The 70,798-nt window shown below is 39.1% G+C and overlaps 5 protein-coding genes across 6 annotated transcripts; 2 read left to right on the top strand and 3 right to left on the bottom strand.

Annotated features, from left to right (window-relative positions):
• Positions 1–6,459: 6,459 nt before the first annotated feature.
• Positions 6,460–11,336, bottom strand: ids (iduronate 2-sulfatase). Its single transcript, XM_030765362.1, has 9 exons — positions 11,264–11,336; positions 11,009–11,145; positions 10,671–10,848; positions 10,360–10,448; positions 9,653–9,853; positions 9,208–9,378; positions 8,622–8,748; positions 8,019–8,198; positions 6,460–7,322 (listed from the first exon to the last, which is right to left on the bottom strand). The coding sequence occupies exons 1-9, from the start codon at positions 11,334–11,336 to the stop codon at positions 6,796–6,798; spliced, it is 1,683 nt and encodes a 560-aa protein (XP_030621222.1). The 3' UTR covers positions 6,460–6,795.
• A 524-nt stretch (positions 11,337–11,860) lies between these two features.
• On the top strand, positions 11,861–13,763 carry lygl1 (lysozyme g-like 1). The gene is made up of 5 exons (XM_030794321.1): positions 11,861–11,981; positions 12,118–12,267; positions 12,371–12,567; positions 13,163–13,301; positions 13,469–13,763. The coding sequence occupies exons 1-5, from the start codon at positions 11,978–11,980 to the stop codon at positions 13,600–13,602; spliced, it is 624 nt and encodes a 207-aa protein (XP_030650181.1). The 5' UTR covers positions 11,861–11,977; the 3' UTR covers positions 13,603–13,763.
• Positions 13,764–21,447: 7,684 nt separating this feature from the next.
• Positions 21,448–40,301, top strand: LOC115830221 (cancer-related regulator of actin dynamics). Of its 2 annotated transcripts, XM_030794319.1 has the most exons (13): positions 21,448–21,497; positions 25,106–25,188; positions 28,015–28,183; positions 28,913–29,045; positions 30,335–30,493; positions 31,513–31,584; positions 34,741–34,899; positions 35,057–35,174; positions 35,450–35,862; positions 36,070–37,474; positions 37,785–37,915; positions 39,145–39,232; positions 39,796–40,301. In XM_030794319.1, exons 1-13 carry the CDS (start codon positions 21,448–21,450, stop codon positions 39,960–39,962), a joined length of 3,147 nt encoding a protein of 1,048 aa, XP_030650179.1. In that variant the 3' UTR covers positions 39,963–40,301. The 2 variants fall into 2 exon arrangements, with proteins under 2 accessions (XP_030650179.1, XP_030650180.1); XM_030794320.1 differs by lacking the exons at positions 21,448–21,497; positions 25,106–25,188; positions 28,015–28,183; positions 28,913–29,045; positions 30,335–30,493 and having other exon boundaries at positions 31,518–31,584; positions 34,738–34,899.
• Positions 40,302–44,962: 4,661 nt separating this feature from the next.
• On the bottom strand, positions 44,963–52,155 carry LOC115805886 (LON peptidase N-terminal domain and RING finger protein 3-like). Its single transcript, XM_030766584.1, has 12 exons — positions 51,418–52,155; positions 50,407–50,525; positions 50,090–50,212; positions 49,811–49,951; positions 49,308–49,557; positions 49,092–49,182; positions 48,455–48,569; positions 48,128–48,249; positions 47,870–48,028; positions 47,618–47,780; positions 47,131–47,280; positions 44,963–46,906 (listed from the first exon to the last, which is right to left on the bottom strand). The coding sequence occupies exons 1-12, from the start codon at positions 52,061–52,063 to the stop codon at positions 46,748–46,750; spliced, it is 2,238 nt and encodes a 745-aa protein (XP_030622444.1). The 5' UTR covers positions 52,064–52,155; the 3' UTR covers positions 44,963–46,747.
• Positions 52,156–53,733: 1,578 nt separating this feature from the next.
• On the bottom strand, positions 53,734–58,848 carry commd5 (COMM domain containing 5). The gene is made up of 7 exons (XM_030766075.1): positions 58,482–58,848; positions 58,010–58,170; positions 57,859–57,887; positions 55,757–55,807; positions 55,347–55,442; positions 54,299–54,374; positions 53,734–53,940 (listed from the first exon to the last, which is right to left on the bottom strand). Exons 1-7 carry the CDS (start codon positions 58,624–58,626, stop codon positions 53,839–53,841), a joined length of 660 nt encoding a protein of 219 aa, XP_030621935.1. The 5' UTR covers positions 58,627–58,848; the 3' UTR covers positions 53,734–53,838.
• Between the last annotated feature and the right edge of the window lie 11,950 nt (positions 58,849–70,798).

Raw genomic sequence — 70,798 nt, 5'->3', positions numbered from 1 at the left:
CACTTGAGATTTTTCTTTTTTCTTTTTTCATAGGTTTCTGCAGCCAGACAAGATTAGTACAAAGCACGATCAAGTTTAAACACTTACTTGTTTTGTTTAAATGCTCTCTCAACCCACTTATTGTTCACAAAGCAGACTTGATTAAACTTGAATAGAAACACCTTTTCTTTCACAGTTTCCCTTGTGGAAATAGTCCAATTTCAACAGGCAAGAGCTTGGCACTTTCTATGCAACTGCTTTAGTTCCTAACGAGATGAACTGTTTGGAGGCTTCATGAAATATTTAAGTGCAGTGAGGGGCTTTGTGGGTGAGGAACGTGGTTCTGTTCTGCCAGTGGTAATTATGTGTCTGAGGTAAATCACCAAGGATCACACAATGGACACTGAAAAGAAGAGCTAATTAGCCAACAGTTCAACCCTCCAGCCAAGTCAGCCAGTACCCTGTAACCTGAGGTCTCCCATCCCTCTTTTAGAGAATGTTCAGTAATGATGAAAATGTTTTATTTGCCTGAATCCAGAGGGATTAGTTCGTGTTACGTCCCAGTGCTATTTTGTCTGAGAAATCTTGGGACTTGCTCCATGTTTTATTGGATAGCATTGAAGTTTGAACTCTGTGTTAAAGGCTTGCCCGCAAAAACATGCTTTATTCATTTACGCGCTGAAAAGATCTCTTTTTGTGTTTAGGTCATTATTGTAAGATAACTTAATTTAAAAAAAATCACCATGACACAAAACATACTCCATTACTTAGACTGACTTTAGTGATTCATTTACCTTGTGTATTTTGAGTTAAGTAAGCAGTGTGTAAGAGAAAGTATGTCTAATAGAGTTCATTTGTTGTAATATCCTGAAATAATCAAAATACATTGCATTTTGACACTGTACTGCTTGACAGGTTGTTCTCAGACTTCAGAAGAAAAATCAAGTTGTTGACAATTAATCATGACAACTGAAATACCACCAATACCTAAGCCTGGTTAACATTCATCATGGGACTTAAACTGTTTAATTTGTTATTTTAACGTTGCTCTGCTAGTGATATGGCATGAAAGGATTAAATGATGTTGCATGGCTTATCTTAGTCCAACATCCAACTAGAAATGTATTTCTCTATAACATGTTTTCTGCTTTGCTACAAAATTTATGAAGACTTGCGACCAGTTTCATCAGTAATCTCTAGAGTGCTATGTTTTTTGGGGTTTTTTTGTTTAATTTTTTTGGGGGAGGGGGCGTTTACAATTCTGTTTTAAAACAGAGCCATAGTACTTTAAAGACGAGTGTTTCATCACAGTTAATTCGCTCATGTACTATAACAAATCTTACAGTGCCGGGGGAGCAGACTGTCTCTGATTCCACAACCTCCTATTATTATTGTTATCTGTCCAACTGCCATTTGTTTTTTCTTCTTCATTTGTGGTACAAAGAGCAAGGTTTCTCATCCTAGACTCTTAACTCCCAGTGGTCATTATGATTCCTGTTTTAGTGCTGCTTCCCTTCCTGAGGATATGGCTTGATTTAGGGAGGTATAAACAGATGGCTGTGTACCATCAGAAATGACAGCTCATCAGAGCAGATGGTGATCTAAAGGGCATGAACTCTGATATTCATGCAGAGGTAGCGAAGTGGAGGTGCCAGTATGTTGCAGTCAATGAATGAAAAACAGAGGCAATGAATGGATGTAATTGCACAGTATTTCATGAGACATGAGTGATCTTATATGTTCACTGGGTTATCATTATTAAGTATGAGCACATGTCAGAACTAGCTGCCAGCCACCATTACAAAATACTATGGATCTTAACTTGAAATAGTTCTGGTCCTGCACCCTTATTTCCAGTAACTGTATCCTGGTATTATTTGCAAAGTAAAGTTAGAAGATATCCTGTAAATGTCAGGTGTTATGACATACATAATATGTCTTCATAGCATGAACTATACAACATTAAATACATGATCATTTTATATGTTAAAAGGGCAAAAACTCTGTACTGCTCATCAGATATGCATTAGGTTAAATTCACATGTGTGATTCCAAGACCTTAGTCAATGCCAACTGTTTCCATCCTTTTAATTTTCACATGAACAGTTGTTTGAAAATGACAAGTTAATTGTTGATATGAACTGCTGCTAATCACATTTCATACTTTCAGTTAAATATGTTTACTGCACAGATTAACAAGACAGTTTTGACGGTTTTCTTATGGTGGGCTAAGCCCGTATTTGTTTTTCTTTAGAATTTGTCTCCATGGAAATAATTGCAACTGAAATTAAGCATATGCCAGCTGTCACTTGAAAAGGAGGTTGCATTTGATAAATATGTATCTTTGAAGTTAGAACTCATTAGTAGAACATGTACTGGGTTGGGAATGGCAGGGGGAAGGGGTGGAGGTGACTGACCAATTTCAAAGCTGTGAAAAAGTTTTGTTATTGATGTTTGGCGTTAGACTGATAAATAGGAGATATTCCTAACCTCCACATGACTTGCTATCAGTGCAAATAAGTGGCATTAGTATAACACAATCTAACAAAAAATGTCAAGATTAAAAATTAATAATAAAGTTAATACATGAAAGATTCAGAAATATGCCTCAGCTTCAGATGACTACTTATCTGTCTGTAAAGGCATATTTTCAGATAAACTCACTTCACAAAATTCATGCTGAGTTGATTATGTCATATTTTATTTATGATAAATACCAGAATTACCACACACTTGCCCACTCTCACACACACACACACACACACACACACACACACACACACAGAGCCAACATTGTGAATTAAAACCCCAATCCTGCTGTTAATATTAAGGGTGTCAGACAAATTTCACTTTGTGTGTAAAATCGTGTCACGTATCGGATGTCTCTCAGGATTCCTATAGTTGTCAAATTGAGACTCCTCTCTCTGTTCCCTACACAATACCGATTCCAAAAATAATGATCATACTGCTTCATATATATGGTTTGTGCTGAGGCAAGCCAACCTGCTCTTTCTGCAGGCTCGTGCAGCCCTCTCTGTTGAGGGTCCTCTGGCTTGGTGAGGGACATTACTAAATGCCAGCATGGTGCCAGGGGAGCATCAGCAGGAAATAATGATGGAGTGTCCGTGCCTGCAGGTCGGGCACAAGCTCGCTGCTGGAGCTTCTCCCTGGCAGCGCCAGATGGAGGGCATCAGATTCTATTCTGTTGAGTGTGGCGTGCTGTCTCTCTCTCTCTCGCTCTCTCTCTCTCTCTCTCTCTCTCTCTCTCTCTCTTTCTCTGTTTTGGCAGTACATTCCCTGATGGAGGTGCACAGTCATTAGCAAGCTCTCAGCTGCCAAACACCACCGAGCAGGAGGATGCACCAACTTTGCTGCTCCCACCGGTGATGTGGAGAGATATCCAAACAAACATTCTGATGGATGTAAATGGACTAAGGTGAATGAAATTTGTGCGTGCATGTGTGTGCATGTGAGTTTGTGTGTGAGTACACACGCTTTATGACGCTATTAACTTGTTTACTGTTCTTTTTTTTTTTTTTAAACAGATTTTACAGATCTTTCACTGCTGCCTTTATGGATGTGTATCTCAGCATTCCTGTGAATATTCTCTGACTCTGTCCTCTTGTTCATGTCCACGTCTTTCTGTGTACTTCTAGTTACTGTTTGTTATAGGCCCAAGTTTGCGGTCAGTGCTTTTTGTGCAATCTCACATCTGCTAGCACTTGCTGGGGCACGGCTCACTGCTGGGTTCTGATTGGAGGATAATGGAGGTCGTGCAGCATGTACCACTGCTCCAGCCCTCCAGGGACAAGCAGACAGGAACAGCATCCCCACCAAGACGGAGAGACCTCCAGGCCAAGAAACCTGGCCCCGATTTGGCTGGCATGAATGGATCAGTCCTTAGTGCTGGGATCTGTTTGCAACAGTTCACCAAAACAAACAAAATGAGAGAAGACAGTGTTTTTTGGGGGTTTTTTTTGAAGAAAACAACAATATGTATCTAGGCCTCAACAATCATTGCAAAATAATGTTAAAGGGCATGATTTCTTATTATGATATTTATTTCAGTAAAGGCATAAACTTTACATGAGCATAAGAGTGGGGAGCTGAATATTTTTTAAGACCATAGTTAAAATGTTATTGACACGTCTTTATCTGACGTGATTCGGATATTTTAGATGTCACGTATAAACTGTTTTTAATTGTATTGTGTCACGGACATTAATGGCAGGGTGTTGTGCACAAATAGGCATCTCCAAGATTTAAATTGGTTTCTCTGCCCGTCCATCGTAAGACATATACAAGTTCCCCAAGTGATGAGTGTTCTGGTTTTATGGTATTTGCAAATCAGCCTGTAGTTTGCTATATTTTTGTGAGCCATGGTGGACCATCAGAACTCTGGAGACTACACTCAAAGAATTTCAACTGAATTATGAAAAGGGCCTATAATCACAAAATCTCTTTGATTGCAAAAGTAATAGGTCACAGACTATTTCATAATACAGTCCAGCTGTCTTTTATAGATCCCATGTTAAGACTTGAATAAACATTGTATCGTTACTTTTCAGCCCAGAGCTGAAAGCTGGGTTGGGTTTCCAAAACTGTGGTGTCTGCTTTTCGTGAGGCTGTGCCACAACTCTTCAGTTGTTGATTCTCATGTTTTTTTATGATTACAATGGTCCTATTTTTCTTGAAGTTCAAGATGACTCACATATTTTACTCATAACAATAAGCTCCTGTACTTTCTTCATTCTGACATGTGCGTTGTTCGCTGTGCTTGTTTGGATTGAGTTAAATGGCATTAAAACTTGTTCCTACACTAGTCTGTTTAATTTTAGTAGCAGGAAGTCTGCTTAATTAAGCTGAACGTGGATGTCTTTAACATTTCCATCCATTCTTATGAATATGTTATCACCTTTTCTCCTTTTCCTGACATTTCCCTTTTTCTCTATAAACACTTACAAATCTGTCCAGAATGACCAAAATATGAAATTTTGCCAAAATTTCAAACACTGACACTGTACTGCATTGCATTATTTGATTTGGACAACATAATGAAGAGGAAATTTAATACCACAATATTTGTACATAAAGAGTTCAAAATGCTATATTCTCTTACTAAAATCAAGGATGGAAAAAACGCTCATATCTGCAAGAATGAAACGGCTCATATTCTCACTATGGAAATCAATGTGTATTATCCAAAGCAGTGATCCCTAACTACGTCTATATTGATTCCTTGTTTTGAATCGTATTAAGGCTAATACAGTTAATACACACTATCTATCATCACTAGTTCACATTGTCTTTTATTGAATGTTTGTCCACCTAAGGATATTCATATTTCAGAGCAACTGACAAATGAAAGTACATGAGACTATTTTGGAATTTTGAACTGATCAAACATAGCTTAGGTCTACAATAAAAGTTCAGATATTACTTTCTTTGGGTTTCAATAACTAAGCCTTTTAATTTATTTATTTTAGTTTTATGTACAATTAACTAACTAGACCCCCTTTGTTTTGCAGCAGTACAACGATTTAAAATATCAGCTTCAATCAGTCTATGAATCTATCTCCCTGACCTTGCTTGAGACAGCAGAAGAGAAAGCAGCAGAATTTTCCGGCCCAGCTGCCAATGAAGCTCGTTCACTGAAGCTGAATGCATGGGCAGTCCCAGAGGACCTTCCTCAGCATATGCCTGTGTTGCACATTTATAACACTGTGCAATACACTCTTTTATAGAGTAAGGTCCAGCATTGATGTGTATATGCATACATACACTATCAACAATGTGCCTTACTCTCTAAAACGTAAGTCATTATTTTGGAAAAGTAAACATTTGCGAAGTTAGCACTAAGAGTGGAGTCCAAAACAAAGTATACAATAAGATGGGTAAGATGGAGATGAGTATTTAAAACAGATCTTTGAAGTATGAAATGAATGTGAAAGACTCTGTGTCCTTATGAAATGTAGCTATCTTCCTGAGGGATGCTACCAGTTTGGCTGAATGATCATCTCCCTATTTGGTGTTGGCCAAAACATTTATCATTGTTAAGCTGTTCTCTGAGGTGTATCCGAGCAAAATAATTTACAAGTACTCACATTTATGCATACAATTACCTTGGCAACTGCATGGTGGAATACAGAAGTTAAAAATTGTATTTTCCAGTTGATTTTCATCATGGTGCCTTAGAAAACAGTTTCATGCCGGCCAAATCTGTGTTTGCTTCTGTGACAATACCCAATTACAAATAAGTGATTTGATAAATTGTTAAATCATGTTTCTGTGACTTAAACCTGAATCATATTTTTTCCATAAAACAAAACTGAATAAAAAATGTAAAGTTACATGTGAAACTTTAGAAAACAAGGCTCACAAAGACATACTCATATTAAACAAAGATCAATTTAATAAATAAGTATGGCACATCCCTTTATAGTTTTTGCTCTTAACACCGCATCACAAATCCTACTTGACTATAGAGGATTAATACCCAAATAAGAAACAAGTTCTAAATCCTTTCAAAACTAGCTACAGTAACTATTTAAAGGAACATTGTTTTGAAGTTCCTTCGCAATTAGCTATTTAAATACAGTACAAGAAATCCTCACAAGCTCATTCACAGCTGCCTCTGTCTACATCCATGTAGAACATTAGGATTGGGGCAGGGGATATTTCTGAAACTTTAGAAAATCTATTACAGTTTGTGACATGAAATGAATAATTTACATCAAGTTCCCAACTTACAAAGTGCATCAAAAAAACAACAACCTGAAACAGCTCTCCCTTGTGCATAGTATAACAGAGAATAAATTATAAGACTCCCTTTGATTTGGATCCTGCATTAAAGTAATATATGTGCTGTTTTAAACTCTCAGTCCAGGTGGCCTGAGTGCCAAGTTTACGCAGAACAGAACCATGTTCAACATCATCAAATATGTTATTGTCCTCCCCTGGGTCCTCAGAACGCACGTAGAGCTCGCCAGCATGGATGTCAGATAGATTTGCCCTGAAGTGGACTGGGTCAAAGGTCACCCACAAGGTATAACGGAAATCATTGGACCGGACTGAGTAGCCCATGATGCGAATGTCGGCCAAATCAGGAAGGTCGGAGTTTTGCTGGATGGAGTCCGATGGCCGAGGGTACTGACTGAAAGCATAAGACTCATGATCAATGTGAGTCTCAGGGTGCTTAAACAAGTAAGCCAGGTTGAAGCCTTCTGTGCAGAGCTGGACATGGAAAGATGGGTTTGGGCAACGATGAGGAGGGTTCAGGCCAGCCAGATAGGACAATGTAGGAAACAGATCCACAAGCTCCACCACACTCTCTACTCCATGTCCTGACAAAGGGAGAGAGAGACGGAAGGGGGGAGAGAGAGAGAGAGAGAGAGAGAGAGAGAGAGAGAGAGAGAGAGAGAGAGAGAGAGAGAGAGAGAGAGATAATGACATGACCAAACCACAATGACTGATATGAACATACTTCACATCATACCTATCAATATCCATGAATATTTAAAATGACTGCAGATGATAGGAACCATTGTTCCTGTTTCACATTCTTTGCTACAACTGTGGTAAATAAAAATGGCTAAGACAGCTTAATCTCTTGTAAAACCAAAACAACAAAGTATACAACCTAAAGAGAAAATGATGAGGTCTCCAAAGGACTCCCAGCACTAAAAATCTGTATCTGTGGTTTTATATGTACGTGTGTGTGTGTGTGTGTGTGTGTGTGTTCTTCCCTTTGCTGTAGGCACTCAGTTCAGAGTTGATTTAAACACATCCTTACAATGGGTTATGGGTTTCGGCACTACTCCCTTGGGTCAAAGTCTAGGCTGAGATATTTACATGAAAATTTCAGAGCGCTGCCACAGAATACTGAACAGCTCATGCGAACTGCCAGCAACACTTTTCAGCCAAAGAACTGTAATCTGAAAGAAGTTTTCCCCAATAGGCCCTGATATTAACATTATCTTCAGTATTGGACATTGTTTGTATATGTGCACCCTAAAGGGGTTCTGTTCAGTTTTCTTTACCTTTGCCTCCATTATAATACTCCTCAGAGTTCTGAGAGACGTCGATGAATGGGAAGATCTTTTCACCAAAATTCCTCACAGCTGATGCCTCATCTGGCTTGTACACAATCAAGGGCACATGTGTGGCCACATCAAAGTTGCTGTACTTGGCCCACTCTCCATGTTCACCAAGCGACCAGCCTACAAAACAGTATACAAAGACCATGTGTCAAAACTTTATACACTCCAGCTCTTGGAAATACTGTGAACTGTCCAGAAGAACATTTTTAATTTAGGCTGTCCATGACATTGAGGAGACAGTCCTTAGCTGAACTTAGAAAGTGATTCTCAGAATTTGACATTGGCATGAAACCCTAAAGGAAATTAGAAAAAAAAATGTTAAAATTGTCAAGCCACTAAGGTGACAATGATATCAGTGAAACAAAGCAAATCTACAGGTCTGCATTTGTGCCCTATATGAATGCTTTATTCAGAACATTCTCATGAGTTTATGTACTCAGAGATTTTTTTTTCCAATAAAATTTTGATGTCAGAACACTGCCATCTAGTGGCCGAGGAACAAAAAGTTAGACCAAAAAAAGTGAACAGAGGAGACAAACCAACCATGATCAGAGCTAAAAACCACAATGGTGTTCCTCGCCAGATCCAGATCATCAAGAGCACTCAGGAGCTTCCCAACCTGGGCGTCCACATATGAGACAGCAGCAAAATAATGCTGCCTAATCTGGAGCTGAGAGATGTAGAAACTTCACATTGCTGTGAAACTGCAATCCACTGTGCAATGGCAATCACTAAAACTAAGCATTTCAGGTATAGATTTTGTATGGAAATTTCTCACATTCTGATTCAGATCTTGAGAGGAATACAATATTCAGTAATAGTTTGTTCCACTGTGTTTTCTAATTCAGTAATATTTTTCACTGTGCTGAGGAATTTTACTGATTCAAGAAAGATATCAGCTAAAGATTCATCCAGTCTTGTTCTGGGTCCTGATGATTTTCTGACCAAACAAATTTTAGGTGTCGTATTGGCAGAAGAGTGCACACATTGGTTTTACATATAAAAAAAATCAGATTTCTTGAACAATTATGAAACAGATTGACCTACTATGCAGACATTGGTTTAGGAATATTACACACTTAACAAGGTTTAATCAGTTGAACTGGGCAAATTTTATACAACTTAGCACCTGGAAATCCTTCGGTATTGGTCCATAGGGAAAGCTAACATTCAACGCCCTCACGTCGTCCCTCTTACGGATATCTGTCCATGGATTATAGGCTACACTGGGAAGCTTCTTGGGGACGTCTGGGTCTGGGGCCAGTGTTAAGTTTTCGATAGGATAGAGCTTCAGGAACTCCTGCAAAATGGCAACGGATTTTTAAATCTTTTGAACATACACTGAAAAAATCACTCACACGTCAGAAACATCATTTTGCCTTTAACAAATAAATTAGAAATTCCGAGTGAGAATCATAATTGAGCTCATCATTTAGGTCCCAAATCTTAGCCTGTAAATCTGAATGGACAGTCACAAAATTATATACTGCAGACTGTAAATACACTGGCAAGATGTTCAATTATATTAAATAATGATCGTGCTCAAAGGCAAATGGTTATTCACTGTCGAATACCTGTGGGATTCTGAAGGGAATATGCGGTTTGTAGAAACCAACAGCCAAAAAAAAGGGGTTGTCAGCATCACTCACAGACTTGAGCAGTCTGATGGCTTCTGCTGTGTTCTCCATGTCAGGAAGTGTCCCTAAAGGCATCTCAGACACATTGACTGCACACAGCAGGTTACTGTGCAGTGTTCCATCTTTATCTTTACACACCTGAACACATTACAATATAAAAAAAAAACTGAGAAACCATACAGCAATCACTTTACAACGTCATCTCAGCTCTAGTATGTCATGACATGTATTACTAATATGCTGTGCAAGCATTGTGCAATAATGCTACAATGACAGCACCGGAACTCTGATGGACTGTAAAATCCAGAATTAAATAAATAAATATATAAACAAGATCTTAACCCCTTAATTATTGTAATATTGAAAATTCTACTGACTGAATCACTGAGAATGGATACACTATGGTAACTACATCAACAACAGATGCATATGTGCTGTTCCACAGACGTATTACTCTATTCCATCTGTCCATGGCATAAACTGGACAAAGCCTATGAATAATAGAGCAAACTAATCTAACCAGTTAATCTGGTGCACGTCAGAATGCAGAAAAGGGCAAAATAATCATTGAAATCAGTATGGAAAGCTCCCCCAATCTGCCAAATCATGGCAATGAGGCTTGGGCAGCAGACTCACACACTAACCTTCCTCTTTTCATAGTACAAAGAGGGAGGATGATACGGCGGTACAGACCAGCTGTACGGGTAATCATCCGAATGATTGGAAGCAATGCCTTCAGAAGAAGGAGACAAAAGAAGGGCATGTTAGTTTAACTTTTGATGAGACAGTCAACAAAAACAAAGCAGGGGACCAGGAATTCATGCATTTCAACACAGAAAATAATTAGATGAAATGAAGTGAGCAGGGAGGGTTTTGAAAGATATTTGAACATGTAACTGTGACAGGGCCACACTAACTCCTCGAGTAATTCAGTATAAGAACCCATAATCCTTACCTGGGTGGAAAACTTTCCCTACAGAAAAAGTTGTGTAGCCATTGGACTTGAAATATTGTGGAAGTGTAGTATAGTTTCCTGCATGCACTCTCCAATAGGAATTGAAGTCATACAACTTGGTAGTGTCCGGCCTGCGACTTGTTAAGAAAGACGTCCTACTTGGTGCGCACACAGCTTGCTGTTGAGAGAAATGTGAGTGTTCAGAGGGACGATAGTTGCGTCGTAAAAATTTAGGTTACAGGCTCGTCTACATGCTAACATTCATGGACTTCCCTGTTCTGGGAAACTTGGTCTGCAATGCAGACATCTGCCAACGACTGGCAGACTAGAGAACAAACCTGAGTAAAAGCGTTGTAGAACACAGTACTCTTGGATGCAAGCTGATCAATGTTTGGTGACTTTACAACGGGATCCGAGTAGCATCCTAGCGTTGGCCTTAAGTCGTCTGCTATCATGTGTAATACATTGAGTTTCCCTGAAAAAAATTGTAAATAATATTGAGATTTTTCGCCAAATAATTATTGCTGTACCCTAGTGAATGTGTTTTGGCCTGTGCAATCTGTCTTTAGTCAAAGAGTTTAGGAAGAAGTTACCTCTTGCATGAATTGCACGCGTTAAAAATGGCACAGTAAACACGATTGTCCATATTTGGTGGGTTGAAAGCATTTTTGAAATCAGAAAATACTGCACGCCGGCTACGTGGTTTTATATAAATATCATTAGCTGCATGACCACAAGTACTGCGTACTTTTTGTCCCAAATTTGATTGTTTGTCTTCCTAATTCTCGAGATCCTCCCACTAGCTCTCTTCCTATTGGCTGCTGTCAACGAATCAACGTCAAGTTCTTACTATCAGCTCATGCGTGAAAATCTCTATAGGGAAGTTGCAGTTGATGCGGTTGAAAGGTTGTGGTGTATTGACTATTGTTTTCAAAGATTTGTTCCGCGTAAATCCCGCACTTCCCATTACTGAGTTGCAAAATATGTCGCAGACACACTTTTAGAATTTATTCTGATATAAACACACTGTGGCTGCTGTGCCATTCCCCTTTTTTTCTTCTCGTGGAAAATATCATATTGAGAAACACTGAACATGAAGGGGAAGAAAAACCCATGAACCCACGTAACTTCACTAAGCAACAGGGAACAAATTGTCCCCTCCTCCCTTTTGTTGGAGGAAGTTGTGTGAGATATATACTGGAAACAGTGTCATTTACGGCAAAATAACTCTGCCACTCGACAGGAACACCTGCCTCAAGTGGTCTTGACAGTTTTGCGAATCAGGTGCAAAACTCCGAAGGAACAGCATGGGTAAGCTGCTCTGCATTTGGTCTTGACAAAATGTAAAGGAATGTTTTATTTAAAAAAGAGCACATATATTTGACAAAAAATATTTGTCACTTTTACCTGTCAAATGATTTGAACACAGAGTTTTATTTATTTTCAGGGGCTCCGCTGATTGTGTACATGTCAATCATGTACATGTTGCATATAAGTACATGTACATGTTCAAGTTGCATTTATGGAGATGTGACCAAGATTGACACGACTGGGGCTTCAGAGAGCACTGCCAGACAAGACAAACTAAGAGTAAAAGGTATAATCATCAGCTGTTCTATTATTTCATCACATTAAATTAATATTCAGTGCTTCAAGGTCATACTTGTGTTCCTGATATTTTCTCTATGAACTTATGACAGGGGTGGAGGCCTCTCATGAACTGGCTGAACATGACTTGCGCAGGATGAACAAGTATAAGTCTATCATTATCAGGGTAGGCGGGGCGCTGCAAATGGATCCAGCTGTCATTGCTGCTATAATATCTAGAGAGTCAAGGGCTGGAGCCGCACTTGTGGATGGGTGGGGTGATCATGGAAATGGCTTCGGACTAATGCAGGTTTGTGAATGTAGTCATTAGTGTGATGCCTAACTTTGAAACAAGATTCATGAAGCTTTTGTGGATACACATTTAGAAAAGACCAAATTTAGAGCAAATGCACATCTTCCTGAGATTTCCTCCAAAAAATTCAGATAAAGTTATAGGTGTATAGATCACATTAACCATTAAAATGAAACATTAAAAGTGTTAGCAGATCTTTCAAGAGTCATTCAGTGGTATATTTTGCAAACGCAAGGATTGATTGATTTCAACAAGACGTAGGTGACAATCCTGTAAGGTAACATATTAGTGAATGTTGAAAGCTGGTACCAAAAAATTTTAATTTTATTTAATCTTGGTATTGTAAAAGTAGTCACTTTAACTTTTATGACATTTTCCCTTAAGACACTCTTAAGGCATAGCCCACACTGTGACATATCTGGGAAAATTTCTACTTTGACTGTCTTTAAATGTTTAGATGTTTATAACACAAACTATTTCCAGTTTCATTTGAGTTTCACTTTCAGTTTAGCTGTTAACTTTTGTTACTTAAGTTGGTGATTTTAAATGTATATTTCAGTTTGATATAGTAATAAATGCTTCATTTTCACAGGTTGATAAACGATACCACAAACTAAGAGGGGCATGGGACAGTGAGGAGCATGTCACTCAAGGCACAGAGATCCTGATTGACTCTATCAAAGCAATTCAGAGGAAATTCCCCAACTGGCCCAAAGAGCATCAATTCAAAGGTGGGTACAGACAGAACATGAAACATCTTCAGAAAAAGATTCAGAGTTAAGAATAGTTCCCAGTTCCCCTTGCCTGTGGAGCAAAGTGTATTAACTGCCCTAAAAACTGCTGCTGGACAAAATATGTAAACCTTGTACTTATAGTATAATTTTTTTTTTTTTTTTAGGGGGAATATCGGCTTACAATGCTGGCGTGCGTAATGTGCGCACCTATGAGCGAATGGACATTGGGACCACTGGGAATGATTATTCCAATGATGTTGTGGCAAGAGCTCAGTGGTACAAACGCAATGGCTATTAAGCCCCTCTGATACTGTGCAGTATGTTTCACTTTGTAAATGTTTGCATTCTTTCAACTAATAATGCTGAGGCTATTAATAGCAATCATATTTTGCCATTTAAATGATGCTAAAAAGCATTCCAAATAACATATGCCAAACACAAATAAAATGCTAAATTGTACAAAGCCATCCGTGTTATTCATAAATGTACATGCCAGTTTTACAAAGTACTGCTACCTGCATGATCTTGAATTTAGTCACAGAATACATGAGAATACTGAGTCTTTGTGTCATCTACACCTTTCAGTTTTATAATTGAAATATTAGGTTATTCATAATCATATCGGCAATGGATCCTACCAGTACAAGCAATGAAACGGAAAAAGCCGCCAAACAACACTCAGTGTCAAAAGGAGTTTTCAGTACTGAATCCAAAGGCCTAACAGTGTGGCCACTAGATAGTGCTAAAGACAAATGAGTCCGGGCTGCTTGATAAGAAATATATATGTGACAAAAGCAGGTTCTGAGAGAGGAGTTTTTTTAGAAAAGTTGATATGTGATATGCCATTGAACTGAATGGGAAACTTAATAGAATCAGTATCACAGAAATGAATAGAACTTCTCAGGGTTAATTGTCATTGCCTCATGACATCATCATGACCAGTGGCTTTAATAATAGTATTATCACATCCAGGATCATGCACTTGTACCAACCGCAGGCAATTAGCTTTATTTTTCTGAGAGGGAATTGTATCTCAGGACAACAAAGTTGCGAAAAGTTAAAATCAAAACTCTGCACACCAAGCTGAGGTGCGGATGCCTTGGTGTAGAGAGAGGGCGGTGCTCAGCCTGTGTTCGAAGACACTGGACCCCGCTGAGGTAAATCTAATTAGCGCAAATCACTGATGTTTCGAATTTTGATGGATGCCTGCATGTAACCCTTGCGATATAACCACATTTGTAAGTACTGTTTTCGTGTCATTGCTCAAGCTTAAAAAAAAGATTTTTTTTTTTTCTTTTAAGAGTGTTCTATCTTTAACATTCTTACGAACTGCTAATACAGAACAAAGCAAATGAATGTCTGAAAGTTTTGGCGATGCAAAACATTCGGATGAAGGTGTAAAAGACTGGTTTATCAAGCAATGTGGATTATTTTCGAGCTATTTCATTACTTTACAGTTATTTATTTCTGGAGTATTCCGATGCTCGTTGGCTATCGATCTGTTGTTGTTGATGTTACGTTGTTGAGAGCTACAGCATCTTACAATTCCTCCAGTTTGCCAGAAACATCCGTCGTAGCAATGAGATTCACCGTGGTTCTGATTTTCTTTTCTTTTCTTTTTATCAGTTCAGAAACAAGTTAGTGTCAAAACAAAACCCCCGGTGCGATTGCATTTGTGTACAGCACATTCAAAGGGCTTTAGGAGTTAATTTTGGCGAAGGAATTTCCTTTAGTTCGTTACACATGAACATTTAGAGGACTTGGTTTTACCCCCTGCTAAGCGTTTATACAGCTCACTGGATCAAGTTGAACCTCAGGGGAAAGTTTCATGTTACATCATATTAAACAATAAGACATATGAGGTTCCATGTAAAAAGTATTTAGAACGTTTTGATCTTAGGTGTGATCTTACACCATCGGACCTACCGTGGTGTTGCGGCTGGCATGGCCCATTATGATGAAATGACAATCAAACTGTAGTCTTAGAGACTACAAGAGTATCACGTAGGGATTTGTTTTATCTGCTGAAGTGGGCATCGGGGAGATTCCAGTGAGCATAAGGCTCTCTGAAAAGTACAGAGAAAAGGACAAAAATAAAGAAACCAATGAAGAACACTGTTATGGGGTTAAGGTTCTTACTGTTATGAACAGCATAGTCCAGTCCATCATAGTTTAATCTTTAAGTGTTGTGCTGGTATTCAGATGTAACTGAGAGCTTTAAAGAGCCAAGAGTAATGTACTTATTCTCACCAAAACAGTCTGTTGCTTAGTTTTTCTAATCTTGTCCAACTGTTTACAGCTGTGTACTGGGTTGCATGTAAATGTGTTCAAGTTACTATTCATAAAGTAAGCCATAGCAATGCAGAGAAAACACTCAAAATAGCAAGCAAATCTAATAATGATTTACACAGTGTTTTTGTATGAACCATTATGAACAAAATTAATCAAGGGACAGATAATGTTAATTATCCATTTGACTCCCTCACTCACTGTTGTGTTAGATATTTAATATGAACTACTGAACTGACTATAACCTCTTACTCACCATTGGTTTGACATCATCAGATTGGCACTCAGCTCTAGGAGAATTTGCAACAACATTTGATTATCTTAAGACCTTTTTTCTCAGCCCTGCAATGATAAGCGAGCATGTGACTCACACAGGAAGATCCTGTGATTTAGTGTTCTTCTTTGCATTATATGTGGTCTTTTTGGCAAACTATGGAAAAAGTCTGTATAAATAAACGTTAGCGTGAGGAGGAAGGGGAGGGGGGGTAGTTTGTATGACATAAATGTTTTAAAATCAACTTTTTACAACATACATGTCTACTGCTGATCTAAAAAGCAGTGTATTTCAAACCAAACCCTCTTGACCTTTAAACTGAATTGATATAGTCAGTCCAACTTCCCCAATGTTTTAGTCAATAATAAAAAGAACAAGGGGTACAAAACACTGTAAAATGTGAGGCACAATTATTTAATTATTATCATCTCATTAAATTCTTGATGGACTCGCGTGGCCTTTCAGACCCCCCACATACAGTGCTCTTAAAGACCTGGAATAGGGGTGGGATGAGAAGTTAAACGGTCACAAATAGAGGATAAATAGCAACTAAAGGACATTGTGCATTTTGGTCAAGCTGTGAAAACTCAGCTGGATCCCTCTTTATGTGAAGAGAGAGAGAGAGAGTTCACTGACGGAGTGTGTTGGCTCTTTTCAGAGGTCAGTTAAAGAGGTTTTTTGTTTAGTTCTATGAGAAGATAGTTAGAGATGATACAAGAGACTCTTTTCTTTCCCCTGCATTTCACAGCGTGGTTTTTCAAATATTTTGTCTCGTATAGCTGTCATGGTGGACTCTTTGCCTTTTCAGCCCTTTTCTACATTTGGAGGTTTCTTTTTTTTTTCCCTCCGTTATTTACAGTTTGGCATATATGGCCTTAATTAGGGCATGTGGTAGAGCTGCCTGAGAAGATGTGTTCCAGATGTGAGCAGGAATTCAGAGCTTTGGAAAGAAAAGAAACAGTACTCTGCAGGGGTTTGTTAAAGAAACCCGAGTCAGTGAAAACTGTTGAAGGGACGGGAATTTGATGGAACTGAGCAGTGGGCTCCTCCTCCACAGTCTGAAGGAAAATGTTCATTTCTAGCCCCTCAACTGAAAATAGTTTCATTCCTTTTGTTGAAGACATAGCATACACAGCAATAGCAGGACTGTTACTTTAGTTGTAGGTGTTTGTTATGTGTGACACTGCTCAAAACCCCCTGCTGAGGCATTTGCTGACAAACTTATGCAAATGTTGGGTTTGCTCATGCCTATGCAAATGTTTATTTTGAAACTTTTTGTGATGAGAATTGAAGTCTTTATCTGGGATTAGTGATATGAGATGCTTATGCTACTCATTTAGACTTTGTTCTCAATAGCATTTGGTATTTTGAGGCACTGCGGGTTTGAATCAAGAAGAACGTGGGTCTCTTTGGGAGCTGAGCAAAAAAAAAAAAACCTGTCAGGAAATACCAACATTTTTTTCCAAAGGAGAACTCACCAACATTCCACCAATCTCTCTAAAAAGAGGGTTTTAGAATTGATCCTCACGGTGTAGGCCTATCAAAATTCAGGCTTCTTCCCTTATGACTAAGACTTTAACTGCCCAGATGTCTGAGAGAGAAATGAGAAGATTTGACAGTACTGTCTGGCTGTTCATTAGAAGTCTCCTGTATGTAGTCTAAACAGTCAACCTTGTCTACCTGGTCAGGTTACACAAAAATATTCTATGAATGCAGTTTTGGTTCATTTATTTCAGTGAAATCATCATAGTTCTTTGAAAGACTAAATCCCCCCAAGATCTCTGTTTTATGTGGCAGTACTGGTGAATAAGAATGGATATTTGCATGTGTAATGGAGCCTCTGAAGTACAAACAGAGGTCTGTGGTTAAGCACACGAAACAGTATTTTTCTTAGGAAAATGGGGGACTTGGACGACTGCCTAGAGGGCCTGGTCACCTCTGTCATAGTTTGATCCAGATTTAATAAATTCTTCACAGTCTGGAAGCTGGAGCAGTCTCATTGAGCTGCAGTCACTCTCCTAACAAAGAGAGGGACATATAGTGTGAAAGTCTGCTTGAAAACACCCTCAATGATACATTCCTTAGGACAGCCCAGTGTTTTCACAGAAAGTTTTTAAGTGAAAAGTGACTCTTTGCTGTATTGCTACTACTTCTGTGCAAGTGACGATCAGTGTGATGTGTAAATTTGTATTTTTCTGATAAGATTCCAGGTTCCTGGTCAGGACAATCAAGGATCCTCAGGGCACACCCCCACCTAATTATCATGGGGACACTTGGTGGAATCCACCATAATCCTCAAGGCTGAGACAATAGCAGCCGGCTGCTGGAATTAGGTGACAGAGAGAGGGGGGTGGTGGTGATAGCTCAGCCACACTCTGTAAGGCTAACTGCTAGAGCAGTCTCCCCTCCCATACCAGGGCTGTGCACTCGCTGTTAAGAGCAGGATCCACTAAAAACTGTTTTCCCCTGACCTGCTACTATACTACTTCTGTCTTAGGGCATGTGTGTCTGCGTTTGGAAAGAGGACTCATAGCAGTAAGATAGCCCTGAAGACTAACTTTTGGACCTCACAGCAACCCTGACAAAGAATGTACTAAGCAAGAAATATCATCTTTGTCTCCTCTAATTTGTCACATTTTGGAACCATGGCTGCATTTTATAGCTGCTTGCGGGGAAAGAAGTAAGTCGGTGCCTGGTCTTACAAAACAAGTTATATTTCATGTTTCTAAGAGATCTCATATTGTCATATTGCTATGGGAAGCTTCTGACTTCATAGTAATGCTTTTTCCTTTCAGTAAACATGTTAGCTTTGGGTCTGTACTATCACTTTTTAATTTGTAACAGAGGTAGCATGTACTTGAATTTTAATAGTAAACTGTTTGATTATAAACACTCTGCATGGTGATTAGATTCTAATACGCTGCCTTTTTGACATCTTAAATTTCACTAACAGGTTTTTTTTTCTTTTTTTCAAATTTTATGAGAAGTTTGCTATAGTGATAGTATAATGTTGTGAACAATAATGAACTCTCTTGAATGCTTCTCTGTCTCATCTTTGAATGATATGGGAAATAAGAAAGGTCGCTTGTCCCTCAGAGATGATTTCTTGATAACTGTGAGAGAAAGTATTGTTGGATGTTCTGGTACTCTTCCAGATTTTCTTCAAGTGAAGAAATTTAAATGTGACATCTGTCTCTAATTGTCAGTTAAACTGTCATGAATTAGCACTAATGTATATATTTTATTGTGAGATGTGGCCACAGAGAACACGTTAGTCTTTTGTAACCAGCGTTTATCATAAATTCTTGAGTTTTAACCAAAAATAACCTATTAATCTTTTTTTTCATCCCCCATCTTGAGCAACTGCTTTCCTCAGCAAGGGGCATTTGTTGTTTCTTGGAGAACTTCTTCCTTTTATTGTCCCCCCATCCCAGACATTCACAGCTTGCTGTGGTCACAGCCATTTATGGTCCTTATGCTCCTTTCAAGTAACAATTCTAACAGGATCACATCTTTTACATAGCTTGGCACTGTAATGGAGACATTATTCCATGGCTTAAGAGAGACCAGGCAAGGAGGCTCTGTTTTTTCTCTGTTTGACGTCTTTGCTGGCTCACAATGAAGGTTGTTGTTGCAGAGTCTACACTCAGTGGCTTGAGCTTTTCATCACCTTATCCAGATCAAACTATTGTCTTGGGTAGGCCAGTACTAATGCCAACCTATTAGGTGTCATTTTCCTGAGGGGGCAGATCATGACACAGAGATGTCAGTGATCTTGCATAACTTAAAGAGGAGCTATTTAAGTCAGTTGTTTTATCTGTAAGTGCAGATCATTTTGTTGAATCTGTATATAATTTTCCAGTTGTTTCTGGTTGTTCTAAAACTAGGCACAGTTCCTTTACATTTCAAAGTTGAACTGTGCACTCATGCAAGCAGCCTCTTGGATTATAGTTTTATGAAGTGATCCTGCTAGAACCACAATAGCAACAGAGAAGCATGTCATTTGTGGTTGAGTTTCAGTAAAAAAAAAAAAATCCTGGGTTTCAAGTATATAAAGCTTTTTGTGTGTGTACAGTCACTCAGAACTGTGAAGTTTTTCTGCTTGAAATAGCTGAGGATTTTGTGTGCTTGCATCCTGTGTTTGTATTTTACTGAAGCCGTTCACTGTGCAACACATAGGCAGTCATTCATTCTTGCATATAAACACAGTCCCATTCAGTAACATTGTCTAAATTTGTTCATTGTGATTAAAGCCTTGGCATAATGTATATAATTTAAATACACAATTTCACTTGAATCTGAATTACAGCCATTCTGGACACAGGCTACAAAGCCATCCTGTAGCTGTTCTTTCACAGCGGCATGGTCAGTTGTGTTTTTTGTCTTAAAAGAGAGACATGTCGAGGGAAGAGCAAACTGAGTTGAGCCAGTGCACTTTAAAAGGAATAATTCTGTGAATTGTGATCAATTTGCACTTTACTGACTTGATGTAAGGCAGACAGTCATGGGGAGACTTTTGCCATGCTCATATGGATATGAAAATAGCCTTTAAATGTTGGACAAAACTATCGATTCATGGTCTCACTCAGCTAAAAGACAATTTGTCTCTTGCTACAAATGGTGACGTCATAAGTCGTCAGTGGCAGATTAGCTTCAAAGAGTTCTTGTGTCTGAATTTTATAATATAATTGAGTGAATGTGGTGTGCATGGTTTCTACTTCAGAGCACATTTTTATTTTTTTGAAATAATTCAAAGAGTCTTGCACAGGTTATAATAACTTGTTTTGTGTTATAGTCAATCCTAGATATTCAGGTTCTGTTATAGTACAGAACTATATGTTAAAACGTAGTCATTCATGTGCCAAAATTTGTCCTACCTATTCATCTGAAGAAATTAAACAGTTTTCCAAGATGCAATTTGTTTATCGTCAAGGGATGCTGGATTCTAATCTATGGGTTTGAATTTTTATGGATTATGTCAAGCGTTTTGTCAGTATCAGCACTGAGAGACTTGGGGCAGATGGTGTGACTGGGGGGAGTGAAAACCCAGTCAGCCAAGCTTTCGGTGTAAGGCTTCCCATCAAGGCCAGCGAAAAAAGGACAATTCTAAGCAATCTCTGTGTAACATAGGTGATGACACACATCTTGATAGTGAAAGTTCACCATTTGAAGAAACATTTCATGTTATATTTTTGTGTTATGTTATGCAATTAGAGACTAAGTATTAGTAGTGATGCATAATTGCAAATTGAGAGGGACTGAGAATATCTTCATACAAGTTTTCAGTGTAGTTCAGATGGTACCAAGGAACTTTTAAGAGTAAAATACTTCGAACCCTGGTTACAAATATAGACTTAGCATCTTGTAATTAAAAAGTAATTAGTTCTCTGAGAGTCTGTCTGTTATCTTCATGACACCCTCTTTCTGGTGCACTTCTCCAAGTAACAAAGAGATATTGAGGGTCTTACTCATCCAACAAGTGTGTTATCTGTTCTCATTTAACATTGCTCCCCTCCCCCACCGACTCCCCTTTTCTCTCTTTCACCCCTTTTTCCTTTCCAAATGCACCAAAGTTAAGACATGAAACGTCGGACGTCATCACACAACTCTAGCTTTGGAAGCAGTCCAAGGTCAGTCCATTAGTCCCTGCTGTGTTCATAGTGATGTTCTCTAGTTTTACTGCCGTATACACAGCGAAATGTCTCTCTTGTGAAACTCAGACACTGACTTGTTTAGGAAAAATCTGAGTACTTACATTCCCCAGTGTATACTTTGAAAGATGATGGACAATTTTAATATTTATATATACATTCCCCTTGAAATGGTTTGACAGATATTTTGTTGGCAGATGCCATTTAGAGGTATCTAACAGCAAAAGCAATATCAAGCAACATTTCTTAGCGTTTCACCTGGGTAATTACTGTTGGAATAAGGCACTTTTTCAGAGGCCCCAGGCTGTCACTTTGGGTGACATGGACACAAGGCCAGCTGTGTGAACAAACCCAGGTGGTCTTTGAGGCATTGTTTGTCACATGTGTTTCCTGACTGTGCGCCCACCCACATATCATCTGAAAGTCATCATCTCTGCTTTTATTCAGAAAATGCTAAAAAAAAAAGTATAGTATACCAGTTCAAACTACTCACTGATCTGCCATAACATAAATCGTAAATGACTAATGAACACATTTAATTGTTGAGCAAATCTTACAGAAATTATGTACTCTTCCCATTTTGTGTGTGTTTGATTTACTGAAGTTATGCAATGGCAACCATCTCAACTATGATGGTCTAAAAATCTGATTTGACGAATCAGTTTGTTGTTGTGTGTCTCATGAGTCATCGCACAACTATTGTATCTTTGAGAAGCTTGATTTACACTCCCAGTAATTTAACATCAATAAATATCATCACACCAATGTCTGATTACATTCCAGTTTTCATCAAGTCTTGCGTGTTCACCTTTGCATCAGATGAATCCATCTCGTTTTTATCAGCTTTGTGTTTGTGTTTGTCCTCATGTGGTGTATGTGCTTAGTGCTTGTAGCTTATTTTTATTTTGACCACATAGTAATGTCAGCTATCTGTGAATCAGTGTTGCTCTGACAGCATGTGAAGGAAACATTGTGACCAGTTCTTGTGAGCATGACAGAGGAAATGAATAGTTGCTATCTGATGAGTGGCTTAATGCTAAAGATGACCATCTTCCAGAGAGGCCAGTTTCTCATTAGGTGGTCAGTGTCTGGTCTCATGTGACAGAGTCAATGTGCAATTGTGTGCTGACATACTCTCAGGAATGTTTCCGCTGGCTAAAATGGAATCTTTATGTAAACTGCATTGTTTCTCTTGAGAAGGAGAATGAAAAATATGCTGGAAAATGGCTCTTAAGACTGCAGTACTTTTTTTGTTTTGCCATTGCAAGTGTGATTGCAGGGTCAAGCAGGCTTCATCTTGTCTGCTTCAGTTTATTTAAGAATGTCTGGCAGACACATTTTAAGTGCAAGTCAGTTGGATTTCACTTGAAACATGAAAAATGTCTTCAGTGTTCTTTAATCTACTGTGGTAAACTTTAAATAGTTTTGCAGATGTGCCCAAGTGACAACTGTATTGAGTGTTTTCAGTTTTTGAAATACTTTTTCTGTTATGAGAATTTGATCTTGACATTAATAAAGTGCAGTAGCCTTGCATGTTTAGAACAGTCACTCCATACCAAAAAGGTCATGTGTTAACACTTATAATGAGGTAAGATGAAACATAATGCATGACGTACCATGACATTAAAGTTTCTGACATTTACTTGTCTGTAATGAAAGTTCTGTTTTGTTTTTGCATCTCATTCATTAGATTTTGCGAATGGCAGTTTGTTCAAACTTCACCATGTCATAAAACAGCAGTACTTGGTAGTTCTGTTTCAGACTGGCACAGATTAACACATTGAGGGCTGTGGAGAGCTGCCAACATGATAACAGATGTATCACTTCATAACAGACAGTTGAAGATGTTTCCTCACAGCAGTTTGTTCCTCAGAGTTCTGAATACATCTTATATACTGTCATTTTCTCTTTCTATTAATATTCTTCATTCTCTTAGGCCGATTGTTTTGATGCCTGACCATGCATACTCTAGGACAAGGACATTTGGAGTTTAATAGTTTTAAGCTGTTAAGGGGGTGATATTTGAAGTTAACAATGTATGTTTGCTAGTAATTGTATTTATTTTTAATAACAAAGCTGTCGCGCATTGCAGTTGTTTTGGTTCAGAGTCCACCAGAGAACTTTCATCTGTATCATATTATTTTAATTCAGCATAGCAACTGATGGTTAGGCCTGGGATAGCATGCTAAAATTCCATTCATATTGGAATTAGAGGGGATGGAAGAGTTCTGAGAGAGTGGTGTGGATGGGTTACAGGCCATGGGTTGTCAGTTAGGTAAGTTTATTAACATATCTGTATGTAATCCAGAAGTATGAAATTGAGAACGCGTCCAAAACAGTTATCACAAGTCTAGCAATAGCGCTTTTACAATATTTAAGCCCTTTTCAGTTACACGTTTGAGGTACAGAAATGTGTCACTGCACTAGGATTAAAGACAGATAGGAACAAAGTTGATCACATTATAAACCACCTAAGGAATTAAGGTATTTTTAGGATTAGATGTGTCCTTTGCAATTACAAAATTAAGAAAAAGGACGTGGCAGGAGTGCAGTAAAATCCTATATGCAAAATTTAACTAAAAACTTGATAATGGTTGTAAAAGAGGCCTCACGTCCCTCACATGGTGTAGAGCCCCCGTTAGCATTGCAGTGCACTGAATAGGATGTTATACTATCTCTCTTAATTTCACTGGAATTATCCCTGTTAACAAGGCGTAACTGTTTGTGCATGTCAAGCCAAACTGGACATTGCCCCCACTTCCTGTTTGGCCATTCCACATTCCAGAGGCCTGGAGCAATGGTCGCTTGTCATAGACAGAGCTGACAGTTTCCTCATGATAGGCTGGTAGTTCTCAAGGGACAACCGATTTAGGCTCAGTCATTCTGTATCCTTGTCTAGTTATAAACACTGTAAGCATCTATCAGCTTGGCTAAGCTGATCTGTGATCAGCTATAAGCTGCAGTGTCTGACAGTACCACTGGTGGTTCTGATCAAGAATTAGAGAAAGTGTAATCTTTAAGAGCCAGTGTCTGCTTATCAGACGTATTTCCTGTGCCAAGAGCTGGGTGTAGTTTAGTCCATGCTGTGAGAATGGTTAAGTGAAACAACCTCTTAAAGCAGGGAAATTCTTTTTATGTTTGTTCATCAGCTTTTTTTTTTTTTTTTTTTTTTGCAAGTTTTAACATAATAACAGACTCGTTACAGTTTATTTTATTTTCAGCCCACCAAAAATAAGCAACCCTACTACAGCCCTAACACATCTCAGAATCTCTATATCTCCGAATGAAATGAATCCACTACAAGGCCTGTCTGTGGTGTTTCTTATATCTGTGCATTCTTCTATTATGGTTTCTGTGGTTGTCACATATACAGTATGTTTAGAAAAGATGTATTTGTGTGATTTGTTTGTATGTAGGTCATCATTCTTCCATTTTTTATTTTTCTTATGTTTTACATGACTCCCTTGTTCAGTCTCCTATGTATGATTCCCATGATTTGAGAATGGATAAAGTTTATGTCCCTGTACTTGTCTGACTCATGTTGCTCCTCTAGCAGTGATAGTCAGTAATGCTCTCTCTATTCTCAGCACTGACTGCAGTATCATGGCCTCAGGAACTGTGGACGCCATGGCAACTCAAGAGCAGACAGACACAGCAGAAGAGTGTCCAGGTATTGGTCTCTTATTTCTATCTCATTTCTCACAATGATGATGATATACTCAATAGCAAGTGAACTTGTTTAAAGAACTGGAAGGATTTCAGAAATACAGTATCATTTTGTTTGCAAAAGACGGTTCTCATTACTACACTGTGTTGACTTATCAGTGATCTGTATGCTATAACATTGTCTTTTGGTTGGAATAGCATTTGTATAGAGTAGCATTTCCAAGTGTTGTGTGGTCTGTCAAGATAATTAGTGACTAAATTTCTTTCTTACTTTCACAACATCTCAGGGTTGTTGTGAAACTGGGAAAATACAGTCGGTAAGTTAATTAAAATTAAAGTTTGGTAAGTCAATCAAAATGAAAAAGAAGACTGAAGTACTTTGTGCTCTCTGAGATATTGTGTTGATCTTATTAGCAGGAAATGAAGTCATCATTTTTCTCATGGGTTTGCTTTCTGCTGAGCCAACTTTGACCCACCCCCCTAACGGCGTGTGGGAATGACAAAGCTACACACAAGAAGGTCAAATTCAACAGTGAAAAGAAAACTAGCCAGGAGTCACAGATTAGCCATTTCCTTAAGTCACACTGGAAAGAAGGATAATCTCTTTTATCTGATTGAAGGTCTAAAGCAGAGGACAAAGTTCATTGAGATCAAAATATTTTCAATGGCTGAAATGCGTTTGACAGCTGACTGACAGCCTGATCTTCAGTAACAGAGTGGTAACTCCACAACTGAATTATAATGTGGTGTTCTTGGCCACTGATTTATGATTAGATTATCACACCTCAAACTTTGTAATGCAAACATAAGCATACAACTGATCTTGGATCAGGCTTTAGAAGAGTTTTCAGACTCAAACCATAACTGCATTTTTGTGGCAACAGTGAGTTCTTTCAATAGTGACTTTTGTTCTTTGTTTCCTTCATGCCCTGAAATAGAGATATAAGATCAACTCTTCAAACCATATCCTTAGAGGTCATCATTTTGACCAAAAGAATAAAATGGTCTATAGGGTATTTGTTAAGAGAGAAATTCTATCATTTATCTACCTGATGTGGTCACATTTTTACTTAGATAGACCTCATGTCTGAGTACCAAACAAGATGAGGGATCTACAGGTTACCTCAACTAATTTCTCATCACCTTATCAAATATACTGAACAAGAGTGCAGTGTAGTATACAACCTAAAGGAAATTAGCTATAAGCCTCTAAAATGATTTGCAATTAAATACTACAGAGAAGGCCAACAGAAAAAAAACACGCACACACACTTAACCTGTCGCCTCAATATGACGACCGTTACATGTGAAGTTATCTATCCGCACTGTGGCTCTTTTGTATGAAAGCCTTATATAGTATTCTTCTCCAAGTAATCAGATGAATATGCTTGAGAGAGTCCTCTCTTTTTCTCTGAGTGTTGTTTACTCCCACTAGATGAGTCCCAGCTGGAGCCTAGAAGCTTTGCCAGGGGGTTTGAAACTTGTGACTTTCTCCAAGAAAGACAAAGAGAAAAAGACAGAGGGATTGTCAAGTGACAGGCATACATTTTGACAAATGGAACGGAGATAAAACTTTAATAGCTCTATACGGATTTTAAATGTATATGTCCTGAATATGTATTTAGTATGTTCATTGTCACTGCTTTTTAATGTCAAGTAGTCTTGCTTTATTCCTTGGCTATATTAAATGCCCAGATTGACAAAGTGCAGTTGTGCCAGAGAGTCTTCATGTGTAATTGGATCAGGAACGTTTTTTTCAGACCCAGAGCAAGGTTGTCTGGCTATATAAATAAATATAGTCACGGCAACGAGAGTGCAAACCCTCATTTAGCAGGATGCTTGTTTGTAAATTAAAGAACCGCCCTTCAACTAAAGGTCTTCATCCTATGATTGTTTGTTCTGGTTTTTCTGCCTGATGAACGCTGACTATATTTTAGCAGTTGACCTTTAATTATACAGTACTCTATGGCCTTTTCAAGTTTGAGTCTGACCCTTGGATTAAAGACACAATGTGTCCATAAACAATGATAAAAAAAAAAGTAAACATGATGTTTACCTCTATGGATGGACTAAGGAGTGCTTATGTGGTATGATGAATTTATCAAAATATGTTAAAAATGCATTCCAGCCTGATAATATGTTCAGTAAAGCCTTGGCACTCTGTTTCAAAGTGCAAAATGTCTAACAGTCATAGAAAATTGAAACTAATATGATACTCTAGGGGCATTTCTTTTCTTTGTCTTGAATACAATTTTGCCTTTATATTCATCAGCAGTTAAACTGGCATCAGCTAAATGCCCAGGAGGGGGCAATTAATGTTCTGTACAGAAGGCTCTACTGAAGATTTGCTTAGCCTCTAAGTTGATTTAGGATGTACTTACAGAAAAAGAACAGGGACTAAGAACAGATTTGCATTCAGAAAGAGAACAGTTCAGTCGTTAGTTAAAGCAATAGAATGCTTTATCTTAATCATCAAGGTTTCTTTTTAAAGCATGATATGCTGTGCCGTGTTAAATTCCACTCTAACTTTCCTTATTGATAAAAATGTGTTTCATGGCAAATAATGTGACTTTCTTTTCCTTCTCTTAGCAAGCCATCAAGCCATTTGAGTACTTAACCTTGCCATTTTGGTCTAGATTACATTTGATGAATGGAAATAGCTCTTGCCATTCACTCAGAACTCACTTTCTCATTTCCTTTAACACGTTTCAATATTGTTTACAAATATTCCCGTCAAATACAAATATCTGGAATTAGAAATATCTATTTCATAGTTGTCTTCAGTTATTATTTTAAAAAAACTGTGGCAATATTTTAACACATGTTTTAGGAAAGAAGAAGTCCAAATTCCAGACATTCAAGAATTTCTTTGCCAAGAAGAAGAGAAAGGAGGCTGCCTGTCCCGGAGGGGAGAGTGTGCTGAAGTCCAGTCAGTCTAGTGATGATGTCAACACACCTGAACTGAGCCAGATGCACCCAGATAAAGACAGTGAATCAGGGTAGGACCATTTTCAGGATCTCAGCAACAGACAAATATCTTATTTAGACCAAAGTAGTGCAGCCCTCTCCCATAAAGCAGATGTAATATTTTTTTTTTTCAGGGCTTCATGTGTTATGGCGTTATAGAGCTAATTTTTTCCTAGTTAAATGAATTATTATCCTGAGATGGATGTTTCAGTGCTGTAAGGCCCTGCATTGTCTGTATTTAATTCATAACAGTTCAAGCCTACATTGGTGTGCATCCCAATTTCACATGAATCCAGGTTAATACATAGTTATAATGTTCTGTGTTGGTATGCATTCTGATTCTTTCCATGGTGAACTATCAAGTGATTACATGTAAGGCACATTTCTCTGCCCTGCTGTGCATTTTGTCATATAACAGGCTAACTGTTTTGGTATGGACTGGACGATAACGGGTCATTGAATGAATGTTTTATGCCTACTTGAGGCTGGTTATGACACAGTCATGGGGTATTTGTTTAGCCTCTCTCAACACACCCACTCATCATCATATTTACATATATATAAAACGATATATTAGTTTTTGTCTAATGTTTGTGTAACAACAATATATTTGTGCAAATTTGAGTGAAATGTTGAAGCTCAATGCAATGCCAGCATTTCAGTTACAATTTACAGCAATATAAACTTTTTTTTAAAAGTGCTGCTGCTGGATTGTCTCTTTTCTTATCACTGAATGGCACTGTGCTTTTTTTTTTTTTTAGGTCCAAGATCAACATGGGAAATAAAGCTTTGTCACATGATAGCGTCTTTGTCTCAGATTTGGCCTCATCAGAGGCCAACGAAAGTCTAGGGGCTTCCCAGGACAGCATTCATGGAAAAGTAAAATCTCTACAGGTATTCATGATTTCTCTATACAGTTCAGACTGTTGTTATATAAGTGTAAATGAAATTAATTGTACTGTAACTATGTTTGTTGGTCACTGTTCAGAGAGCTCAGTTAACAAATCAAAGTTGAATTGTTTATGTATTATCTGGATAATTCTACTTGATGTTGACTCTGAGTTTTTCTTTCAGTAGTTTCTGTTTAAACATGGAAGCTTGCTACAGTGATTTACAGTTTTGTTTTGCACTACACAGTTGGCTCTGTTGTTATTCTCTGTGCCAGGGAATCAGATGCATTTCTGGTGCTTTGGTGGCTCTCTTCGCCTAACTTCTTTACATAGTCATTATTAGTGTTGGCACTCAGCTGGGCCCTGGTATAAAATTAGCAAGCACATAAGCCCCAAGACACACAGCATCAGCTTGAGCATTGGCAAGCAGTCTTATGTAGTAGGTTGGGACAGAAAATATCAATTTAAAGGAGACAAATAAGCAGTTCAAAGAATAAACAAGGCCAGCATAGGCTATAATATAGTATGTATAATGCTGTAAAAATCCCTCACACTTATCCTTCAAACATACATCAGCCTTACATTGTTCTTAAAGAAAGTTCAGTATTGATATTAGAGTCATGTTACCATGAGTGGAAAGGATATGATTGAGTGTTCTAAGTAAAAGCATCAAGATTTGGTATGAACTTGACCATGTATTCACTGCGCTTACTTCAGAGAAAAGTATTAATCCTAGTTCCTAGTCAATTGTTTGAAAAGGTCTCAGTTTTAATATTATGGTTTGAGCCAAATTTATAGCTTACGTCATGTGAACACATTGTGAGTGTTCAAATCCCATGTTGGAGTAGTGCCACAGCCTTTGTTGTCGAGAGTGTGTGTATTTAGAAAGGAATCAAGTGTAAGCCTCTTTCTTGGAAGAAACTGATGGCAGGAATAAAGATGTTCACATGGACGTCGTATGCAGACAGCAGATACCTGCTGAATTTTTAAAAACAGATTCACCTTGACTGATTGAAATGCTTATCCTTCTTCTTATACTTCGTTGGGTAAAAAGAACAATGGAATTTCAGGTCATTTAAGATGTATTTCGTTCCTGATGTCACGGTAGCCTGCAATTTTGTGAGGCACAGTTTGTTATTAATAGCATTTATTGGATTCCAATAAGCACCATGCACAACATCAACAATTAAGAGCTGAACGAGCTTCATTATGTGTACCTCGGACTTGAATGTTTCTCTTTTTATTCTGCACTGGATTATTAACTTACGCTTGATGTTCTCTTGCCCGCTGTAGCTGCAGCTGAAACAGGCCATCCGACTGGGCTCCCCCCCATCACTCATCTGTGTGAAGAAGGGTGAAGATGCTGGGGCTTTATCTGAAGATGATGGCCTGCCGTGCAGTCCTCCAGAGTACTCCACCCTGCACACAGTGCTAGCCAGCTCCTCTCACAGGGTACTGTACCCTATTACTGCTGTTGCTGACACAAGACTGATTGTGTGTAATATATACTGTTTCAGAACTGTAGACTGCGTTTTTCTAAAATTTTGTTTTTTCTTGTATTTTTTTTTTTTCTTTTCTAAATTGATTTTCTCCACAAATAAGCCTCATTGATCATGCATATTTTTTTTTTTCCAGCTATGATGTGTTTTGAATACAAAATTAAAATTTGGAATGAAGCGGTTTAGAACAGTGGTAGGCAATGCCCTTTGTAGAGATAAACCCTCCTGTCAGAATTCATTCCATACTTTGGTGCTGAAATCAGATGTTAGGACTGGTATAGAATCCTAAAGGAATATAAATCCCCAGAGGAAGGTTGGCTACCACTATTTAAGAATTTTCAGATACATTTTAAGTAAGTGGTGTATAATTGAATCAAATATCAGAGGCATTACTCTGGAGGCAGGAAGCTCCTGCTGTGTTGTCTAACTGGATTAGGTGTGACTCCTAACAGTCCTTCCTCTGATGACAGCCTCAGGTTTTTCTCACTCCAACTATTAGTTACACCTTAAATCCCCCGTGATAATTCCCAATAGATTTACTCCCTGACCCTGTCTCTTTGAAAGTCACATGTAGAGGAAAAATAAAATGCGTTTCTTTTCTTTTCTTTTTTTTAACCAAGAAATTGCACTGAAGTCTGGTGCCATTATAAGACTGACAAATAGAAAAAAAAGATTTCTGATAAATATAAATATATTCTTAAGCCCTAGAAAAAGAGCATTACCAAGTAACAATTCTGTGTTGGGGGGTGTCCTCACTATTACATTCATCTCTGAAGTCCTTGAATTACACAATGTAAGGTGAGCGATATCATGTCAAGTTAAGCAACCATGAAGAGTTAAGCTTATACAAAGAGTTGTTTTAAGTATTACAGTCTCAGATTTGAATCATTTTAATTTAAATCCCAGTGGAGGACATTTAAAAGAAACAGGAAGAATGAATACATCATTTCTCCTTCTTTTTTATCTTTGCAGTCATCTGGGCTGGTCCAAAGAACCAGCTCCCTAAGCATGGAGGGCTCAGACACTGATGATGAGCAGATACAGGTACACACCCCCACCTACAAGGAAGCAGAGTATTTTCTGACTTTTAGTGATCCTACTAATCACCCTCTGTGGGAGAGTAGTCTTTGAAGTTTAATTTGATACATGCATCTTACTGGCTCATAATGTATTGATTTTGAAAAAGGGAAAGAATATTGATTGCAAGGTCTTTTATGTGGCTAATGATTACAGCAACATGTGGATAATTCCAGTGCAGTGAAGAATGTTTAAGGCAATGAATTCAAGGAGAAACGGTATCAATCTCATATGATGCATGTAGAGAACAGAGACCCTTGCAGATGCTTCATGAAGCTAGTGTTGTGTGTGTGTGTGTGTGTGTGTGTGTCTGTGTCTGTGTGTCTGTGTCTGTGTGCTTAAGAATGTGTTTAAAGTGATGGAGCGCTGCATGACCGCACGTTCATGACTGAGAAGCATATCACTGGATCATAAGTTCACCATATGTCTCTGAGCATTTTGCCATGGTTCATATAATCAGAAGCAGATAAGTGAGACTCTACACTACATGGATATACTGGCTGCTAATGTCTTTTTGGTGGGGCGTTGTCCATGTCTTTTCATGTTTGAGACAACGTGACCCACTAAATGTGGTAGTTGTGCAGTATGTTTTGAAGCAGTAACAGATTAACCTAGATGTGCTGAAGCAGTTCCTTTCTTAGCTATGTCAATTTTTATTCTTTTTTGAACTTGACATTCTGATGGAACTAGTTAATAAATTATTTGTTCAATGAGTATGTATAAGTATAGGTATTTCTGAAAGTTATTATAATCATGATTCAAATAGTCATTATTAGCTTTATTTGTCTGTGTTAATGTTGGTCTACTCCAGAAAAATATTGAGAAAATTCCCACAAAACTTCAAATTAGATTTGTTTTTCTCAGCATGTGATTTTAACTAGTTGCTAACCGCACACACACTCAAAGACACACAAACAGACTCTAAAAACAAACCCAAGCCACACACACAAACACACGCACACAGATGCATTTGTCCCGTTACCCACGCTCAAAATAGGTGTCATGTGGTTGCATTTTGCCTGTGTTTACAGTGCCTTCAGCTGAACCTCAAGCTTTAACAAGTTGGGAATGGTATAATTGAGGCAGTAAAATGGGCAGCATGCTGTCTGAAGCTCTCTTTAACTATGAGGCAGTACTCCTCAAATGCCTCATGGGACATTTTATTCATCTCTGTACCCAAGACACGTTTTAACTATGTGTCTTTTTTTCACTCATTTATGTGAGGAAGCCTCCATCATGGTCATACTTGTAATCATAATCCCACTCATAATCTTCTTCTTCTTCCTCTTCTTCTTCTTTTCTCTTCTCTTCCTCTTCATCCTCTTATTCTCCATCTTCACCTTTGTCATCATCATCTTTTTTTCATTTCTATTGTTTGTCCGAGTTTTGATATTAAATTGCATTTAAAATTGTACTTAAAAAGTTTTAGAAGGGGGGTGCAGCATTAACAGAAAAGACTGTAGTCTTCTGCTGAGGTCTACCACTACACTCAAAATTTGTTCTTGTCTCTCCTGGCTTTTGCCCTGTCATTTGCAAGTAGAAATGAACAGTAAATGATGGGATACAGATTAATTAAAAAGACAGATCATGTGAAGCCTGAAAAATGGATGTCTCTGGAATAGATGGTGGGCTGTTGGATTGATTTGGACATTAAAATAACCCATAGGTAATAGAAGCTCTGGAAATATTGAGAGGATGTGCCCTTTAATGTTTCTAAAAGCCCTAAAAACCATCGCAGATCAGCAAGCTATAAAAGCATATCTGACAGCAGTACTCTGCTTGTCATTCTTTGGCCCATTTCTAGGGGATTTCCTATCCAGCACTGGTCTGTAGGGGTTGCCATTGAAGTTGCAGTGTGGTCTTATAGCATTCCAGTGGCCTACCCTGGCAGTCTGGCTGTCTGCTACAAATGGGATATTCTACCATTCTTAGTCAGACTGGCTGCCGAGCCAAACTTGGCCACGGCATAAACACACAGAAGCTCATTTCACCCGTAGCCACCAGTGGCACATGATTTGAATGAGTGAAATTTTTTAAGGTAACTATTAGTGAAGCCCTTGCTTGCCTAAAAATATACCTCAAGCATGTGACTTATTTTTTGAGTACCATTTCTTAGGTGTTACCTTCACTCTAATTCAAATAACACAAGTTTTCGTGTGAATTTCTGTTTCAGTAAATATTTCTGCTGTATGCTTGTGTTACATGATAATAACATTCTGATTACTGCTTATCTGAAGTGTGGTATCAACTTATATTTGTATATTGGGAATTCATACACAGCAATCACCATAGTGTCAGAAAAGGTACCTTCACTTTTTGTTTTTTATTATTATGCAGTGTTCTTATTAAGCTTCCACTAGCACCATGTAGGTGTGTACATTTCTATGAGTTACAGGACTTGTTAAACATTTGTTTATCTCAGCAAAGTAGAAATAGAATGCAAGGATGTAGCACAAGTCTTCAAAGAGGCATATTTTTAGTTGTTGTTCACGACAAGAGGTCATGAAAATGCTGACCTTAATGTAGTGTTTATCCAGCTGGATAGGCTACGTGTTTTTCCTTTTGTTTTACAAAGGAAATAACTGAGAACATTACTCAGAGCTGGTGAACACTAAGTTAGTCAAAAAGGAACTGATCTGATATGTGTTTTTCATCAGAAAAATATTTTGTGGTTGGGTTTCAAAAATCACTTAAATGCGAAGGCCGTGTGATTAAGGCAAAATGGCATTCTTGGTGACCTTTATGTGAATAGGTTGTTCAAACAACATGCTATTGTTGTTTTCATGTGGGGATTGTGGCAAAGGTAGTTATTGTTTAAATGTGGTCATCGTTTTCCAATAACTTTTCATATGGCAGGGTGATTATTGGAAGGAAGATTTGCTCTTTAACCATGCTGATTTTTGAACAATGAGTGTCTTTTTATCGGACATATAGACAGGGACATACATACACTGCTGTCGATGGTACATGATTTAAAAGTGGTGAGACAATGGTGGACTTGTTTAATCAGAATGTCCTGTTACATTTAACAGCCCCCCCCCCTCTCTCTCTCTCTCTCTCTCTCTCACTCCCTCTCTCTCTCTTTTTCTTTATCTGTGCTTGTTACCTATGTGCCATAAGAAGGTATCCTCGGAAGCTTTGTCAAGACCAGTCAGTCCACTCGTTTGTGTCCCAGTGGATTTTAGCCAACCAGCCAGTTCTCTTGCCTGCCTGGACTGCTCTGCCGCCCGCCATCGCATTGCCGTGAAAACCAATGCCTGCACCAAGAGGAAGCCAGCCAGTGTATGAACAACCCCCTCCCTTCCCCTTTTCCTACATATGTAAACAGACCTGCACACATTCCTGCCCACTTCTACTGCCAGTTTAATTGTTTTGGTTACAATCCAAATAAGCTTTCAGTTCAAATTTAAGATATCAGTACTGTCTCTTTTTATATTAGAGAGCAATGTTGGAGAAAAAGAGAACAGATTTGAGGGAACGAGTGCTTCTCAAAAACCAAGAGGATCTATTAAGTGTCATCACAAGAGACTCAAGTGTGGAGGAAGAGAAAAATGAAGGTACAATTTTATAAGCTAAATTACTGCATTAAGACTCATTTATATTAAAGTACTCAGGAACAACTAGTTTTTCTTTAGTATATAAAAGAAAAGATAAAGATATCAAAATGCCAGATATATATATATATATATATATATATATGTGTGTGTGTGTGTGTGTGTGTGTGTGTGTGTGTGTGTGTGTATGTATAATTTAAGAGTGTAACTGTCTTTTGTTGACATGGTTGTCAACTCAAAGTTAGTTCCTCTTGTTAATAGATACTTTGTTCCTGTAGGTGTTCATTCAGTGAAGACCATTGTTGTTGATGAGGTTGGAGAAGAGATGGATGAGAGCCTGGAAGAGTTTCAATCAAGGCCCTCTGTCACACCACAAACTGATGAAGAGCAGCCTAACTCTGCACAAAGTCAGAGAATGTCCTCTGTATCCTCCGCCTATCCTGAGATCCCCTCAAATGAGGAGGAATGTGTTTCTGATGGAAATCCCATTCCCCAGCTCAAGGTCCAAGAAATCTCTTGGGAAACTCCGGCATCTCTTGAACTGCAAACTGATGATTTCCTGTTGGACTCTGGTTGTGAGGTTGTCACAGAAGAACCAGGGTCATTACTACAGGAAGTCCTCAGTTCCCTGCGGGGGCCTCTAGCATCAGGACTAGTGCTGGAGCCTGAGAGCATGGTGCTACAAATGGGGGTACAGACCATTTTCATACACTGAATAATAAAAAGGCAGATGCTGTATATATTTACTTTCACGCTGAATTCATTTGCAAGGATTCATGTGCACACGCATTACAAGTATTGATCTGATTTGGTATTAATCATAGAGGTTGTGAACATTTATGATTTTTTGTTCTGAATACTTGATGGTGAAGTTAAATGGTATCTCATCTTTCCATAGAGGGAAGATATGACTTCTGACAGTGTGGTAGATGTGACCGGTGCACAGCTTCCTCAGACTGTAGAACCTACAGAGAACTTGGAGAACATGATGGCCCTCAATGAGGACCATCACTTTGAACCAACCGATGGTCCCCTAGTAGAAGAGGAGTTGTCAGAGGAAGACAATGCCGTGGAGAAATTAGAGTTGTTTGAGACAACAAATGACTTGCAAATACCTGAAGGAAATTTTGAGAGGGAGGAATATGAGGATGAATACAAAGATGGAGAAGGGGAAAGCAAGGAGTTGGAGGAGGAGGAGGAAAACGAGGTGGAGGAGGTGGGTACTGAATTCCAGGAAAAAGATGCTGTGGTAAAAGAGTGTGTTAATGAAGAGGAAGTAAAGGATGAAAGCAAAGAAAATGTTTGTGATGATGAGGAAGAGGAAGAACTCAGAGAGGAGGACATCATCATTGATGTAGAGGAGAGTGAAGAAGATGATACAAACAAACATCTACAAGCCCAAGATGAGACTTACCCCACTGAGGCACAAAGAGATGACGTCTTGGGAAACGAAACCAATTCAGCAATCTTCATAGTTGAGGATGTGTCTGACCAAGCAAGTGAAAATGATGGCTCTGACGTAACAGATGCTATGAACCAGCCAGATGACCTCACACTTTCCATTATAGAGCCAAATGAGGAACCCTCTCCCCAAGTTTCTACCAACCTTGAGCAAAAATCTCTGAATATTGATCTTAAATTCCCTGATCCAGCTGAGAGCAGTGAAGATGAAGCTGACAGTCAACAAGAGCAACCTATTAGACAGCAAGAGGAACCTGAGGAACACCAAGAAGACCCAGAGCAAAAGCAAGACTTGGATGGTCAGCAGAAAGTGGGGCCTGCTGAAAAAGATCAAGAACCTACAAGTCAGACAGATCTGCCTGGAAAGCAACTATTGGGTCTCCATGAAAGCCACCCTCGATTTACCATTGCCCCTGCTTGGCAGAGGTCACTGTCTGGTGGATCTGTCAAGGAGCAGACTCAGGTAGCCACATTGACTCCAGCTGAGGAAGGGCCTGTAGTGAATAAAGATACACCCACCGAGACAGAGATCTTCAGTGCTATAAAAGCTGACCGACCATCCAGCCCACTTTGTACTCGTACACCATCCCCTCCTCTAACCAGAGAAAATTCTCTGGTTCAGGAAGAACCAACTCCAGAGAATCCCTTTGGAGTCCGACTGAGGAAGACTGCGGTTCTGCTACGGTACAGCTCTGAAGGAGAGACCCCTGGGGCCACAACGCCAGCAGAGCTCATAGAGCGACCAAAAGCCCAAACCCCCGAGCAACATGCCAAGAAACCTGCCCTGCCCAAGAAACCAGATCTACATGGTGACAACACTGTGAAGCTCAAGAGAACTCCAGGTACCTGCTGAACTGCTCCTTATGTAGAAACTGAATTTGAAGGCAGTATGGAATTTTTTTTTAACATGCATCCATATCTGGTCCAGTCCAGTAAAGGCTTTTTTCAAAAAGTCAAAATAGCTTAACATAAATGCTCATAGAAAACGAGGTGACACAAAGACAAGCACACACAAATCAGTCACATCTTGACTAAAATGCATTGTTATAGAGACTCAACATACATATGCTGGTTATATCTCAGAAGTTAACCATATTCTTCTCTTACACAAAGTACAAAGTCATTTTGTAAAAATGGCACTATTGTTTTTAGAGCCAGCTCCGGCTAGAGCACCAGTGGAAAGCTCAGAGTCTCCAAGCTGGATCTCAGTTGCCAGACAGAAGCAAAGGATCTTCAAAGAGAACTCTTTGGAGGAAACTTTGGAGAGAAAACTCCCCTTGGAGGTGGGCATTGTTCATCCCAGCCAGCAATTTCATGTAATAGCTCCTTCAAGTGTTAGTGCGACCTTTCATCCATCCAGGTTTATAAGCAGCTATCAATCAGTGCTAATCTTCTAATTGTAGTAGAACCGCACAGACACATACACACACACACAATGAAAAAGACACTATGCAGTAGGGGTGTAACGGTACACAGAAGTCACAGTTCGGTTCATACCACAGTTTGGACATCACGGTTCAGTAAGAGTTTGGTACAACGGGAAAAAAGCAACAAAAACCCCCAAACGCATAAGGCTAGGTTTCTTTCATTTATTTTGAACAGATAGTAGTGCAAGTTATAGTTCGTTCTGCCTAGTGTCTTAAAGTCCCCGCTGAGGTAGTTGGTACAGCTTGTAGTGCATTAAAGGTGCCATGGAATGGAAATCACGATTTTCCTTGCCCTTTTGAATTCACTGAGATGAATGTGCTATGGAAACGTTATCAAAGTATGAAGCATTCTCATCCTTCAGCAGTATGATCTATTTGAAGAAAACAAGCCTTTCTACAGCCCATTCTGAATTCCGTGTGTTTGTGACGTCACAACTGCACATGGCCGCCTACAGCAGTGTGTAGCCAATCATAGGCTACTGACAGCCAGCATTCATTAAGAAATGTGGTTTACTTCTTACTACAATGTGCTGCTAAACAAGGACATAATGTCTACTTATGTCATCATGTGTTTGCACCACAATCAGATCCCAAATCTTAGAGAGAAGAGAACCAACCAGCTAGGAGAGAATGAAATGAGAGACTCGCGCTTGTAAAATTTGGTTCCGCATACGTTCATCAATCTTCGCACATAGGCTACCGCATGTTCTCCATACAACTGCATGCACTGAACCGTGACATCCGTACCGTGACGGTTCAGGACGAATACACATTCTGTTACACCCGTACTATACCATTTCATTTCAGTCTAGTTAGGACATTTCCAAGTGCTTTTGCATTATCACTTATACACTATATACTATGCATCCACATTATTTCTTCCTTCAACTGAGAATGCACAGCAGAGCACTTGATGTGTAAATTTAGTGGAATATATCAAAGAACATTTTTTTTTAATACTAAAGTTTCTTTGTTGGCTTTATATTGCCTGCTCTGAAACAACTGCATTTATATCAGTACTCCAACAATGAGATATCCTCACTTTGTTCCATCAAAAATTGTTTGGTTTTTTTTTTTTTCCCCAGGAGGGATCAGACAGAAAAACCTTGGCACCTGCCTTATCAAATCTGGTCCACAAAGATCATCAGAAGCCTTCGGGTTCACCTGTAAAAGGTAAAACTTGACCCCTTATTGTATCAAAGTATCCATAACACAGCATTGTGGCTTTTATTGTTCTTTTTTTTTTTTTGATTATTTATTTTATTGATTAAGTCTTACTTAATCAATAACTAACTACTTAAACAATAACTAATAACTAACAACCAACCAGTGTTAATTTTCAATTAACATGTAGCATAAACTGTATTCTTAGAATAGATATTGTCATGTTGTTCATAGTTACTCGTAAGAATGCTAAATTAATGCAGCACTACCCCCTTCAGGATAACTAAAGTAAAACACCTTTGCTTTGATATCAGACCTTTGCTCTTTTACACTGTGCCATTTTACAGGCTGATGCCATCTGTAAATTCTGTAAAATGTATGGTAATATCATATGTGGAAACACAAGATAGTTTGTTTTTAACGTTCCCATTCTCAAATTATCTTAAATAAATGAAGCAAGGGAATACTTTATACACTGTATTAAAGTATAATTGTTTGAAAAATTACTTCCACACTGAAAAAGACTTTTAAATACTTGAGTCTGTTTTGTACCCACTGTTCTGCCTGACCAGTATCCTGCTCCCTGGAGATATCAAAACCCACTCTTGTGGAGAAGGAGGGTAAGAGAGCCCTGGCCCACCCGTCTCCAGCTCCAGCTGCTCAGGATGAGCCTCCCTGGCTGGCATTAGCCAAGAAGAAAGCCAAAGCATGGAGTGAGATGCCCCAGATTGTGCAGTGAAGATTGGCTTTGCAGGCCTTTCCAATGCACATCAATTTCCTCTGAACTGCATTTGCACACCTAAAGGGTAGCCTGTTCCCAACACTTTTGAGTGATTTCACAATACACAAGGATGTACAAGCATCAGTATAGGTAGATTTTGGGTGAGCAAAATGAGTACAATAGGACACACATCTAGCACACATCTATCCTTTTAAACACCAGTGGCCCAGGAGCAAAGAAAATAGGTTAGGGGGCCAAGTAAAATTATTGGGATTGGGTTTATGTCTGATGTCTCATACTTTCTCTTCCTTCTTTTATGCCTTCATGCTCAGGTTTAGATGTCAGTGACCTGCAACCTCTACCGTCTCAGACTTTGATTTCAATATGTACAGATGAACTGTTGAAGTACAGGTTTTTTGTTGCTGTTGTTGTTGTTGTTTGGCAAGAGACTAAAAACTCCATAATTGCCTTTTGTTTGCATATGTGAAACAATGTGTTTTTTGTCAAGAGAGTTAAGCAATATAGTGTACAAAGGCACAAATATTCACACAATGAGTTTTAGTCATTTGAAAACATGGAAATTTCTCCTACAATAACACCAATTTCAATTGGGGACCAATTATGTCCAGACGAAGCCATAATTTTTTTTTTGAGACAAATGAACTCTGGCATCTGTTAGTATATATAAATTGCATAATAAGCATGGCACAAATAGTCATGAGTTGATGGAGTGTCTGAGCTAAAGTTTCCTTGTATTTATTTATCTCTGTCATGTATGTTTTATGTATTTTGCTCTATTTTTATACTGCCTTTAAGTGCACACAGTTTTGTGACTTGTACATAAATGTGATGTAAAAACAAATAAAATCCATGTCTCAGTCTTTTAATCTTCCACTACAAAAGTCAGGCCGCTTAAGTTTTTTTGTAGTTTACACATAGTTTTATGTGTGCCAAAGTAGCTACTGAATTGCACACATGGATGCAACTCACTGAAAAATTTATTGAATTGTAATTGACTATGTGAAAATCTCATATGTGCAGTTTGTACTTGCACAGAAATTAGAACTAGTAGGTAACCAAAAAATGCTTTTTTTAGGACCAGCTAGACACCAGTGTGCTTTTAGCAGTAATTCATTTGATTTTTTATTGTTATTTAAATAGGGAAAAATCATTTTTAGTTAGTGTTGAGTTTTGGGGGATTTACACGTAGTAATGTAGTAACAGCTCACCTTCTGAAGGGGCTGCTATTGTTCTGTTTAAAGTATTAAATCCACAATTTTGGGGCACTACAGTTACCCAGAGCATCAGACCAGCTGCTCCAACACAAGAGAAACCATAACTTTGCCCTTATTATTCATCTGAACTTCAGCTGAAGGTTGGAATGACTCTCAATGTACAAATAATTTGAAATTATTGTATTTTGTTTACATATAATATCTCTGTTCTTACATAACTCTACATCTGATGTTTTTAAGTGTCCATATTAGCAGAACATGCAACTGTGGTAGCTCCTAAATACTGTATTTACAAAATTTTATCCTCTTTAACACTGTACCAAATAAATAAGCAAATTGATTTGTGCCTATAAAATGCAGTTCATAGTAGGGCTGAGTATTGTTATCTTTTGAAGGTGGGTTAGCATTTGTGTTCATATGATACAGTGCCATACTCCAGGTTACATTACTTTTCTCACAAGCGACCAATATTGTATTAAGTGTTTGTGTGTTATCTACGACAGATGTTCAAAATAGGCACACTTATATAAACAGAGGTCATCTGCTGTCAAAACATGTTGCTGCTCTTCCAAAATAGCAGCTAATGGATTTTGAGCGTACACATCTAAGCTATACTGAAAATTGTTTAATGTTATTATACAACAGCAGCTAAAACAACGTCAAGTATCAAAGAAATCAGTTCAGTGAGCTTTCTCTTCCACACGGAAATACTTCATTTCTTTTGTCGTGCTTGTAACATAATTGTTTCAGTCCATAACTGAAATGGGCTGAGATATAATAAGCTGGCACAGTCATTCATGAGATACTCCTTGTTTTTCAAAACCTTCTGTTTAAGATTAGGCCATAAACTGTGTGCTGTGTCGATTTCAGTCTCACATACTGCTCTATTGTCAGTTTTTTGTGCAATCCTACAATAACGAGGAAGTCGTACCCAAATTGGTCTGAGGATTAAATGCAAAGATTCCAGGATTCATTGTCACTTTATTGTGATCCATAAACTGAGTTTAAATAAAGACTTTTTTTTTCAGATGTCCAAACCCACGTGGACCAAAATCATCTTTAGATCATTTGAATGAATCAGTATCAATTTTTTTGAGTTTGTTTCTTTGCAGCTGACACATGGAATTTTCCTTGGGAATTGTAACTGAGCTAAGAATGGAGAGCAGTTCTGTCATTTGTTCTTCATAATCTAGGTTGAAAAATCCAGTCCCACATCGTTTACATTTAACAACAAGAGTAGCTTTTGACTAAATTACAAAAGGCACTCTAAGACTAACTGGGGTGTTTGATATTTTAATGTGATACCATTGGAGGGTTACACAATAGCTATGTGCCTCTACAGATCAGGCTGTTATCTCTCCTTACAACTGAGAGCATGTCTGTGTTCATGCTGGCTGCCCATGGCTCTGACAGTCTAACAGGCTAGCAGCAGATTACACAAGCACTGCAGTGTACCAGCCAAAGGGAGCAGCAGGACACAGCAACAGACTGCTCTGCCACAGACATGCAGCCCGGCAATTAAGAACAACATTATGTTTTGCCATACAATACGACACATCGTCGTATATGTGGGTCACAAAATATTCTTTCAAAAACTTAAGCATTGTATGTCTTTGTTTGTTTGGTATGGTATGGTATGGTATGGTATATATATGTTCTGCCAAAACATATAAAATCACCCGACATTCTGAGGATATGTGTGACAGTGCAATTAGGTAACTTTTCCGTAACAGACAACAGCAAGCTTTTGATTGCTAAAAGCTAATGCTAATAGACTGTAGGAGACACATGTAAGGCTTCAAAAGATGCTCACGTGGGAACCACTCTGAATGCCACAGTGTGTGTGCAGTCACAAATTTTACATCCTGTACAGCTGATCACTTTGTCACACCCCTCTGGCCACTTAACCTTGCAGATGCCTCTTTTCTGGGTAGGTTAGGTAACTATCTCCCATAATTCCCTGCTCTGACCTACTTATGTCAGAGTGTTACATGTTTTTAACTTGGAGAAGAGGGGAGGGGATTGTACCCTCCACGTTCCTATAGCAACACTCTTTCATCAAGTGACCTTCTCATTTCAGTTATGTAAGCCAGTTTGGCAAGAGATATAAAACTTGTGTTATGAAGAAGGCTGGCTTCTGGCCCTGGCTATTTGACCAATGTTCTGATTTAAGGCAGAAACAAAAATATATCTGTGCTGCTTTGTTCCTTCTCGAACTCCTGATACAGTTTTACCATATGCAGTAACTTGTGGGACATTCTCCATTCTGTCTCTAGAAAGTGGAGTCAAAGTGTTTGTTTTTGAATGAACACACCCGTAAAGAAATTGAGTTCTTAAAAGTGTTTGTGACCTCTTGTATCCTCTCTTTTCTTTTTTTTAACAGGACACGTTTGTGCTCTTTTGATACACAGTTCCAAAAAAGCTTTAGGAAACCTGGCACCGTAGTCTGATTGTCTGTGCAGGTGCTTAACCTCATTTCCAATGTTTTATGCAACATGCGTGCGTGCGCGCGCGTGTGTGTGTGTGTGTGTGTGTGTGTGTATGAATGTGCTCCCATTATGTAAGTCTTATTAAACGTATCCCGCCGGTCACTCCCTCTTGACACAGATATTACAAATTGAATCCGTTCCCCCTCTCATTGCCCTTCAAGCATTCAGCCCATGAGCCAATGAAAGGCTGATATACTTTAAGTTATCTCTGGGGTCCTCCAAAAAAAGCAGGGCAAGGAGGTAATATATAGGTCAGTGGGGCTCCACCAGTGTCAAGCCGTTTCCTTCCTTTGCTCTGTGGCCTACTTTCCAAGGGTTTGCATAAACACAACTACTCTCGCTTGAATTTGGGCTCCTTCTGTTTAGTGTCATTCCCTGTATACCCACACTTTTTTCATCTTTGTCCAAATACATTTTACTTGGCCTAGGCTTTAATTGAAGGGCAAATTGTTTGTTTAGGGTTGGCTTTGCCACCAGAGTTTGTGTGTTTTGGCTTATAAATATTTTCAGTTTTAGCTTATTCACCACAGACATTGTGGTTGTTCCATTTATATCTTGGTCTAATTTTTCAAGTAAGGTGCAATCTTTTCACTGCAGCCAAAAACCCAAACAAAAATGATTTAACTGGTAATAAAAAATATTATACCTATAAGTGGAACAATATAAAGGGAAATAGTCATTTAAGTGTTTCAATTAATAAGGTATGTGTTTGATATATTGCTTAATACATATCCCCATTTCTGCACTGAGTGCTCAACAAATTAAAGATGTAGGTCTTGAAATGAATGTCAACATTTATTTTGAAGTACATTAACAGTTTATAACAACACATTAGCTAAATAGCAAAAACAAAGAGAGAGAGAGAGAGAAACAAATAAAACAAATAACAAAATCCAAATAAAACACATGACACCTGTAACATACATTCTTTTTGTAAACATAGATGTACAGTTAGAGGCAATTGTACAAATGTTACACAGCCACCAAGTATGGTTATTTCTATAAAAACAAATAACAGAGGTTCAAATGATTCAGCGGAAGAACTACGAGACCTTGTCAGAGGTAGGTCATTCAGGGAGTTAGTGCAAGTTTAAAAATGGAATTTAGAGTTCTGGAAATTGCAACCAGCACATTTATCCCATTTCTGATTGATCTGGATGACCTTAGTTCTTGCATAGCTATGAAACATATGTCTTTCACACAGTTTATTAGTTTGTGTCAAACACTGTAAGTCTGCTGTATGCAGAATTGGCCATGCAAAATTTAAATGTACTCTGCAAATTATATTCAAATTCAATTCGAATTATCACTTTAAAAAACACCATAATTCTTTGGTGCATTCCATTTTAGTTAAAACTCTATGCACAAAATTTGAGGTTGCAGGGCAACAAAATAAATCATATGTATGTTCATATGCATAATTGTTTTATGTCATTTTGGGGTTTAATTTTGGATTTGACAGATCATGGCATTCTGAAGCAGATGCTACATGTAACTAACTTTTTGCATTGTATACAGTTTTCCCTCAAATGGTATGTACTGTATTGGAACTGGTACATCATGGAAGAAATCTAACTTAAGGCACTAAATCCAAAAAACCCCAAAAAACACAACTTCAATTGCTACTTATACAGCTGAAGTGTCCAATTATCTGAAACTATCACAAAATATCTTCATGAGTTGCACATCTGATGAAGGTAAGTTGTTATCCTTTTGAATCGAGGACCTCAAGAACAATGAGCATAACCATTATGAAACATTAAGAATTACTCAGAGAAGGTTCTCTTGCTTTTTTTCTTGGAGTTTCTACAACAGAGAGCCAGTTCTGTCCAATAGTTCATTACGACTGCAGGGTATTAAGAGGATTTTCTAAAACAAACAGCCAGAGAATGGAGATTAGATGCAGGGTAGTCAACGTATGACTCCTATTTTTGCAAAGGTAATAACACTTGCTTTCACTTTGGGCACAATTTGACATAATTTTTGTAACATGTCTGTCCATCAATAATCCACGCCATTGTTGTTTATATTTTACGATCCCATTGTCGAGACCACAAGTTCAGATAGATAGTAAGATAGAGTTGTTCAATGCTTATAGCTTTCTTATACATTTAAATGTATATTCATAAACAATACCTGTTTTGTTTACACAGCTTGATAAAACATCTTAATAAACAGCTTAATAAATGGTGGGTAAAATGGAGGAACACAACAAATAATAGGTGTAGTAATGGTGAATGTTAATCCAGTCCACATGAGGTTCATGATGTTGTAATTATACATCATAGACCTCAATATAAACAAATACTTACAATGTTTTTAAACTTAAAAAAATGTTATGTAACTTTTGAGCATGTTGGGTCTAATGAAAAGGTTTGAAGTATGTAGCATTTTCCACACTTAAAATTAAAACTTTGAAATTAGATGGAACAAACCTATAATAAATAATGATCAACTGTATCATCTGGCTTTCAGTATCACTATAGGATCTTTCAACATTTATCTCTTTTAAAAAAAAATGAGGAAAGGTTACAAACCTTTTTGTTAAACGTGCAACGAAAATACTTTTATAATTTAAGTACCTAAATAAAGGCAACTAAGCAGCCTCTGTTTTCCCTTAAAGAAATGGATTTCACATCAAAAATATAAATACAAATAAATAATTCACCATGATTATGAAAAAAATCACTTAGGAGGTATCACAATCAGCTAAACTAAACAAGAAGTTGTACTAAATGTAATCAGGAATCAGCTGATAATAAGCTTCAGTGTGGCAACATGAACTTCATTCTCAATTTTTGAGAACTTTGCAATGGAAAAGTCTGTAGATATGTACCAGATTATAGTTTTGATTTGTATCACAACTAGAACACAGAATCAGTTTCAAAGTGTTCAAAGTGTACTTTCCTTACAGCAGCGTAAACAGTGAGGCATCGTGACATTCCCACAAATGCTCATAAATAACCATAAAAAAAGGATGAAAGAAAAAAAGAAAAGAAATTTAAAAAAAAACCCTACAAACTATAAGAAAACATTTGAGTAAAAATTTGGTCCTGTTGACAATAAAAGGCTGTAGGGGTCACCGTGGACGATTCCTGGACATGAAGAGAAGCACTCTGCGGATGCCAGTCAGCCTGTCCCTCAGGGAAGTGAGGGCTAGGAAAGGGAGCTGGGCTCGCCCCTCCAGTGGAAGCACTGCCAGAAGCCACCAGCACCACGACGGTCCATTGGGACTGGCCTGCAACACAGAAAATAATCAGCAATGCGCTGTAGTTGTCAAAGTGTGTTCTGTTAAAACAATGTTGTTTCGTCATCATCCACAGACACAATACACTGTTCTGGCTCTTTAATAGTCTTCTTTTCTGAGTAGATTTCCATTACGCTTTACAGGACAGAGAACAATGGGAAAAGCACTAGCAGATCTGATGTTGAAGAGGTGACTGAAAGAAAGTATAATGATACCTGTGGCTCTGAGTCTTTCTCTGGCATGGGCCCAAAGTGACAAACAATCCTTTCTTTCTGCTCAGCTTTGAGAGAGTTGACCCAGATTAGCGCTTGGTCATACACAGCATCATGAAGGGTTTGCAGCTCCTTAGCTGCTACCCCTTCTACCTGTAGGATTCAGGCAAAAATAGCGATTCATGATCAGAGAGAGATGAAGACATGTCATCAATGATTAAAATGCATCAGTAAAAAGTAGTAAAAATATGCATTATTCACATGAGATGGCACATAAACCAACAGTTAACAAATTTCATCTAAAAAGGTTAAAGACAGATGAAAATTTCTGTCAATATCTGTTTCAGAGTATTCTGATTTGCTTTCTATTTTGTTGAAGAGAGATCATGGAGTACTATTTGAGCTCTGATTCACTGTGTTAACATTAATCTATAGAGAATTATGATTAATGAGAGAAGAGCTAGTTACGAAAAAAAAATTCAGACTGTACCTTGACATCTTCTAGGTATTCGATGTCTGCTGTGTTATATCCATCTCTCTGGTTATGCTGGATGACCTTAAACCTTCTCTTACCAATTGTATCCACAACAGAGCGGCCATCAGCAAAGAATTCTACATTGCGGATCTCAAGGATGCAGCCATAATCAGCAAATCTAAAGAGAGCAGACCCAGCATAATTGTCAGGGAAACTGGGGGTGTACAATGCTTTTTGACTTCAACATATCTTTAAGGCAATGCTTACCCTTTGATAGAGTCACTGAGGCACATGCCAAACTGCTTGGTACCAGTCTCCATGCACCTGCGGATCATCAGCCTATAGCAAGGCTCAAAGATGTGCAAAGGGCATGGTACCGTAGGGAAGGCCATGGTGCAAACAAATATAGGCACATTCTTGTTCAAACTAAAGAGGAGAGAGAATACCCAAAAGAGACTTGTTAAATTTCATACAAGTCGTGCTGACACACACCCATGGACCAGTATCAATCAACGCAAGTCTTACTTTGATAGTTCTGCAATTTCTTCCTCATTGATCTTCTGCCTCTCCAAAAGCTCTGCAGGTAGGTATGTGGAGATGAGATCTTCCATCAAAACAGTCTTGCAGTATTGCCTTTGTGCCAGATACTGTAGGTGCAATAATATACTGCACTTAGGAAAGTTCTTGAACAATCATGTGTTCTTGTTACATAATGATGAATATCATAAATTTAACAACTCTTCACGCTGCACAATGTATTTTTTATGACCCACTGCTTCAATGTATTTTGAAACAATAAAAATAATTACTAAGTTGGCTCTTGATAAGCTGTTAAAAATATGAGGACCGTACCTCTGAGAGGTCTTCCTTACAGAGAGGGCATTTTGGGTTGTGGTCCAAACATCTTTCCATGCATTTCAAACAGTAAGTGTGCCCACATGGAGTGGTAACTGGTTCATAGAATAGTCTAGGATATACAAAAGAGAAAAGGACACAATATCGTGCAACAGCAATAACACACAAAAAAAATTTCCTTTTGGGTGGAAACGTTGAGAAGTCTACATATGATGATTTAGGGATCCTCAAACAAAACATAAGGTCTCAATGATCTGAAAAGGATGGAACATTACAGGGATAATTTATTACAAAAATACACCTCACAGTAAAGTTGTATATGGTCCTACTTCATAAACATTAAATCTGGGCCTTAGACACCTATGCAACAGAGGGAAAAAAGGTGGTGGCAAAGGGAGAAACTGTATGGGCAAAACAGATGTAATAGCAATAATAAAAAAGACTAATTTGGATATTTTGCAGGTAAAAGGCTTTGACTCAAATTAAATAGTTAAAATGTAAAAATTCTCCTGTATTGTTCAATTATTTGTGTTCTTTTTAACAAAATGTCTATCTATAACAAGAATAAGACAAAAATAAGCAACAGAAAAGAAATAAATGAAGAAAGGAGAATCCAATGAGAACTAGTTCATACCTCATGCAGAGAGAACATTCCAGGTCAGAGGGGTCAATGAGGTCAGCAACTACATTGCAGCATTCCATCCCTTCTTTTTTATTTACACCATCTTAGAGAAGAAATGATTTAAGGTATTTAGATATTCTGTCAATTTGATGGTAAGAAGCATTTCAATGCTAACCACATTCTTTCATTATTTATCTAATGATGCAGAATTACCACAGGCAACATCACCTTGCTTAGAGCGCTTGCATGTGTCCTCACTGCCTCCTGTTTCACTATCCCCCTCCATGGTGTGTTTTCGTTTGAGAAAGAGGCCTCTTTCAATGGCAGAAGGGTTAGCTGACCTCTTATCTTTCTCCTTGTTCTTGCTGCAAACTTTTCTCAGATTTGTTTCATGGAGAGGACTAAGAGGACTTAAAGTTGCTGAAGCTTTCAAATTATCACTCAGAGCTGCGTTGTTAATGATGTACTTCTTGAGGTCCTGTCAGAAAGAGTTCAGAGGCAACTATTCACACACAAAAAAGACTTCACATGTCAAAATACATCAAAGAAGTTTCTGCCGCTGTAGCTGTTTATGTCTTCCACCAGCTTTTAAGAGGTTTCTGTTTCATTGACTAGAATGAGTTTCTTTTCACCTCCATTGCTTTCACCCAGTTTTGTAGAAATTTATCATTGAAATCATTTTACAGAAACAGAACAGATGTATCTGATATTAGCACATAGATTCTTCTTACCTTGTATGACTTTAAGGGAGTGGGACTGGATGTAGAGGTGATGATGCCCTTTACTCTAGACCTAGATGATAGCAGGCTTGTGCAGTCAAGAATTTTCCTATGAACATTATCCGTAACTGGAGACAGGAGATCACTCAGCAGCTAGTGATAACAAGCAATAGTTCAGATAAGTGACTGTGTCTTTGTGTTCAGAAGCAATTGAATAAGATGGCTTTGCTAACTTTTTCTACTGCTGACTTTCTCAGATTCATTTAAAGAAGGAGAGGAGACTGTATTCACCTTTTGGGCTTCTGTTCTTGCTAATTTATTTTCTGGATCCAACTGGATACAGAGCAGATATTCATTTAAAGCTTCCTCTGTTTTCCCCAGTGTAGAGAGAACCTGTGCCTTTCTTATATGACCCTACAGAAGATACAACAATGAATGTAGTTTCAAAAGGAAAGTCATGAGTATTCAGAACTGAAATTTATTTTAGAAAATAAGAGTAAAAGATTCTTGAGTTTGACATCAGAAATGATGTGACATTATGAAATATTCTGTTAAGGAAAAAAGGTTGTTAATGATCTATGGTAAAAATGAAAAATAAATCTCCTCACCTTTACCCAAAGTGGCTTTAGTTTACAGGCCATTTCAGCATCACTAAGTGCATCTTCAAAGTTCTTCAGACTAGAATTGATCTGGGATCGGTTGCTATACAGCACATGGTCTCTAGGAGCTTGGGAGAGAATTTGTGTTACTTTTAAAAACAGCTATTTATCTTTCTTTACAGCAATTACACTTGATCACATACTCCCAGGAACGAGTGTTACTCATATTTTACATAAATTTTATATGGTATTCAAATGTATTTACATATATTACAAAGGATAATAATGTATGTATTGTCATTCTTTCATCTACATTTTCATTAATACCACAGGTCTTCTTCTTTATGTCAGGCCTCAAGTTATTAATATCCACAATTTCTACAAGTGTGGCAACAATCAAAGCAAGAAATTTCGAAGCACTGTCTGATGCCGTTCGGGTCGTAACACTGAGGATAACACTTGTTTTAGATAACTCAACAAAAAGCTCTTGTTCTAGTTATCTTAGATGTGTACAGGGAGGTAACAGAAGCTCGATCACCATCACAATGCGGCAAGTTACAAAATTCGAAATCAATTTAACACATGACCTCAGCCACCCTGACCTATATATTCACGGTCTGTTATTGGTTATACAATCGTGAGACCGCATGGCGCACACTTACGCAATATTCGGTATCCTAGCCTAGATTGTACCTTATTCAACATCCACGCCCATCTTTCCGTGGCTGCGTCATAGCGCTTTTGAAATTAGGCTAAAACAAACGTATTTTTATGACACTTTCTACAGATACTATACTTTATTCTGGAGCTCTCTTTCTTTCCTCAAATTTGAAGTTATATCATTTGCGTCATTTACGGTAATGTCGAAGTGCCCCAATGATTACGATATATAACATTTGTAAATAGAACACCATCTATCCCTACAGCTACTCAGAGACTTTTTGAGATGAAAAACCATACAACAAATTAATATGAATAATACACATATTTTGCAATACAAATTGTAGGTTATTAGCCTACCTATGAGAATTGCTTCATTGTATTTATCCAAGGCAGCTTCCATTCTCTTCTCAGCATACAATCCATTACCCTCCAGTCTCAATTTGACAGCGATGAGTTCAGATGGAAACCACTTTGACATCAAGTTGCTAAGAACAACATTGACTTTGTATTCATGCACGTTTGTGAGTTTCGTGCTCTCCTTACAGTCTTTACAAGAAATTGGTTTTCTCTCTCTCTGGAGGCACTTTTTACAGAAACAGTGTCCACAAGGCAATGTAACTGGCTCGTACAGAAATCCGAAACATATCCTACATGCGAACGCATCATATCCGCTACGCTGAGCAGCTTCCACATGCTGCTTGTTTTGACTGTGGGTCCCGTCTTTTTTCCCTATGTTGCTAGAGAGGCATTCAATAAGATTTTCCAGTTGGACAGGTCGCAGCCGCTCAAACTCTGAGGCTTTCTGGTATGTTTCAAAGGCTTCATTTAACTTGCCATCAAACGCCAGTGCATCCGCTCGCCTGACCAGCAACTCTTGTTGAATGACAGGGTCACTGTAGTGCACAAACTGACACTCGTATATATCCGCGGCAAGCTCAAAGTTTTTAGACTGGAAAGCCTCTGCAGCGAGCTCCAGCATGTTTTCCATACTCTCTGTTCCCATGGTTAACTAGGGAGACTGTCCTCAGTGTTGTTTCAAGCCTTTCGTAAATTAAGTGTTTAGATCTTTTTCTTTCATCTTTTTCTCCTGTAGTCAGCCCAGTTTACCACTCTCAAATGATTCCATCGTTCAGCAAAACTGATAAGAGAAAAAAAAGGTGTTGCATAAACGTTATCATGTGACCAAAGTCTGCCGTTCCTATTGGATGGGTTACTAAAACTGTTACAAAACAATTCAGTTGTAACACTGAACGTCTGGTCTGAGTATTAAATCCGGTCACCTACCTTTGTATCCGGTAAAAACATATTAGGTTTTGGGATTTACTGCGAAGTGCACATTTAGTTGACGGTTACTTCAACGGTCATGGTTACCATATCTGGGAAAAAAAAAAAAAAAAAAAAACACAAAACAGTGGAGACAGTTTCCTTAAAACTGAAATATGTTTAATGTAAAAGTAGTTTTAAACTCTCATCCAATGAGTGAAGAAATCATTTTTTGCTGAATTGTGCAATTACAAGTTATGTGTGTTACAGAAATATAGACATACTCTCAGGCCGAAGTCTACAATAACTGCAAGGGATATATAGGTCGTCTGGCATGAACTCAATCCCATTTGCAGACAGGATTCCATAACAAGGCCAGGGCAACCTTCTTGATAACTTTTACAAGTGAAACTGGGCCAACCCTTTAACCCAGTCAGAGTGTCTAGACCTTGATGAGATTAAGTATAGGCATTGGGGTGTCCATGGATGTTGTTTTCCTTAGTCAGCGTTTTCTTCATATATTTCAGTGTATAATACGAAGAAGAGGGTAATATCTTTAGAAGAGGGTAAGACCTATAACACGATCTAGCATCAATCTGACAACATAAAAACAACAAAAAAAACAGTGCTCACATAACTACACATGCAACAACAGCATGGATATCCAGAGGTGTACTGCCCCACTGCATTCTTTATAATCTGTGATCTGGAAGTTAAATATGTTCCATGTGTGCAACAATTTGTATCTGTTCAATGACTACAGTGAACTGCTAATGGTTATTAAAGGGGGTATGACAGTTCAACAGTTGTCCTTTTCTGGATTCATTGCAACACAATTTGTTGAAATAAAAAATGGACATATAGCAAGTTTACAGTCACTTGGTAGAAATGACACTTTCCAGAGAATTGAGAGTAGACTTGTGTAGTTATATGTAGGCCTAAGTACTCAGCATGCTTTACCTTACTTACACTGTTTATCTCACATATACAAAGCTTTTACAATTCCCATATATGGATATGTGACCTATCTTCTGCATGAAATGTTCTTCTATAGCTTTGGATCAAATTGCTACATTGCCTATGATAAAATAATGCAACCACTAATGAGTAGTAACTATGTTTCATGATCATATCAGGTATTAATGTGTTTGTCATAAAACACAAAAGGAGTTCCATAAGGGAGTGCTTTTTAATACTTTTAATACATCACTGTAATTAAGTATAGGACACAGTTTTATTAATGACTATTCACATGTAATCTAAAAATGGAGTGATTCATGCTACGGTACATGTGTATTTACCGGAGCTGCTTGAAATCAGACAATATTTCTTAAAATGGCCCTTTTCATGGGTGCAAGAAAAATGCTACATATGCAAAGATTTCCATATGAACACACACAATGTATTTGCTCACTTTTATTACAGGTAAGAAAAGTCCAGAAGTACAACAATATATTGAATTATGGTAAAAATGTTGGTCTACTACTGCTGGAAATAGTGGTTTGTGAACAATTCTCAGTCTTGAATCTTAAGAATACTTCTCTTCTCCAGGTCATTCATCTCTTTTAAAATAAGAGCAACATTGTAGCGCAGTTCCTGGAACTTAGAGACAGGAACCTACAAAAAGAAGATCACACTTATTAACTGATCCATAAAGGTAAGATATAAAAGGGCATTACAGAGATTAAAATATCAGCACTGATAAAATTATAAGTATGTTCAAAACAGTTATATGTTGTCTCTGCTGTCTTATTTGTATGCACATGTCTAAATCAAAATAAATGTGACTAAAACTTCTTGTGTAACTTGTCCACATGTTATAATAATGTTGGTATGCTTTCCTATGAAAGTAAGCTGACAGTGTGTAAAACGTTTTCTTTTTTTACATTTTTATGCTAACATGTGAATCAGCACATGTGATGAGGCCACTGCACATTACAAAGTATGAACAGAGATATATGATGTTAGCAGATACCTCAAAGCGATGGATATTTCCATCTGAAAGCTTCATCTGCATTAGAATGGAAGGTTGCAAGGCACGGGCCAAAGAGCTGAAATTAAGATGCAAAAAAACAAAAAAACAATTTGCATATGCCTCCAATCAAAATGCTGAATGTCACAATATTAAATGCGTGGCAGCTCAGAGAAACCAGTCCAAAGTCACTGATATTCTGCTCTGGTAAAAAGCCAAAAAAATGGAAAATGAGCTTACTGGTGATGTAAGAGTTTTAGTTTCATTTTAGTTTCATCCCTGTAATATCTAAGAAATACATCCTAATTTGTTTAAATAATGTTTTTAATTTTGACATTTTTCCCTACTTGACAGGCACTGGCTTCCTCTTATTCTGCTAATATGGGTTTCATAACAACTCAGTGGTACTCATGTTTTTTGCCCTTAAACGCTGCTTCCCCATCCAAAAAATATCAGAGAGTAAACTAGTCATTAAATTATATCTAAAGTCACTATGAAGTTTCTGTGCAATAAAACTGATCAATCAAACACTGATTAAATGTACAAAACTGATGAGTACTGAAATGCTTCAACTATGCGGAGAGCTTTAAGCATCATTTAAACCGAAGGCACAGAATCTTAAAAACCTTCTCTCTCACTTTTTTAGTTTAGCTGACAAATCAAATACATGTTCCTGAACACAGAAACTATGACTAGACGATACTAATGATATATTTCAGTGGTTCTAAACTCCGGCCCTGAAGACCCAGAGGCCAGCACATTATCCAGCGATTACTGAGCTTTGGCCTCTTGAGCTAGTTTTGTTGCTGTTAGGCATTAACAGTAACTATAACATGTTGTCCAGGGGAGCTGAGAAACACTGATGTAATACGCAGAACTATCAAAGACTGCCAATGCTGTTAAAATGTGCCCCACATCGTCTATTTCTCTTTTTTTCCCCTTTTCTTTTGTGATGCTCAATCAGCTAACAGGCACTGGCCCAGTTCTATTGATATTTCTTCTGTGTTTTCATTACACAGAGTCTCTCAAGTCATTGTTCAGTCCAGTATACCTGGTTGAGATGGCTACATCCACCCTCCATCTGAACTCCTCTAGACCTGGCAATCTTGGACCTTGCTGTATAGCTGCAGTTTCAAGTGTTGTGCGTCTGTCAGTGCAAAAGAAATGAGGATCAGAAAGAACGGAGATAGACAGAGGTGACACTAGCTTACAACCAGTTAAAAACATGTACCATGATAAAACTGTAAAGTAGAGTGCGTGGAATCTTTTTGTGCGTGAGTCAGTTACAAAGAACTAATAACAGCGAGCAGTGTGCTCCAGTCACAAGGGGGAATTTACTGTGATTTGCCTTGTAATTCATTTAGAATCTCTTTGCAATCATCTACATTCATTGCCTGTCAGATATCCTCAGAATCCACAAACTGGGTAATGCTATTCTATATACTCAACTAATTTACAAACCTGTTTCCAAAAACAACACTGGCAAAGTCTGTGATGAAATCCTCAGATATCCTGCAAAGAGTAGATAGTGATGGTTATTGTGTTTTTGAAATGGTTTCAGTTTTGTTAATTTTGAATAACAACCACAGGGCGTAAATTTCCGCTTGGGATTATGGGTATTTCGCACAATATTAATCACTGCCACAAGCCCAGCGTTTGTAATGCTAGAAATTCCCACATACATTTATTAGCTATAGCCATGTATAGATACAAATGAATTAAATAAATCTGAATAATTTGCGAGTCCTCAAATCAGAGCGTAGCTGAAAAACCAATTCGTGAATCATCTCTTTCTCTCTACAAGTGTCCCCAGACCAACAATATCGGTAGATCAGTGGTCGCATTGTTCCACCAAGTGTCAAAGTTCACACTGCATGTCTTGCTAACATTATCACACCAGACGAAGATAAACGGCCTTCCTCTAACGGGTTTCAATTAAATGAACTTTGGTTTAAAAATCTGACAAACATGGGCCGCTGGTGAAACGTAAATCTACATCCTCTGAATTGGAGCACCGAAAGAAAAAAAATCAACCGACCCATGTGTCCAGCCGCTAAAAGCAAAATTTTGGTCTAAAGCGCCAAAAAAATCTTGGACCTCATGCAATTCAGACTTGTACTTACTCCTAAGAATAAGATATAAGGCAATGATTCTTTAACCTTAAGAGTGCTCTTAACTCCAATTTAAGCCGGTATTCGACCCGATATTGTTGCACGACGGAGTATTAGGGCCATATTGAGTGGAAAAAATTCTGAGATTTCGAGGACAAGGTCGTAATGATACGAGAATAAGTTCGAAATTTTACAAAAAAAAGTCATAATGGTGCGAGCATGTAGTCGTAATTTTACAGGAAAAGTAATATTACGAGAGTAAAGTCGTAATTTTAGGCTACGTGTTATTTTAGAGGGGAAACATCAGAAGAGAAACCTACCGTCTGTGTAAAAATGAGGAACGTGTAGTATCTTGTGAAGTTGTAGTTCAGCATTGGTTTCATAAATGACTACGCCTGAGACAAATAGCAGTTACTAGAAGCGACTCAGCCAGCCACTGACTGTCCTCTCGCCCGTTTTGTTGGTTGCTGGTAATATATTTTCCTAAAAATTATGTTTTCCCCCTCGAAATTGTACGATTTTATTCTCGTAATATTACGACTTTTTCTTCAAATATTACACTCTAAAATAACGATACAAAATTACAGTATGGTAAATACATAAAACAGTAACACAGTTGTTTATTATCATTATCAAGTATTATGTACTGTACATAACTGTACCTGCTACACTTTTATACGACTCACTGGCAGCACAATAGTTTTGTTTACACCAGCATCACCACAAACAAGTGAGGAGGCTACGACATTATTCTCGTAATATTATGACTTTTTTTTCTCAATTACGACTTTATTCTCCAAATCCCAGATTTTTTTTCCTCAACGTGGCCCTAATACTCCGTCGTATTGTTGAGGTTTATTAGTAGGCAATTTCTTTTTATGACTTCGCACAAATGTGTACACCCTTTTAGAAACATATTAAATATTCAGCTTACTTCGGTAAATTTCTGATTATTAGCCGAATATTACAGGTTTCTGAACATTGCGAGTGAGCATAGCTAGGCATATAGCTAAGCTACAAGAGCACGTAACGGTCGTTTTACGGCACTGCAACTGTCTTACTTCATGTTTATTCCTGGGATTCAATGCTTCCCTTCGTTAAGAGTTGCTCTGAGGGATGAGCGATTTTGTGACACATTCTTACTCTCAGCTTTTAACAAAGTTTCTTTGGGTGCTAAATTTTAGGACGAATTCTCAGTCGCATTATACATACCAGCTCTATAAAGACCAGATGTCTAGGATGCTCACAAAGTATACTGAGATGAAGCAGTCCATAGACAAGTTTCGGGATAGTTGGCGGAAAATAAACAAAGGTAATGCGCAATTTACCAACGGAGGTTACAAAATGTCAGCGTTAAGTCAGCACTCAAATGGTGTTAGGTGAGACTGTAAAACTAATTTTGATATCTGTGTCACGAATAGTACCCCCGCGGGCTACCCAACATTCTCTTACCTTAGCTCCCTCAGATCTTCTTTGAAGGCCTAACACAGGGAAATATTAAGTCACTTTCAGATACTTTCTGTGTACAGCTCTCACTACAGAAATAGTCTGGTATCAAAGCCCAAAGGACCTAATTTTATGAGGAACTGATTTGGTACATCACCTCCTGTTTTAGCGATGAGACAGGGAGTCGTAATGCTTCCTTCAGGAGTACATACATGCCAGCTACGACGTGACTTAATTTCTCTTCAGAGAGAGCACTGCTTTCTGCTATCGATTTCATTGCCTCGTTGCAGTTCTTACCCTCAATGCCATTAACAACAACTGTGAAAAAAATATGATTAAATTTGTCTAGAGCTCTTTGAATTCACACACACACACACACATATATATATATATATATACACACACAAATTTGATGCAGAGTTGCCCATCAAACGTTGGTTATGCATGTCCAGCTTCACTCTAGTTTAGTCATAGCATAGCAACATAGCAACAGGATACAAAAAAAAATATATATATATTATGCTTTTTAAAGGCTTAGGAAAGCCAGTCATTTTCTTTACAGTAAACAGATGGAGTTTTTAAAACACAATAATTACACTTAGGTCTTAAGAGCAATGAAGTAAACTGACCTTTGAGCATTTTTCTGAATGATTCTTTGTCCAAATCCTTCAAGTGTTTAGACATAATTTCAATTTCTGTGGGAATTCTTCCACCCAAAAAACCGATATGATCACTCATCACACTGCTCGATGTTTTGGAATGACTCGAGGACATAATTCGTCACAATAAATCAACACAGTTAGCATTAACACTTACACCAGGAAAACTAGTTTAACACGGGTCAGCATACCAGTGTGCATAAATCCATCAAAATACTATGTTCTGTTAGAAATTTCACATTGGAAACGACCGATAAATCAATTAGAGGTGACTTGTTATCCTATTTTCAGACAGAAAAACAATATCACTTGCTATCATTTCTATCACTCTAGTGACTTCTTGCTATTACTTCCGCCCTCTCACGTGAGTGTGGTGGCCCCGTTCATTTGCAACAGGGCCTGCGCAGTTTGTAAAAGGTGGAAGTTGCGCTCAGCAGAGCTGTAGAGCGAGTAGCAGCCTGGTCATTAATTAAATGTGTCGTCACAAGCCAACGTCCAGCTTTACTCGGACATACCGATATTTACCGAACGCTTTACAGGCTCAAAAGCTGAGCGAAATGTCAGCCCGTATTACGGCATATGAGTTAGTACAAAAGCTGTGTCGATAAATAGCATTCATGAACCAGTTGTAAAATGCATTCATTCATATACATTAAATTTACACTATCACAATAGTGGCTTACAGTTACTCGGGAAGAAGAAACAATCATTACCTACTGTAAAACGCTCTGCTGTACAGCACGGATCTTTGGTGTCACTGGGTAACTCTAAGAGTATTTCACATTCTTTTGTCAGGGTAGGGAGTACTTAATTTTGTATAGTGGTGATATGGCTAAATTGTTGTGGTCTTTTTTTCTTCAGTTGCTTTTTTTTAATAGTATGTAATAAGGTATATATTAGGTGCAAAGCACCTCATGAACCTCACTTGTAACTCACGCACTTACTCACTCCTGCTGAACTGGCTAATACCCCCATAAAACATCGTTAATTGAAAAATATATGCTGCTGAAAGACTTAATATATGTATATATATTATTCACATTTCAAAAATCATGCAGACAGAGATCTGTAATTGTCTGTCACAGGCGAGTTAACCTTAGAATCCCCAGTGCTGCAGTGGACCCACCTGCAGAGCTGAAGTCCACACTCAAAAGATGTAAGCAGACAGAGGTCAAATTTTTGCGACAGTTTACCATAATCAGTCAAAATAAGTGAAAACACAAAGACCTTTTCTTTCTTTTTGAGAAGAGGGAAAAAGAGAAACTGAAGTGCTGAAGTTCATATATTTGTCTGAGTACATAATTCATAGATCTTATAAATTTTAAGTTTAAGTTTTAAAATTTAATTCCTTTATTAATCCCACAAATGGGGGAATTCGACCTCTGCATTTTGACCCATCCAAAGCAGTGAACACACAACACACACTATGAGCAGTGAGCACACACACACACACACACACACACACTAGGAGGCAGTGAACACACACCCGGAGCAGTGGGCAGCCACAAAACCGTAGTACCTGGGGGGCAGTTTTGGGGTTAACTGCCTTGCCCAAGGGCACTTCAGCTGTGAATGTTGAGAGAGGGTAAAGCGCTGTTCACATTTTTTCCTGCCCGGTTCCGGAGATTGAACTGGTGACCCTCTGGTCGCAAGCCCGCTTCTCTGACCATTAGGCCACGGCTGCCTGGCAGGATACTTCAACACTCAGCAACAAACAGTAAGCCAACAAGAAAAGTGTATAGGCAATAAACTAATAATGAGATTATTATCTAGTAGGCTTCTAGTGAACTTCAGCATGTCCGTCTGGTGTTGTTTTCTGACTCCCTCTGGTGGTCAGATTGAGGCAGTGATGGTGGGATTCAAGCATTCATCTGAGCCCAGGACATGTTGAGTGGGACTCCAAGCATGCTCCTCTGAGCCATAACGTTCCCAGTCGACCAAATATTGAAGACCTCAGCTGCTGGAATAGAGAGACGTGAAACGTGGGTGTAACTTTCATTGATCTGCGAAAGGCTAGCCAAGAAGTAACAGGAGTGATTCTCTGAAAAATCCTGAAGAGTCTGACAAATCTTGGGGTGAGCTTTCAGAAGTCTAATCACAGCGGCAGGTCTTTGGTGGAAAGCCAGACCTTTTATCCTGGCCTAAAGGAGCGAATAGATCTTCTACTTTTACTTCTACTTTGCTGCCGTGCACACCAGAGTTGCTCAAATCTCCAAAACCTCTGACACCGTGTGATGAATCTCTCCACTGACGAAACTCCAACCTTCACTTCTTGGCTTAAAAAAGATGGTGGCCGGAACCCAAACTGGCACTCAAAAAGACATAATCCAGTGGAAGACCTCTGCAGTGTGTTATGTGCCAACTCTGCCCAAATTAGAAACTGACTCCAGCAGGATGGCTTGGCAGAGACAAAGCAGCAAAGACACTTTTTAAGGCTCGGATTAACTCACTGACTTGCCGATTCGACTGGGGATGAAAGGCTGAATGAGGAGCCAAAGACGGCCATGTCAGCATGAAGGCTATGTATTCTGACAATACTGTGTAGTGGTCTTCCAACAGTCCTCTGGGCAAACAGGAGCTTGAAAAGAGCAATGAGATAAGCTGTTCAGGAGAATTGAGGTCTAGAATGCATTGCCTAGGGATGATGGGCAGGAGTGTCTGGTCCTTTTCTGAACAGTCTTGCTGGGAGGAAAGGGTGTTAGCCTTGATGTTCTTCGAGCCCGGCCTGTAGGAAAAGTGAAATTGGGCCATGTGAAAACTAGTTCCAATCCAGTTTGCTGGGAAATTCGACACTTAGCTTATCTGATAGAGGCAACATTCTTGATGCTGAGATCGCCCTAACCAATGCCTCCACTCCTCCATCACAAGCTTAACTGCTTGTAACTCTCAGTTCCTAGCATAATTCCTCATCACAGGTGGAAATGCAAATAAACCTGGTCTTGAGGGCATTTTGGATACACTCCTCCATAGCTGCTGAAACAGAACAAGTATTGCGTAGTCAAGTTCTGGGGGGAACAGTTTCAGGGAGAGTTTGATTGCAAAGTCGCATGGTCTACGAGGCTCACTGTTTACTAAACGTTTCACTCAAGTCATGATACTCAGAGGTCAAGCAATTTAAAACAAGAGAGGGTAATGAAACAGTAGAGGAGGAACTTGGCCACTTAGGTGAAATAACCTCTTTCTTGAGAACCTTTGTTGAGACACAGAGAAAGTACAGGAGTTAAGAAGGATGGAGCTCCAATGGATAAGGAATCCAGTTGCCCAGGAAGACAGTAGTTCATGGAACTCCAGCTAGTAACTTATAACAGTAATGTTCCGGAAACAAAAACATAATGTTTTCTCATAGTTCAGTAAGAGCACGCAGGGAATCCATGATAAGTTTTTTTTCTACCTTGTCTTTCAGGTTTTATTTTTCATTCAGCAAGTGTCAGATGGTGATAAAAATAGCCAGCAGCAAAAATGGTTCATGCTTTTCAAGATATCAGCATTTGCTGATCCATTCATATATGAAACTTTGTATATGTATATATATATTTTTGTCTCCACAGAAATCCAAATAGATTTAAGGTCTGAACATTCTAATGAATGGGAAGGTGCTGTTCAAATACAGAAATATCAGTTGTTGCTCTCGTAGTTAGCTGCTCAGCCACTAAGCTCATGCATGCTGTATTCAGACCAGAGCCACGGGTGAACTTTAATTATATGGCGTGTGGAGGATCATTGGGCGACACTTTCATTGGTGAGATCTCTTTGGCAAGTATAAGAGCCATCCACATAAAGGTAGGTCATAATCCTTCCATACCTTAATAGTTTTATAAGAGTCACAATGGGTAACGTCATAATGGTTGGATGAGTTTTTTAATCATTGGTAAACCTACACAACGCAATTAATCTTTCTTATTTGATAAGTAGCTACATTTTAGTTAGTCTAATTATGTGGCTGGCTTATTTAGCGATCACAGATGTGAGTTAGTGTAGCTTTACATAAACTGAATATACTTAGCTGCCGGTAAAATTTAAAGAACCATCAGTCAGAGAAACTTCTGCCAAATTATGGAGACATAGCTAGTACTAAACTATATTTAACTGACTGTGATTTTAAGCAGCATATAGTACAGCTTGCCCCCCTCGACTGTTTCCTGTGCTACTTGCAGGGACTTCCTCCTTCGATGCGTCCAGTCTTGAAGCTGTCTCCTATTTGCTGCTTCCAGTCGTGTAGTCACTGCTAGCCCTGTCATTATCTCTATTCCTGTAACCTGCTCCTCTGCATCCTTTCTTTCCAAACCTGTACCTACCTGCTCCACCATTATGCCTTTCCTCTCATTTCTGGTTGGCACATCAACAGTCTTACAGCAGCATTATAGCTGTATCCTAAACCAGCTCCAAGAAAGCAACCTGGTATGGGAGGGTGTAGTGGGCGGGCCAACAGAAGGGCACGGAGACAGGAGTGGCAGTGCAGAAATTTGCAGTTTATTGCTTGATGCATCCGTTCATTGTGGTGAGAGAAAAGAAATTAAACTTTGCAAATCGAAAGTGAAACCAAAATAAAGTCAAAACAAAATGATTCTTATACAACTAAAAAACAGTCTGCTCTGGCCTCCAGTGACGGAGGTCTACAAACAGCAGAAATTGGTTTAGCCTCAACGGAAAAAAAATGAATAAGCCATGCTCGGGTACACCAGGACAAATGACAGAACCAAAAGACAGGAACAAAAGACAGCTAAACACAGGGAGCTCCCACACATATATAGTTTGGTGACCCGCACCAAACAACAGACAGAGGGGGTGACAAACAACAGAGCATGGCTAATAAATAAATATTTAAGGTTATAATTAAACTAATACATTCAAATGAAATTTACATAACCTGACATCGGTTATTTAACCAATAATCTTGTTAAAGAAAACAAAACAAACACATTCAGAGCATTCAGGAAACATGGGTTGATGTCTGGCCCCCTCAGATAATTAATGATGGTATGATCCTTCTCGCCTCTGGGAACCCAATAAAGAGCTCATGTTTCTGCACGTACCCCTTTCCACGACGGACCAATCTGGAGAGATGACTAGGCAGGTAACAATGATTACTGGTGAATAACGGAATCTTTCAGCAACCAAGTTTGTGCACTTAACCTGGAAACTGAAAGCAAATAAAAGGTTGTAGAGGACAAATGATAGTTTGTGTTATCTATTGCAGATTTGTGTGTATGTGATAACTGGGGTGGAAACTAAACTGTTGCAGTGGCCTATATGTGCGGCCATCTACACAGCCGTCACACACCCCCCCACCTCTGGTTTCCAGCTGGTAAGCGGGAAAGGAAATCCGCGGTAGTGTTGCTCTTACCGGGTACGTGTTGGATGGAAAATTTGAAGGGCTGTAAGGACAGATACCAACGAGTGATCCTGGCATTTGAATCCTTCATACGATTCATCCACTGCAACGCCCTGTGGTCAGTTTCAAGAAGGAATTCTCGCCCAAGGAGGTAGTATTTGAGGGTGTCTAGGGCCCACTTCACAGCAAGGCACTCCTTCTCCACAGTGGAATAGCGAACCTCCCTCGGGAACAATTTCCTACTGATGTAGGCCACTGGGTGTCGATCACCTGGCTCCCCTTGAAGAAGGACAGCTCCAATGCCTTTATCAGACGCGTCAGTTTGTAAAACAAAAGTTTTTTCAAAGTCAGGACATTTTAAAACAGGACCACTACAGAGGGCATCCTTTATATCCTGAAAGGCGCCTTCTGCCTCCTCTGTCCATCGAATCTGGTTTGGACTGCTCTTTCGTGTCAGATCTGTAAGGGTAGCCACTCTCATAGAAAAGTTAGGCACAAATCTCCGGTACCAACCTGCCATTCCCAGGAACGATCTCACCTGGGTCTTTGTTTGTGGCAGGGGACAGTTCTGAATGGCTTCTATCTTCTGCACCTGGGGTCTGACAATCCCATTGCCAATCACATACCCTAGGTACTCTGTCTCAGTCTTAGCGATGGCACACTTGGATGGATTAATGGTAAGGCCAGCTGACTGGATCCGCTGGAGAACTACCTCCAAGTGCCTCACATGTTCCTCCCAGGATGAACTGTAAATTATCACATCATCCAGGTATGCAGATGTAAAATTACTTAAACCAGACAGTACCTGGTCCATGAGGCGCTGGAATGTTGCTGGAGCTCCATGCAATCCAAAAGGCATAACAGTGAACTGGTAGAGACCCCAGGGGGTCCGAAAGGCTGTCAGCTCCCGGGATCTGGCACTCATCGGAACCTGCCAATAACCTTTGCACAAGTCAATTGTTGTTAAATATTTAGCCTTACCCAGACGCTCTATAAGGTCATCAATCCTTGGAGTTGGGTAGGAGTCAAACTTAGACACGGAGTTGAGGTACCTAAAATCAACACAAAACCTAAGACTGCCATTCTTTTTTGGCACCAGTACCACTGGGCTACACCATTCACTTTTCGATGGCTCAATGATGCGCATGGCTAACATTTGGTCCAGTTCTTCCTTCAATGCCACCAGGAGGCGCTCTGGGATTCGATAACTTGTGCGCCTTGGAAGAGCATCTGCACGGAGCGCAATGTCATGTTCTATGATGGAGGTATGCCCTGGCTTCCCCTGGAAGATCTCTGGGTGGCACAAGCTCTGTATATCGCACTTTTGCTCCTCTGAAAGGTGGCTGAGATCTAGGGTAGAGACAGGCTGAACAGGTAAGTACTGTTCCTCTAACTCTTCCTCATCTTCCACACTTCGGATGTACAATGCCCGTGTTTCTTCGTCCGTTCTATCAAACCATTCCTTCAACAGGTTGATGTGAAGGACCCATTTGGAGCGCTTCTGGCCAGGGGTGGCCACCTCATAGGTGGTAGGTCCTAGTTTCCTTATCACCTCAAAGGGGCCTTGCCATTTGGCCAAGAGCTTGCTTGAATCTGTGGGCAACATCACTAATACCTTAGTTCCCGGTTCAAAGCTCCTGGCTCGGGCCTTCCGATCATACCAGACCTTCTGTCGCTGCTGTGCCTCTTCCATGTGCTCTTGGGCCAATTTGGTCATACTCTCCAGTTTTTCCCTCATCTCCAAGACATAAGCAATAACATTCTGAGGCTTTGAAAGATCCTGTCCTCCCTTCCAAGTCTGCTTCAGTAGCGTCAGGGGTCCCCGCACTTCACGGCCATACAGCAACTCAAAAGGTGAAAATCCAGTTGAGGCCTGGGGCACCTCCCGATAAGCAAAAAGGAGATATGGGAGCCACTGGTCCCAGTCAGCACCCGTCTCAGAAATGAACTTCCGGAGCATTTGCTTCAGAGTCTGATTAAACCTTTCGACAAGCCCGTCAGTCTGTGGATGATAGGGTGTGGTCCTAATGCCCTTAATCCCTAAAAGCCCATATACCTGCCTCAGCAACTGGGACATAAAATTAGACCCCTGGTCAGTAACTATGGCCTTAGGGAACCCTACCCTTGAAAACAGCTGGACAAGACAGAAAGCTACAGACCTAGCCCTAATACTCTTAAGAGGAAAAACTTCAGGGTACTTAGTAGCATAATCGGTCACCACCAACATGTAACGGTTCCCTGCCTTACTTTTTTCAACAGGACCCACTATGTCCATACCAAGTTGCTCAAAAGGTACTCCCACAATAGGAAGTGGTATAAGGGGGACTTTTGGGGGACCTCTAATGGATGTTTGCTGGCATTGCGGACAAGTCTTGCAAAATTTAGCCACATCTTTTTTTAAGCCTGGCCAATAAAAATAGCGACAAACTCGCGCTGTGGTTTTCTCTTTACCCAGATGACCTGCCCAGGGAATGGAATGACCTAAAGCAAGTACCAATTCCCTGACTTTTTTTGGCACCACCATTTGAGATTCTGGAGAGTGCTTCCTATATAACACCCCATCCTGGAGATAGAACATACCCTCCTTACACTCAACTGGGGTTTGGCCTGATTGCAATTCCTGGGCCTGTTTATACAAAGAACAAATTACAGGGTCATCCTGCTGCAATTGGGCAATGTTGGGGGGAACCTCAAGGCCTAAAGAGGGTTCAGGACTTGGCTCCTCCTGAGAGCTCACAACAGTATGACGAAATTTCTCTTGCCTTTTCTGCCTCTTAGACTTACGTGTCTTTCCTGCACCATACTCCACCTCTGCCTCAAAGAAAGGCAAAGCACTAAGAAGCTGCACATCATCCTCACCTTTCTTTGCCATGGCACGTGTAACAGCCATATTACAACCATTACTGGGTGGCAAAAGATCAAACAACACAGGCAAATCTTGACCTAAAATCATAGGGTAGGGCAACTCTTTAGATAAGCCAACCTTTAACAAGTATGACTGTCCATGCACCTTCACATACACATCTGCAGTAGGGTAATGCTTCTCATCACCATGAACACATCTAATTGCCATTGGGGAAGCATAGTTCCAAAGGTGGACTGGAACACGCTCTGCTTGAACCAAAGACTGCATGCTCCCAGTGTCTACAAGTGCTTTAACCTCATGGCCATTTAGAGTGACTAAAGCATAATAAAGGGGAACTTTATCCTTACTCCCAGAAGGAACAGGTCTAGGTGCACTACACAGGTTTGAATGGGTAGAGGGGTTGTTAGGACACTTCAACTTAGTATGGCCCTCCTGTCCACACTGATAACAAATAAAAGTCTTGGCACTATTAGGTTTGAAACTGGGGCTTATACTGGCAGGACCATCCCGTGCACCCACAGACTTACCCCCAGGTGCGGTGGTCTGCGAAAGAGGGGTCGCTGTCTTGCTTGGCCTCCTAGGCTCTTTGGCCCCTTTCCACCCAATGTATGTCCACGGCTGAGTCCTACGACGAGCCGCCACAAAGGTTTCAGCGAGAGTAGCAGCCTCTGCAGCAGAGTGCGGGTTATGCTCTCTGACCCAGATTTGAAGCTCTGGAGAAAGCATACGGAGGTACTGTTCCAGGATGATAACCTCTCCAACCTCATCTTTGGTCCTGTTCTGAGGTTGCACCCACTTGTGGTACAGCTCCTTTAGACGGACATACACCTCCTTTGGGGTTTCTTCTGGTCCCACGTCAGTGGACCGGAACCGCTGACGATATGTTTCAGGACTAATGTCATACTTTTTTAAAATTGCCACCTTCACCTTATCATAGATTAGTGATTCATTTAAGTCCATATGCACATAGGCACTTCTTGCTTTTCCTGTTAACAGGGGAACTAATCTGACTGCCCAGTCGGTTGTAGGCCACCGACACGCCATAGCGATTCTCTCAAATGTAGTGAGAAAGTGCTCTATATCATCAGCATCAGTTAGCTGCTGCAGGCGTGGCTCCTGAATAGCCCTTAGCTGTGTACCACCCTGCCCCTCTTGGTTAAAGGAAGGAACTTGTTGACCAGCCAAATGGGAAGAAACATCTTCAGTTGTACTGTCACCATGCCTGTGGTCTACCACTGGGGTGGTCCTGATGTGGACTTCATGTTGGAGAAGACTGAACTGGTGCTGAAGTGCCTTCCACCGTGTCTCCTGTCGGGCTGCTTCCTGTTCCAGACGGCTGTCCCGGGCCTGCTGCATTGTCAGATGTGCTCTGAACATCTCCTTCAGCTCCTGCAGAGATACCTCCTCTGGAATACTTCTCTCACCTATTTCCTCTCCTCCAATGGCTCCAACTCCTGCTCCCTCTTCTGGTCGCTCAGACCTCACCCTCTTGGGTCCCATCGTGACTGGCGATAACAGAGAGGGGAAACCCAAAACTCCAGGAGAAACAAAAAAAAGAAAAATCTGCTACTGCTCACTGATGCCCCCTACTGGCCATCCCACCGCTGCCACCAATTGTAGTGGGCGGGCCAACAGAAGGGCACAGAGACAGGAGTGGCAGTGCAGAAATTTGCAGTTTATTGCTTGATGCATCCGTTCATTGTGGTGAGAGAAAAGAAATTAAACTTTGCAAATCGAAAGTGAAACCAAAATAAAGTCAAAACAAAATGATTCTTATACAACTAAAAAACAGTCTGCTCTGGCCTCCAGTGACGGAGGTCTACAAACAGCAGAAATTGGTTTAGCCTCAACGGAAAAAAAATGAATAAGCCATGCTCGGGTACACCAGGACAAATGACAGAACCAAAAGACAGGAACAAAAGACAGCTAAACACAGGGAGCTCCCACACATATATAGTTTGGTGACCCGCACCAAACAACAGACAGAGGGGGTGACAAACAACAGAGCATGGCTAATAAATAAATATTTAAGGTTATAATTAAACTAATACATTCAAATGAAATTTACATAACCTGACATCGGTTATTTAACCAATAATCTTGTTAAAGAAAACAAAACAAACACATTCAGAGCATTCAGGAAACATGGGTTGATGTCTGGCCCCCTCAGATAATTAATGATGGTATGATCCTTCTCGCCTCTGGGAACCCAATAAAGAGCTCATGTTTCTGCACGTACCCCTTTCCACGACGGACCAATCTGGAGAGATGACTAGGCAGGTAACAATGATTACTGGTGAATAACGGAATCTTTCAGCAACCAAGTTTGTGCACTTAACCTGGAAACTGAAAGCAAATAAAAGGTTGTAGAGGACAAATGATAGTTTGTGTTATCTATTGCAGATTTGTGTGTATGTGATAACTGGGGTGGAAACTAAACTGTTGCAGTGGCCTATATGTGCGGCCATCTACACAGCCGTCACAGAGGGAAGAAAAGAGAAGCTGATGTCCTAGTACACCTACAAAGGCCATGCTGGAAAGTGAACCGAAAAACCCAAAACAAAAACAAAGATGTTATAAGGAAAATATCCTTTCACAAAAGTAGCAAGGACCAAAGGTCAAGGAGAACAACAATGAAGACAGCTCTGAAGAGCAAGAGAAATGCCTCATAGTGTGTCTGGAGACTTATTCAAGGAGTAAGGAGATAAGGCTTCAATACTGGTCTTGCAAGGGATGGGCACACAAAGTTTGTACACTAGGCGGTGACCACTACACTAGCCACAGTTGTAACTCTAAGTGAGAGCTTCAACCCTGTAGAGGTTTAAGGTGTTCATGTTAAAAGACCTTATATGTTCATTTAATTTATACTTGGGTTATTCCTTTACCTTAACATTTTAACGTTTTTACATGCAATGGACCCCGAGTATGGGGTTAACTGTAACATTGCACGATCTTGATATTGATTTCACCAATCACATTCAGCAACAAATCTTAAACCATGTGCACGTAGAGAAGATATGTGTGTCTATAATTTATAAAAATATGAGTGTAGCACAAAATTTGGGGCCGTCCCCAATCTACTGCATTTACATTAGACTCGCCAGTCTCGCAGTGTTCTGCAGTGATTAAAATAAACACCAATTGTGCACGGACCATATGCTGTTAAGGGAATCGCTGAATAGTCTACTCTTTTACTGTTGCTCTGGATCGAGAAAAACATAGGTCTGTATCTGAGGTTATGTAATTACCACACTCTAGCCTACTGCATGGCATGGTGATTCATTTTACCACAATATCTTGGCCTTCTGTCATCCAACTTGCATCATCTCTCAACTGTATCACCTTGCCTATTGTCCTTTATGCATATTTTTTTCATGGTTTTGTTAATCTAAACATGGATTCTAAACATAAACAAAAACAATACCACCGGCGTGAGGCATGCTTTGTGGGGGCATGCCTTACCCTAGTGGTTGTAACTATGGTGACAATAAAGCATTAACAACCAGAATCTAGAGTTAGTTTTGGAAACAGGAGTGTTGCTACAATACATTTAGCTTAATTTACATATGTGACCATAGATTTGATACACAGTGTATTTCAATTAGTGCACTTTCACACAAAATGAATTGTGGGATGGTGTTGAAAGGCAAATGTCTGTTGCTATTTTGTCAGTTTGACAGTTTTGCCATTAGCCAGTGTATATCTTATTCCATTACCAGTGTACAGGTCTGTTTACAGCTGTCACAGGTTACTATGCCAGCCCAGTTATTCACAGGTGTCTAATGCTATCTAGTTGGCAGGGAGCATAGCCTAGTCATCTGGTGGCAAACTTGTGCTTGCTATTTCTAAATTGCAATTTTTTGCAAATTAAATAGTAATTATAAGAAGTGGTGACTGTGAAACACTAAATCATCCTTCTGAAATAATATGTCATAATCCTGCGATATTAAATCGTAATTTAGAAATATTATCTCATAATTGTGAGATATTCAGTTATAATTCTAACAGATTACAATTTAAATACTGATTTGTAATTTTGTTTTCCAGTTTTATGTCTTGAGGTTTCACATAATGCATACAATGCTAACA

This window comes from Chanos chanos, chromosome 2, assembly GCF_902362185.1.
Source record: "Chanos chanos chromosome 2, fChaCha1.1, whole genome shotgun sequence".
Classification (NCBI taxonomy): Eukaryota; Metazoa; Chordata; class Actinopteri; order Gonorynchiformes; family Chanidae; genus Chanos; species Chanos chanos.
This window is presented reverse-complemented; position numbering and strand designations above follow the sequence as displayed.

What these genes read in the sequence shown, in the direction of transcription:
- commd5 (XM_030766075.1), bottom strand. Translation starts at nt 58,626, where the DNA reads ATGTCCTCGAGTCATTCCAAAACATCGAGCAGTGTGATGAGTGATCAT. An exon ending in TCTCATCGCTAAAACAGGAG is followed by an intron (nt 57,888 to 58,009) that starts GTGATGTACCAA and finishes TCCCTGTGTTAG; the next exon opens with GCCTTCAAAGAAGATCTGAG. An exon ending in GATGTAGCCATCTCAACCAG is followed by an intron (nt 54,375 to 55,346) that starts GTATACTGGACT and finishes TCTTAATTTCAG; the next exon opens with CTCTTTGGCCCGTGCCTTGC.
- LOC115805886 (XM_030766584.1), bottom strand. Translation starts at nt 52,063, where the DNA reads ATGGGAACAGAGAGTATGGAAAACATGCTGGAGCTCGCTGCAGAGGCT. An exon ending in CTCAGTGACTCTATCAAAGG is followed by an intron (nt 47,781 to 47,869) that starts GTAAGCATTGCC and finishes TGCTCTCTTTAG; the next exon opens with ATTTGCTGATTATGGCTGCA. An exon ending in AGAAAGACTCAGAGCCACAG is followed by an intron (nt 46,907 to 47,130) that starts GTATCATTATAC and finishes TCTGTGTTGCAG; the next exon opens with GCCAGTCCCAATGGACCGTC.
- lygl1 (XM_030794321.1), top strand. An exon ending in AGACAAACTAAGAGTAAAAG is followed by an intron (nt 12,268 to 12,370) that starts GTATAATCATCA and finishes AACTTATGACAG; the next exon opens with GGGTGGAGGCCTCTCATGAA. An exon ending in CAAAGAGCATCAATTCAAAG is followed by an intron (nt 13,302 to 13,468) that starts GTGGGTACAGAC and finishes TTTTTTTTTTAG; the next exon opens with GGGGAATATCGGCTTACAAT.
- ids (XM_030765362.1), bottom strand. Translation starts at nt 11,336, where the DNA reads ATGCTTTCAACCCACCAAATATGGACAATCGTGTTTACTGTGCCATTT. An exon ending in TTCCCTTCAGAATCCCACAG is followed by an intron (nt 9,379 to 9,652) that starts GTATTCGACAGT and finishes GCCATTTTGCAG; the next exon opens with GAGTTCCTGAAGCTCTATCC. An exon ending in GTATTATAATGGAGGCAAAG is followed by an intron (nt 7,323 to 8,018) that starts GTAAAGAAAACT and finishes TCCCTTTGTCAG; the next exon opens with GACATGGAGTAGAGAGTGTG.
- LOC115830221 (XM_030794319.1), top strand. Translation starts at nt 21,448, where the DNA reads ATGAAACGTCGGACGTCATCACACAACTCTAGCTTTGGAAGCAGTCCA. An exon ending in GAAAAGTAAAATCTCTACAG is followed by an intron (nt 29,046 to 30,334) that starts GTATTCATGATT and finishes TGCCCGCTGTAG; the next exon opens with CTGCAGCTGAAACAGGCCAT. An exon ending in AGAGAAAACTCCCCTTGGAG is followed by an intron (nt 37,916 to 39,144) that starts GTGGGCATTGTT and finishes TTTTTTCCCCAG; the next exon opens with GAGGGATCAGACAGAAAAAC.